This window comes from Capra hircus, chromosome 6, assembly GCF_001704415.2.
Source record: "Capra hircus breed San Clemente chromosome 6, ASM170441v1, whole genome shotgun sequence".
Lineage (NCBI taxonomy): Eukaryota > Metazoa > Chordata > Mammalia > Artiodactyla > Bovidae > Capra > Capra hircus.
The window spans coordinates 52,785,279-52,857,367 of record NC_030813.1 but is presented as its reverse complement, the minus strand read 5'-3'; positions in this window follow the sequence as shown (position 1 = coordinate 52,857,367).

The window sequence follows — 72,089 nt, the reverse complement described above, 5'->3', positions numbered from 1 at the left end:
GTTTTCTTTTCTAGAAGCTAAATGACATAGTGTGACAAAGGGGAGTCAAGATCACCTGTGTTAATTGTATTGCTATGTCAAGTGAGATGAGAGCTGAGACTGACAATATAATTTGTCAAGGTCATGGTTGTTGTTCATCATGACAAGAGCAATGTGAAATGCTAGAGACAAAACTGACTGGAATGAATTTCAAGAAACAGTGAAAGTGAAAACCTCAAGGGTACACATTTCTTAGAGGATTACTGCTGTAAATGAAAACATCAGTGTTTGAGTGGTAACTAGGAGAAGATATGAATTCACGAGAGAGATTTGTGTATTAAACTTTTAAAGTATGAGGATGACTATATACAGATAGAAAAGATTCAATAAGAGGAGAGCAGATATTGCTGGAACAATGGCTTGGGTTTAAATGAGAGAATATTAAATGTAAAGCATAAGTTAATGGGTTACTCTTAGATAAAAGCAAAAAGTGAATCCATATTAAGAAAACGAAGCATGGGAACAAATAGAAAGGATGACGGTATCTCGGTTATGGATTTTACTTTTTTTATGATTGCTTTTATTTTCTTGGTAAAGTAAGAAACAAACTCATAGTCTGTGTGTGAGAACAAAGGAAAGAATTTTGAGGGTTTCAGCAGGGAAAATAAGAGGTTTAGTAATTGTCTAGGAGCATGGGTAAATAAATGGATAAGGAAATGTAGTAATGTAGTGTGGGTATTGGGCAACATTAAGGGCTCAATGAAAGGAGTGGTAGTAACTGTGAAACTAGTTAGCACGGTTACATGTATAGATGCCAAACCAGCAGATATTTAGCATTGTTGAGTAGTGTTTTACAGAAGTATCTGAAGATTGAGAAAGGGGTAAAATTATTGAGGTTATAAAATAAGGTGCTCTGTGGTGACCTAGATGGATGGATGGGGGGTTTGGGAGGGAGGTCTAAGAGAGAGGGGAGATATGTATACATATACTGATTCACTTAGTTGTGCAGAAGAAACTAACAACAGTAACAACATTGTAAAGCAGAAATTGTTTACAATTAGTTGTACAGCAGAAACTAACCAACTAACAATTAGCAACAGAAACAAAGAACAGTGTAAAGCAATTATACTCCAATTTAAAAAATCTAAAAAAAGAATATATTTTACAAATCATAAGTTGTTTGTATTTGTATTATTTTATTTTTATTTTATTTTTTTAATGACTGTGCTGAGTCTTAACTGCTGCACTAGGGTTTTTCTCCAGTTGTGGAGCGCAGGGTCTACTCTCTAGCTGTGATGCGCAGGCTTCTCATTGCAGTGGCTTCTCTTGTTGCACAGAACAGGTAGTTCTGGCTCCTGGGCTCTAGAGCACAGGTTCAATAGCTGTGCACAGGCTTAGTTGCCCTGCAGCATGTGGGATCTTCCTGGACCAGGGATCGAACCCATGTTCCTACATTGGCAGGGAGACTCTTTACCACTGAGCCACCAGGGAAGACCTGTTTATAGGTTTTTAAGAAATAAAATAAGGAGCTGATGATATTGGCTATCTATGATGCTAGAGGAGCAAGGAATTTAATTTGGAAAAAGAGTGACGTGTGGCCATAAAGTGAGTGAGAGTTCATGAAGAGGAATAATAATTGTTAAAATATAATTCTCAGAAGGAATAAAAAATTATTGGCGTCCCAGTGCTAATTGGAGTTATCTGGATGAAGTGGAGTCAAAACTGGGTGCTTGAACCTGAGATTGTAGAGGGGCTTCAGTTACTGGTAATGATAGATGTTCTAGAGCTTGACTCAGGAAGTGAAAGGCAGGATATGGGGTGAGACAAGTGGAAGAGATGAAGTGAAGGAACTGAGAAGCGGGGCTGCTGGAAGAATGATCTATGAGGACACTGGCATTGCCAAGAATATGGCAAGAGTAAATGAGAGAGGGTGATGACCAACTAGCTAAATTCTCTGAGGCATGTTGGGAGGTGGGAGTGACCTTGAGGTTGGTGAATGATTGAAGCAAGGCACCTTGAAATAGATATATTCATGATGTTGTTATTCAATATTGGCTATTTTTAGCAAAATAAGGGACAGAATGGTGTGAAACTGGGAATGAGGTGCAAGAAGAACACCTGCCTTACCATCAAGCTTACTTTTAGGAGAATCATGGGAAAGAGAAAGAGCTCATGAAGAGTCTGGGGACTTCATAGAGGGCTAAGTCCTGAAGGGATAGCCAAATTAAAGCAACAAGGCAAAGGAAAATGATAACTATTTTTGGCAATAGTTGAGCATCAGGAAAATTGACTGATGATTCTGTGTTGCAGATGACACAGTGGAAAAGCCTCAGGAGTTATTGAGGGGGATAGTTTGTACATTACTGTCTAGAGGATTAAAAATTTTAGGCACTGAGGAATAAACTAGCAGTCCACAGCTTCTAGTGGTTACTGAGGACATCACTGAGTTAGCCGTGAGGGTGCCCAGATAGTGAGTGATGGGGAAACTTGGAGCACTGTGGGGATTGAGGAGGTAAAGGTGGAATCCCTTCCAGTGATGAGGATGGTGGGATTTGAGCTGGAGCACACAACATTCTTCTGAACTGCTCCCTGTAAGAGAGTTTGACCCGAATTTGAGTCCACTTTCCAGCAGGTACTGTCAGGCTTGTTTTTTTTGTTTGTTTGTTTGTTTTTTATTTGGAGGGGAGGGATTCTGCTTGTTTTTGTTTTGTTTTCTATTTTCTTACATTACCTTACTATGATTTTGAATGTAAATATCTAAAGTGTTTGTTGGCTTTTTTTACTTTCATATTTCTGAGTCTTATTCTTAATTAGAAGCATATATCATCTGCATATATTATATATTACCAAAAGTATATTGTAGAAATAAGCTCATGTTATTTTTGGCAACAACAACAACAAAAAAATACTTAAAAGAGTAGGAACAAAGTCAAATAGAGGAAATGTTTTGTATTGTGGTGATATTCTACATGAAATAGATATATCAAATTTTTGAGATTTATAGTACATATCCATTGTAATTTACAAGATTCTCAGAAAACTTTCTAAAGAATTAAGTAATATTAATATTTATCACCATTTTATAAAACAAGAAGATATATTAAAGAGAGCTAATTAATTTGCCTAACATTGTACTGCTAAAACACATTAGACCAAGGATTTCACCTAGGTATCTTTTTCTGGTTAATTATAATATTCTAGATTTACAAAGGGCAGAGTAAAGGCTTACTGAAGGAAGCTAGTGGTATCACAGATTTGGGGCACCATCAACAACCTGGAATATGTCAGGGCAGTTAACAAAGTTTCTTATGTAGGGGAAACCTCAGCAGCACTTTGAATGTAAGTGCAAGTTGACTTCCAGGAAGAGTTTACAGTTTTACTGTAAATACCTGACTTATTGTCCTACTGTTGGCATACTTTCTGCCTGAGATATTTTAGCAGTCAAAATCTTGCTTGAATGGTCATCACAATTCCTCTCCCTCAACAAAATGTTTCTTGATCCAGAAACAGACTCTAACCATTCTTTAAATCTCCTAGTAGTTGTCTTTATGCATTTATTCTGTTTGATTTCGATAATCACCCAAGAACTTACCTATAAGCTATAGATAGTGATAACTAGTGTGGTTGGATATCTTTAAAAGAAGGAAATATACATATACTACAGCGTTATTAGGAAATAAAGGAAAGCTGAGCTAATGTGTTTTGTACAACATAAGATGCTAAACAAATATGAATTGTATGCTATTATTAACACTAAGAACACATGGCAGGACATCATGGTTAAGAATTTCAGCTAATTGATACCTGTAAAGCACCTAGGGACATTCAATACCTTGTAATACCTCCATAAATGTGATATTTCTTTCCCTATTAATTTGTTGAGAAATATTCCTTAAAAACAGGTAACAGTCAAAACATAGCTGTTGAAATTCAAATTAATTATAATTTAGGAATATGTCAAACAATTTAAAAATCTCCAAACCAGTGTTATATGACTATTAACTTCTCATATGGTCTTATGAGTACAGATCCAGTATCCATGAAAATCTCAACAAAAATATACCTGCCATACCCAATATCTTTATGTCAGAAACCAACTTTGAATTATATAAAAATGCAGCAGTTTTAATCAAACTTAAAAATATACTATTAATGCATAAACTGTGATTCATATGAAGTACTTAAATATTAAAGGAAGTCAAAATCCTTTCTGACACTGTCTGACCTTTATGCTTATCTATTCCTAAAATACATCCTGCCTATCAACCAAAGCTTTAATCACTTTCTCATTTCAGATATTGAAAGAGAGATTCCATTAAATCAAGTAAAGGTCATCTTTCTTTGAAATATAGATTATTCACCTGCACTCTTTAAAGAAGCAGAGATTGGAGAGCAAACTCAATAGGCACCTTTCTCCTCTCTCTTCAAAGTAATAAGTAAGCATCCAGAAGGATTAAGGATGATTATGTTTAGCTTTCAAGAACTGAGTTCCAAACCAGATATGAAAATGCAATTTCAATACTCAAGTGGAGGATCCATATATATATTGAAAAAGAAAGGACATATTCTATTTGTGTGTGTGTGTGTGTGTGTTTAAGAAGTTATATCTGAACTATATTCAGATGAAAGTGGCAACAGAGCAACACCAGATAATTATGATTGGTTATTTCATGTAACTTTTTTCCTAGAGAAATAAATTGGTGCTGAATAGGAATCTAAATTTCTAAAGCACGTGTGTAGCATTTCTATGCTCTCAAGTCCCCGTTTGTTTCACTAAGTAACTTAGTAATTCCTTAGAAGAAATGTATCTTTAATGGATAATTGGGTCTTTTGATTCATATATATTTCTTTAAAAAATAATTTCAGTTTTCTTAAGGGATCAAAAGTGTTAGCTTTACAATTCTAACTACTAATAATGCTGTTCATTACATGGTTACTCCTAGATATTTTATAAATATGTGTAGTGATTAACCATTGACACATAAAAGCTGGAGGCATTAGTAAATTTTATAAAGTATCTAGCATAGAGATATGTCCAGGAAGAGACTATAATTCCTCCAGTGTATTTAAATTCCATGTTTGCTTCAATCCCATTTTATCACTTTTCCCTGAGAACTTCAAAACAAAATTTTCTCCTCTGAGTGCTCGCTACATGTTCTGCTTTCTCATATATCAGCCTTTAAACTATACTCCTGTCCTTCTGTTATTTTATGAGACTTGTCTGATTTTTTTAATCTTTCCAGAAACCACAGCTCATTTTCCTGCCTTGCTTAATAAAGTATAAGGCCTGAGCTCCAACATTATCATCCCTTGCTGATACAAAATGGCCTGGTAGCTAGTCTTCCTTGAATTCTTACCTAAGATTTACCAGATGTACCATACCTTATTGCTGGACTCTCAAGATTGCCTCATCAGTACTGGACAGGCTTGAGTTACAGAATTCTTATTGGATTTAGCCCCCCAAAACTCACATACACCAGATTTTAGGAACTTAGAAGTGAGTTACATGAAGACAGAAAACACACTGGATCAATGATTTTGGGAAAAGGAGTGTTGAGGCTCTCGAAAGAAGAGACCTAGAAAACAGCTATCCATGCTAAATTGACCCAAGATTCTGTGGTTTCTAAATTTAATTTTGCATAGTTCATTGCTAATCATGTATTGTAGGAAACTATGTGTATATGCATATATATATATAAAACTTTATTTGTAAATGCAGTTTCAGTTATGATAATTAAAAATTATTTTTAATGAGGTATGCCTGATTGCTGTACAAGATTAGATGTACATAACTCATTTCATATGTTTGATTTACTTATTATATTTTATTTACAGTCAAAACTGAATTTATCCTGTTGCTTTTACGAAACAGTCATGAGCATACAGCTTAAAATGAACAGGTCACTGTTACTATGCAACATCAGCTCTATTTTAAGTCATAAAGTTTGCCCCAACTTTTAAGAAGTGAGTGACTGGGAAGGTGGCTGAATGCACAAACATCGCTATTGTAAAATGACTGTATGTAAAGCATAGTGTAGTGGAAAGAGGGAGGAAGGAGAACATTTTACTATTTCATGGGGTTAAGTAATTTCAACATTAAAGGGAAAAAAAAAAAAACCCTTAGGAAAGAACACTGTTAATTCACATTTAAAAGTCCATTAGAACATAGTCAACTTGCTGTTTTACTATTTACTAGGTTTATATGAACCTTTTTGCAAAATTCCATTGTTATTATAATGTGAATTACTTTGCACTGAACATTATAGTTGAGCTAAAAAATTGCAGAGTAACTGAAGAGTTGTATTAAGAAATGATAACAATTGACTAGCATTATTAAAAAAATAAACTATCTCAGTATATAATAAAGTAGCTCTTCAGAGAAAAACTGAACAGTTTTCATTTTCGTGATTGTAATTAAAAATGGAAGAAGCTCCTAGCAGTTTTTAAAGTTTTATAAATATTTAACAGAAGGAATGTAAATGTTTGTTATATTATTTTCTGGCTGCTGATTCCCAATTTTCCAGTCTTCATGATGTATAAGCAATATGCAAACAGTTAGTGAATAAAATTAAATTATAGGGAGAAATGTCTTTAACACACCATGGGGCCAAAAAAATTTACAGTGCTTACAGGTTCCCAGTGAAGGCTGATATTTTACTCTTAATCAATTGCAGTAGGTAGGAGAAGCAGTATTTTGTAAACCAAGTGGAAATGTATATTCGTTTTTGTAAAGTATGTCTATTACTCTCATTTCCTATATCAAAGGCAGTATATGAGAAGTTCCTTTAACATGCAGTAAATAGAATTCATTGCTGCTAAAATGAAGTCGGGAAAATTTCCATACTTCACAATTGAATCACTTACCTTCTCAATGAAGACTGTGAACAGCCCAAGTCATTGCAGTGTGGCTGAGAAGCAAGAAGTGACTCCTTTCATTTTGATTACTGCTGTCACTAACATACCGTTGAAGTCACTGCCACTCCAGGCTTAGTACAACAGCATTGTGATTTTGGCATCCGGTCTATAACTGCAGTCAAAATAAAGGCCTATAGGACAATGGACCTTGTCGCCATTAGTATCTATTTGGAAAATTTTTCCCCATTCCTTTTTCCTTACTGAGTCGAACTGCATACTCCTAATAACTGGAGTCTAAATAGGCCACTAGGGATATAAATACAAGAAAATATTTCTCTTTGTTAGAAATCCTTTACTAGGTAATAGGGTTGGAGTTATGTAAGAAATACCTTTCTATAAGGAATATAAGGAAATGTTTCTTTTTATTACATATTCTTAACTAATGATACGATCAGAAAAGCCTGGACATGCTTTCATGTTGCCATTTTAGGCCTCTTCTCTCACTGAATAGAGTATTGAAAGGTATTCCACCTAGTCTCCTCTCCTAATAAGAAGGATGATCCCAACCACAAGAGGAGTATAGGACAACAACTCCTAATGCTGCAAAATGGGGAATGTGAACTTACTGGAAAGACACATTTGGGATATATCTTACCAAGTAGTAATGTACTAAACTGACACAAGCATTTAAACAGTTTAACATGAAATTCCCTTTCCTAAAGTATCTGATTACTTTGCGTGAAATTGATGTTAGGCTAAACTGCAGATTGTTGACTTAATCTGACATGTCACTTTGTGTGACCCCATGGGTTTAAAAGCTCACACAGCTGGTTCTTAGAACTCATTAATCTCATGAAAATGGTATGGCAGAGAAACAGAAAGTAAAAATCAGTGTAAGTTAAATCAATCCAAGTCAGTTCAGTTCAGTTCAGTTGCTCAGTCGAGTCCAACTCTCTGCGGCCCCATGAACAGCAGCACGTCAGGCTGTCCATCACCAACTCAAGGAGTTTACTCAAACTCATGTTCCTGAGTCTGTGATGCCATCCAACCATTTCATCCTCTGTTGTCGTCTTCTCCTCCTGCTTTCAATCTTTCCCAGCATCAGGGTCTTTTCAAATGAGTCAGCTCTTCCCATAAGGTGGTCAAAGTATTGGAGTTTCAGCTTCAACATCAGTCTTTCCAGTGAACGCCCAGGACTGATTTCCTTTAGGATGGACTGGTTGGATCTCCTTGCTGTCCAAGGGACTGTCAAGAGTCTTCTCCAACAGCACAGTTCAAAACCATCAATTCTTTGGTGCTCAGCTTTCTTGATAGTCCAATTCTCACATCCATACGTGACTACTGGAAAAACCATAGCTTTGACTAGATCGACCTTGGTTGGCAAAGTAACATCTCTACTTTTTAATATGCTGTCTAGGTTGCTCATAGCTTTTCTTCCAAGGAGCCAGTGTCTTTTAATTTGGCTGTAGTCACCATCTGCAGTGATTTCGAAGTTTCCCAAAATAAAGTTTGTCACCGTTTCCATCACTTCCCCATATATTTACCATGAAGTGATGGGACCAGATGTCATGATCTTTGTTTTCTGAATGTTGAGTTTTAAGCCAGCTTTTTCACTCTCCTCTTTCGTCGAGAGGCTCTTTAAGTTCTTCTTTGCTTTCTGCCATAAATGTGGTGTCATCTGTCTATCTTAGGTTAGATATTTCTCCCAACAATCTTGATTCCAGCTTGTGCTTCTTCCAGCCCAGAATTTCTCATAATGTACTCTGAATATAAGTTAAATAAGCAGGATGACAATATACAGCATTGACATACTCCTTTCCCTATTTGGAACCAGTCTGTTGTTCCATGTCCAGTTCTAACCATTGCTTCTTGACCTGCATACAGATTTCTCAGGAGGCAAGTGAGGTGGTCTGGTATTCCCATCACTTTAAGAATTTTCCACAGTTTGTTGTGATCCACACAAGTCAAAGGCTTTGCTGCTGCTGCTGCTGCTAAGTTGTGTCAGCTGTGTTCGACTCTGTGTGACCCCATAGATGGCAGCCCACCAGTCTCCTCCATCCCTGGGATTCTCCAGGCAAGAATACTGGAGTGGGTTGACATTTCCTTCTCCAGTGCATAAAAGTGAAAAGTGAATGTGAAGTTGCTCAGTTGTGTCCGACTCTTGGTGACCCCATGGAATGTAACCCACCAGGCTCCTTCATCCATGGGATTCTCCAGGCAAGAGTACTGGAGTGGGTTGCTATTTCCTTCTCCATTTGGCATAGTCAATAAAGCAGAGTAGATGTTTTTTTGGAACTCACTTGCTTTTTCAGTGATCCAGTGGATGTTGGCAATTTGATTTCTGGTTCTTCTGCCTTTTCTAAATCCAGCATGAACATCTGGATGTTCACAGTTCACATATTGTTGAAGCCTGGCTTGGCCAATTTTGAGCATTCTGCTAGCATGTGAAATGAGTGCAAATGTGTGGTAGTTTGAGGATTCCTTGGCATTGCCTTTCTTTGAGACTGGAATGAAAACTGACCTTTTTCCAGTGTTGTGGCCACTACTGAGTTTTCCAAGTTTGCTGGCATATTGAGTGCAGGCTTTCACAGGATCATCTTTTAGGACTTGAAATAGCTCAACTGGAATTCTATCACCTCCACTAGCTTTGTTCGTAGTGATGCTCTCTAAGGCTCACTTGACTTAACATTCCAGGTTGTCTGGTTCTAGGTGAGTGATCACACCATCATGATTATCTGGGTGGTGAAAATCTACTTTGTATAGTTCTTCTGCGTATTCTTGACACCTCTTCTTAATATCTTCTGCTGCAACCAAGTCATCAGTTGGCAAATATAGCAGACACATCACTAAGTATTTATATTTACTTAACTTTTTACTCGATCTATCTAAGTCAAGTTTTTACTATTTATCACATACCCATTAGTTTTAAAATGTGCTCTAAAAAATCATAAATAAATTTGCTGATAATTCTGTAGATTCCTGGACCCCACACTTGGAGATTCAAACTTAGAGAATCAAATGGGAGTTCTGGAAATTGGCTGAGGTAGGTAACACTTTTATAAACATTGCTCAGTTCAGTTTAGTTCACTTCACTCCCTCAGTAGTGTCTGACTCTTTGCAACCCCGTGAATCGCAGCACGCCAGGCCTCCCTGTCCATCACCAACTGCCAGAGTTCACTCAGAGTTGCGTCCATCGAGTCAATGATGCCATCCAGCCATCTCATCCTCTGTCGTCCCCTTCTCCTCCTGCCCCCAATCCCTCCCAGCATCAAAGTCTTCTCCAATGAGTCAACTCTTCGCATGAAGTGTCCAAAGTATTGGAGTTTCAGCTTTAGCATCATTCCTTCCAAAGAAATCCCAGGGCTGATCTCCTTCAGAATGGACTGGTTGGATCTCCTTGCAGTCCAAGGGACTCTCAAGAGTCTTCTCCAACACCACAGTTCAAAAGCATCTATTCTTCGGTGCTCAGCTTTCTTCACAGTCCAACTCTCACATCCATACATGACCACTGGAAAAACCATAGCCTTGACTAGATGGACCTTAGTCGGCAAAGTAATGTCTCTGCTTTTGAATATGCTATCTAGGTTGGTCATAACTTTTTTTCCAAGGAATAAGCATCTTTTAATTTCATGGCTGCAATCACCATCTGCAGTGATTTTGGAGCCCCCCAAAAATAAAGTCTGACACTGTTTCCACTGTTTCCCCATCTATTTCCCATGGAGTGATGGGATTGGATGCCATTATCTTCGTTTTCTGAATGTTGAGCTTTAAGCCAACTTTTCACTCTCCTCTTTTACTTTCATCAAGAGGCTTTTTAGTTCCTCTTCACTTTCTGCCATAGTATATAAGCAAATGCTGGATTTATAATAGGTATTCTGATAATAAATTAAACTAAAACACGACTAAATGAGAACTCTTTTATCCTCAAATTACATTTCCCTGCCTTGTTTCTTATTTTGTTCCTCTATTTGTTGCCTCCTGTGCAGTTTACTATCTTCCCAATTCCATCATTACTTTACCTGAAATAGTTATGAATTTTTAAAGAATAAAAAATAAAACTTAAACTTTTTAGCCTTTCATATCCTGGATGCAGTAAATTTTCCATCCTTATTTTCCTTAACTTCACGACATATGTTTTGTACACAAATCAATTTGGGCAACCCTGGAACTTGTGTTCCACTGCATTCTCTAGTATGTCATAGTCTCTGTCTAATATTTCTGTCTAATATTTCTAATATTTATATCTGTTGAAGTTCTGTCTTATTCTCCAGGGCCCAACTCAAATGATGATTTCTCTACAGTTTGACCTCTCTCTTACTTTATGCCATTTTTTAAACCTCATTTTTTTTTTAATTTTGAAGATCTTTGTATAGTTTCTAACAACCTCAATTAGAGCAAAATGCCCTAGATTTGTGTCAATATGGTAGCCACTAGCCATATGCAGATATTTAGAATAAAATTATTGAATGGAATGACATTAAAAAGTTCAGTTTCTTAGTCACATTAGTTACATTTCAGTTGGATGGCAAAGATACAGAGTATTTCTATTGTGGCAGAAAGTTTTCAGTGCTCCCTACACTACATATTAAGATTCTCTGATTTTTTTTTTTTTTATTATTCTCCGGATGCATTTTAGTGTAATTCCTTTACTGCTGCTACTGCTAAGTTGCCTCAGTCATGTCCGACTCTGTGCGACCCCATAGATGGCAGCCCACCAGGCTCCCGTGTCCCTGAGATTCTCCAGGCAAGAACACTGGAGTGGGCTGCCATTTCCTTCTCCTATGCATGACAGTGGAAAGTGAAAGTGAGGTCGCTCCATCGTGTCCGACTCTTAGCGACCCCATAGACTGCAGCCTACCAGGCTCCTCTGTCCATGGGATTTTCCAGGTAAGAGAACTCTAAAGTATAGTAATTAAGTTGTTGTTATGGAATGATGGTGGCACCCAAACTCCTGGAGGAGATTCTATACAATAACAGAAACAAGTGTTTTCTACATATCATTATTGTACATCTCATACTTCAGCAAACAACAGAATCAACTGGAGGGCTTGTTAAAACAGATTGTTTTCCGCTACCCCTGGAGTTTCTGAGTTACTAGGTCAGAGCTGGAGTTGTGGATTTGCAGGATTTCTAACAAGTTCCCAGGTGATTCTGCTGCTGCTGCTCTGGAGAAGACATTTTGAGAATCACTGGCTTAAGGAGATTTATATATTTTTCCTCCAAATTCTTTGATTATTTTTATTTGAATTATTTGATCATTGGTTTATTTGAGTTTTGTATTTTGTACCTGGCAGTTTTTATTTACATAGTGTACTGAGGTAGAACTCACTTTAATTCCAGATGTATTTAATAAGAGCTTACTAAGTCTCTGTATTCGGAGAAGGCTCCAGTACTCTTGCCTGGAAAATCGCATGGATGGAGGAGCCTGGCAGGCTGAAGTCCATGGGTCGCAAAGAGTTAGACACGACTGAGCGACTTCACTTTCACTTTCCACTTTCATGCATTGGAGAAGGAAATGGCAACCCACTCCAGTGTTCTTGCCTGGAGAATTCCAGGGATGGGGGAGCCTGGTGGGCTGCCGTCTATGGGGTTGCACAGAGTTGGACACGACTGAGGCAACTTAACAACAGCAGCAGCAGGTCTCTGTATTAGAAGTATCTGTATTAATAACATATTAGTATCCATAGACTAATACCATCCTTGTAGAAATTAGATCTAGCTGGAGAAATGAGAAGAAGAAATAGGAAAAATGCTAATCTCAAGATAGTATTGACAATAAACATTCAAAACATTTCTATACATATCATTCTGTTTAATCTGTACAGTAACAGTCCACTAGTGTGGACATTGTTGAGTAACCCCATTATTAGATGAGGAAACCTCAACTCAGGGAGTCCATTTCTAAACAATATCATTGGATTAACATCTGTTTTGCTTTGGACTAAATTAGGGCAAAACCAACACCATGACTTTTCCTTTAAATCAGTTTGAAAAAGTTAATCACATTTTGTTTGAAGAATTCTAGTAATGACCTAGGGTAAAACATTATCAGTTATTTTAAACTTCTCTAAATATTGTGACAACTTTTAAAACACAGGGATAAAATACATATTAAAAGGTTTTGAATAAAATCCTAGAGCTATTGGAAGTCTAGGGAGTTTATGGACTTTCCTTTAGAGCTATAAGGGTTGAGAAACCAGGTAATGTCATTCAGAGAATGTACAGCGCTGCCAGCTTCCTTTATTTCTTCTGTTCTCTAGACAAATCACACACTTGAAGATTGGGAATACACAAATGCTCGAGTGTCTGGTGAAAGCACTACCATTCAAATATAACATATGATATCCTACTGTGTTCCTTTGTCCCCAAGACAGTTATAATTAAATTAATCTTGCTGCCAAAATGAATGTAGCAAAATGGGTCAAAATCTTCATAAACCTTTAACAATCTGACAATAAATTAACAAACTGACTAATGTCTCTGTAGTGCTCATAACATCTGGGACTAAAGGAGGAAAGATGAGATGAGAGCAGCAAAACATGTTGTTCCTTAATTGCTCTATGGACTTTTTCTATAGTGGCTCATCCTCCCAATTCAATTTAAGTAAATCATTGAGCATATGGTTTGCACTAAATATAGAGCATCTGTGATACTCATTGCTACGCATATTTGCCACGCAGGTGTCTGATTTTGGACTTGTCACATGGACAGATGGGATTTTTCTGTTTGTCTTTTTTATTGGCAGTAGAAAGAGTAAGAGAGTTAACCCTAGCTACTGCTGAGACAGCTCTGCTTATAGTGAAGTGAGAGTCAATGCCTATCTTATTTTCTTAGTTAAATTAAGGGATTAAAATTATGCTAGTAAAAATGTCTTAGCAGGAATAGTTGACTTTTCAGCACATCAGATAAAATTTTATATTGTTTTCTTCTCTTAGAGACACGTTAATGCATTTTTAAATGCATTATTACCGTAAATAGAGAATAAGATTGCTTATTATAAACTATACATTTCTTGAGAAGGTTACAAGTATTCTAATATTTAATCTTATTAACACTCCCATTCAGTTCAGTTCAGTCGCTCAGTCATGTCAGACTCTTTATGACCCCATGAACCACAGCACACCAGGCCTCCCTGTTCATCTCCCAGAGTCCACCCAAACCCATGTCCATTGAGTTGGTGATACCATCCAGCCATCTCATCCTCTGTCATCCCCTTTCCCTCCGGCCCTCAATCTTTCCCAGGATCAGGGTCTTTTCAAATTAGTCAGCTCTTTGCATCAGGTGGCCAAAGTATTGGAGTTTCAGCTTCAACATCAGACCTTTCAATGAACACCCAGGACTGATCTCCTTTATGATAGACTGGTTGGATCTCCTTGCAATCCAAGGGACTCTGAAGAGTCTTCTACAACACCACAGTTCAAAAGCATCAATTCTTCGGCATTCAGCTTTCTTTATAGTCCAACTCTCACATCTATACATGACCCCTGGAAAAGCCATAGCCTTGACTAGATGGGCCTCTGTTGACAAAGTAATGTCTCTGCCTTTCAATACGCTGTCTAGGTTGGTCATAACTTTCCTTCCAAGGAGTAAGGGTGTTTTAATTTCATGGCTGCAATCACCATCTGCAGTGATTTTGGAGCTCAAAAAAATAAAGTCTGACACTGTTTCTACTGTTTCTCTATGTATTTACCATGAAGTGATGGGACCAGATGTCATGATCTTAGTTTTCTGAATGTTGAGCTTTAAGCCAGCTTTTTAACTCTCCTATGTTGATATAATTCTTTCCCCATTTTAGAAATAGAAGCATTGAGGCACATGAAATTTGACAAAGATACAAAATAACTAAGAGGTAGAACTGGGATTTTGAACCCAGGTTGTTTGGCTCAAGAACATTATTTCTTCTTCTTTTCCTTCCAGTTGTGTTGAGATCATAGTTAACATATAGCACTGTATAAGTTGTGAAACATAATGATCTGGCTTATATACATCCTGATATGATTAACACAATAAATATAGTGAACATCCATCATCTCATTTAGACACAAAATTAAAGAAACACAAAATAAATATTTTTTCCTTGTGGTGAGAACTCTTAGGACTTACTCTCTTAACAATTTTCCTGTGTTACTTTCAGCAGTGTTAATTATATATAACTGGAAACTTATGTCTTTTAACCACCTCCTCCAGTTTCCCCTCCTCACAACCCTCACCTCTGGTAAAAACAAATCTGATCTCTTTTTGAATAGTTTATTTGTTTGTTAGTTTGTTTGTTTTTGAAATATATTTTTCTTACAACACTATGTTAGTTCCTGGTACAGAAACAATATAGTGATTCCATATTTCTATATATTTCAAGCGTATAAGTCTAGTTACCATCTGTCACCATATAAAGATATTAAATAATTATTGACTATATTCTCCACATTGTAAATTTCATGCCTATGACTCATTTATTCTGTAATGGAAAGTTTGCCCCTCAGTCTCTGTTACCTATTTTTCTCTTTCCTCCCACCCTGTTCTTCTCTTGTCAACTACCTGTTTGTTCTCTGTATCTATGATTCTATTTATTTAGTTATATTTGTTCATTTTATTTTATATTCCACATATAAGTGAAATCATCCAGTATTTGTCTTTCTCTATGTGACTCATTTCACTAAGCATAATACCCTCCAGGTTCACACACCATGTCAGAAGTCACAAAATTTCATTCTCTTTTATGATTGAGTAATCTTAAGTGGTATGGGCTTCCCAGGTGGCTCAGTGGTAAAGAATCCTCCTGCCAATGCAGGAGACATGGGAGATGTGAGTTCAGTCCCTGGGTTGGGAAGAAGCCCTGGAGTAGGAAATGGCAATCCTCTCTAGAACTCTTGTCTGGACAAGAGCCTAAAGCACTACAGTCTATGGAGTCGCAAAAAGTTGGACGCAACTGAGCAAGCATGCAGTATTATGTTGTATAGCTCTCCCCCTAACGTCTTTACTAGTAATTTCTCATAAGCTGCTCTTTTCATATCTCTGCCTCTTACACCATATGTTAGCCATTGTTCAAGTATCTATGTATCTTCCTACCTCAGGCCATCTAGCTTTCCAAGCAGAGGGTACATCTTGGTATAGTTCCAGAAGTTCTGCACACTGGAGGCATTTATTTTTTCTACTTGGGTTATAATATTGTACATAAAGTTCTTTCCTCAGGTAGAAAAGTATTATCGAATAGCAACTTAAGACTTTTTTTCATCTCACATAGTGACAGGGACTTCTGTGTGAAGCCATAAGATATAAGAAAGTTGGTGAATGGGAGAAGTAGACAACAGTGATTATGAGATGTCTGCTCCAGCTGTTGGGCTCTGCTTTCAATAACTGCTTGAGATCACCTCATGTAAAAACGTCCACTTAGTGAGTAAAGGGCCTCAAACTTTATGGGTTTGTGGACTCGATAGCATTCAGTATAGGATGGACATCACATGTCATATGTGTGCATGCTGTTGATAGCCAGGTTTCATCATCTGCATGACTCTACCAGTTAGAATTGAAAGAAGAGAAAAATCTTAGAGAATTTTCATGTACTGCTAATAGGACTTGCCACAGTCTCCACAAGCCTCCAATTGCTGCAGATGAGTTTGGTGTCTGGGTTGTGAAGGCTAAGTGGTAAAGCTACTTGGACTACAGTATATATAAGCCTTCCTTTCACTCTCTGTTCCTCTCAAAATTCAAAGGCTTTTGCTCAACTGAAAAATAGGTTGAAACAACATGCTCTATGATAGAAGGAGCCTTTTTAAAACCAGAGAAGCACTGTGTCTCTTTGTTAGTGATAGAACAGAATGTGGCAAGTTGTCCTTTTAGTTTGTTATAATGTTGTACCAACATCACTGAGGGCTTCCCGGGTGGCTCAGTGGTAAAGAATCTGCCTGCCAATGCAGGAGAAGCAGGAGATATGGGTTCAGTTTCTGGGCTGGGAAGATCCTCTAGAGGAGAAAATGACAACTCTCTCCAGTGTTCTTAACTGGAAAATTCCATGGACAGAGGAGCCTGGACGACTATAGTACATGGGGTTGCAAATAGCTGGACACGACTTAGTGACTACACAAGTACCAAGATTACTGAGCTCTCAGAAACTTTACTGATGAGCCTAATATGTTCAAGGGGTTCATTTTCCACCATTTGTGTGAGTGTGTTTTAACATAATGCCTCTCATCCCTTTATGGAAAGTCTAAAGCATATGTCTCAGAGCTTAAGCAGTTACAAAGTCCAGAATCGTGCCACAGAATGGTCTGTTGAAAACATCTGCATTATCACTGCTAGGGACAGACTACATCACTTACAAAGTCAATTATCCCGGTATCAAACACTGTGTATTTCTGCTAGAGTAATTGCATCCCCATAACTTGATATGACTGCTGATGCTTTGAACATACTCTCTAGGATGGGTGCTGCATAACTTTTTCAGATCACTAGCTATAAATCAAAGAGATATGTAAATTGTTTAAGCCATCCCAGGATATGTGCCTGTACTATGACAGGGATCAGGAATGTAAATACTGGGCATAGCCTGCTTCTAATAAGGACAAGACTTTCAAGGTAGAATGTTCTCCATCCATAGAAAGTGGTGAAAACACTGGGGTGCCAAAAATCAAATACAGTTCCCTAGGGTTATCCACATCATTTAGTAGCACACATCATTCATCCAGCCAAAAACACAGTTATATGCCCTGAACTTTCTGTCATCCCCTTCTCTAATGTCAGTCCATCAGCAAGCACTGTTAACTTTACTTCCAAATATGTTCTTCGGAAGTCTCTAGTTCTCCTTATCTTTATGAATCCCCTTCAAGATCACTGATACATTTGCCTGGACTGTGGCAGTAGCCTCCTAACTTATTTCCCTGTTTCCACTCTTTCTCTTGTTAGACTTCTTATTTTTCACCAGAAGTAGATTTCTCTTTTTAAAAAATAGTATTCAAATCATACCACCTCTTTACTTAAGAAATAAAACCAAGATCAAATCTTTTATTAACTTTCCATTTTTTTAAAGAACTTGTCCTAACTTTCAACAAGGCATGAAAAGTCCTTTGTGATTTTAGTCCTTACTACCTCTGCAAACTCCACTGATGCCATTGTCTCCTCCGGCACTTTGACGGTAGTCACACTGATCTTCCAGCTTCCATCCGTTCTTCAGACATTCCAGAGTTTTCATCTCTGTGTTTTCATACTGCATTGCTGGAGTGCTCTTCCTTCACACTGCTATATAACTGGCTCCTTCGCTCACTCAACTCTCAGGTGAGATGCTCTCTCTGTAGAGGAGTGGTGTCTGATCTTTCCCTGTGAAGTATCATCACCTCAACTGCAGTGGCTACTTTCCAAAGATAATCTCGGGTGAACTACACTTTCCAATATTTATGCCTTTGTGTTGCCCCCTCTTATGGAATCTTGCCTGGCCCTGGGTTTACTTTAGCCAGTGAAATGTGGCAGAGGTAACATGTGCCAATTTGGGGGCTATATCTTAAGAAGATCCAAACATTTGGCCACCTTATGTGAAGAATCAACACTGGAAAAGATCCTGATGCTGAGAAAGATTGAAAGCAGAAAGAGAAGAGGGCAGCAGAGGATGAAATGATTGGATGGCATCACTGACACAGTGGACATGAGTTTGAGCAAACTCTGGGAGACAATAAAGGACAGGGAAGCCTTGTGTACTTCAGTCTATGGAGTCACAAACAGTCAGGCAAAATTGAATAACAACAACAAATCTTAAGACTTGGCAGTTTCTGTTTTTGAGCTACCATGTAAGGAATCTGCTTTCCTTGCTGAAGAGGCCTACGGAGAGATCATCATGTATAGAGGTTAGTAGAACACACTGAGACTACATGGAAGGGAAGGAAGCCATATAGGCTCAGCAGGCCAAAAAATCTCAATCTTTTGGGTGTTTGTACAAAGGCAAGAAAGTTATGAGTTAGCTCTTTTGGATCTTCCCACCCTGTTGAATTCTCCCATGACTACAATTCCAGCTGCTACTGTATGCATCAGAACCACCCAACTGATCCCAGTCAAAGAACAGAATCATAAGAGATGATAATATAGTTAACTTTTAAGCTACTGCGTTTTGGACTATTATTTTCTAAAAATATGATCAAACACCAGCTTTTCTTATTTTTAGTAGCAGGAACCAGAGAACAAATTGCCAACATCCACTGGATCATGGAAAAAGCAAGAGAGTTCCAGAAAAACATCTATTTCTGCTTTATTGACTATGCCAAAGCCTTTGACTGTGGGGGTCACAATAAACTGTGGAAAATTCTGAAAGAGATGGGAATACCAGACCATCTGACCTGCCTCTTGAAAAATCTGTATGCAGGCCAGGAAGCAAGAGTTAGAACTGGACATGGAACAGCAGACTGGTTCCAAATAGGAAAAGGAGTACGTCAAGGCTGTATATTGTCACCCTGCTTATTTAACTTCAATGCAGAGTACATCATGAGAAATGCTGGACTGGAAGAAACACAAGCTGGACTCAAGATTGCCAGGAGAAATATCAATAACCTCAGATATGCAGATAACACTACCCTTATGGCAGAAAGTGAAGAGGAACTAAAAAGCCTCTTGATGAAAGTGAAAGTGGAGAGTGAAAAAGTTGGCTTAAAGCTCAACATTCAGAAAACTAAGATCATGGCATCCGGTCCCATCACCTCATGGGAAATAGATGGGGAAACAGTGTCAGACTTTATTTTGGGGGGCTCCAAAATCACTGCAGATGGTGACTGCAACCAGGAAATTAAAAGACATTCCTTGGAAGAAAAGTTATGACCAATCTAGATAGCATATTCAAAAGCAGAGACATTACTTTGCCGACTAAGGTCTGTCTAGTCAAGGCTATGGTTTTTCCTGTGGTCATGTATGGATTTGAGAGTTGGACTGTGAAAAAGGCTGAGAGCTGAAGAATTGATGCTTTTGAACTGTGGTGTTGGAGAAGACTCTTGCGAGTCCCTTGGACTGCAAGGAGATCCAAGCAGTCTATTCTGAAGGAGATCAGCCCTGGGATTTCTTTGGAAGGAGTGATGCTAAAGCTGAAACTCCAGTACTTTGGACACCTCATGAGAAGAGTTGACTCATTGGAAAAGACTCTGATGCTGGGAGAGATTGGGGGCAGGAGGAAAAGGGGACGACCGAGGATGAGATGGCTGGATGGCATCACTGACTCAATGGACTTGAGTCTGAGTGAACTCTGGGAGTTGGTGATAGACAAGGAGGCCTGGCGTGCTGCGATTCATGGGGTCACAAAAAGTTGGACACAACTGAGGGACTGAACTGAGCTGAACTGAACTTACCTGTTGATTTGTCTTTTTTTTAATCCACTCCCTTTCTATTGACTTTATTCACTACTGTATTTCCTAAAAACATAACTCAGTTCAGTTCAGTCCCTCAGTCGTGTCCAGCTCTTTGTGTCCCCATGGTCTATAACACACCAAGCTTCCCTGTCCATCACCAATTCTCAGAGCTTACTCACACTCATGTCCATCAAGTCGATGATGCCATCCAACCATCTCATCCTCTGTCATACCCTTCTTCCCCTGCCTTCAATCTTTCCCAGCATCAGCAACTTTTCCAGTGAGTCACTTCTTCCCATCAGGCAGCCAAATATTGGAGCTTCAGCTTAAACTTCAGTCCTTCCAGTGAATATTCAGGACTGATTTCCTTTAGGATTGACTGGTTGGATCTCCTTGCCGTCCAAGGGACTCTCAAGAGTCTTCTCCAACACCACAGTTCAAAAGCATCAATTCTTCAGTGGTCAAATTTCTTTATAGTCCAACTGTCTCATCCATACATGACTACTGCAAAAACCATACCTGTGACTAGAAGTAACTCAGTCAGAAAAGTAATGTCTCTGCTTTTTCACTATGCTGTCTAGGTTGGTTATAGCTTTTCTTCCAAGGAGCAAGTGTTTTTAATTTGATGGCTGCGTCAGCATCTGTAATAATTTTGGAGCCCCAAAAAATAAAGTTTCACTCTTTCCATTGTTTCCCCATTTGCCATGTATTGATTGGATGGGATACCATGATCTTTATTTTCTGAATGTTGAGTTTTAAACCAACTTTTTCACTCCCCTCTTTCACTTCCAACAAAAGGCTCTTTAGTTCTTATTTGCTTTCTACCATAAGGGTGGTGTCATCTGAATATCTGAGGTTATTAATACTTCTCCCGACAATTGATTTCAGATTGTGCTTCATCCAGACCATCATTTTACATAATGTACTCTGCATATAAGTTAAATAAGCAGGGTGACAATATACAGCCATCTGCTGTTCCATACCCAGTTCTAACCGTTGCTTCTTGACCTGCATATAGACTTCTCAGTAGGCAGGACAGGTGGTCTGGTGTTCCCATCTCTTTAAGAATGTTCCACAGTTTGTTGTGATCCACACAAGTCAAAGGCTTTGGCATAGTCAATTAAGCAGAAATAGATGTTTTACTGGAATACTCTTGCTTTTCTGATGATCCAACAGACTTTGGCAATTTGATCTCTGTTTCTTCTGCCTTTTGTAAATCCAGCTTGAACATCTGGAAGTTCACAGTTCACATACTGTTGAAGCCTGGTTTGGATAATTTTTAGCATTACCTTGCTAGCATGTGATATGAGTGCAACTGTTAGTAGTTTGAACTTTCTTTGGCATTGCCCTTCTTCAGGATTGGAAACTGACCATTTCCAGTCCGGCAGCCACTGCTGAGTTTTCCAAATTTGCGGCATATTGAGTGCAGTGCTTTAACAGCATCATCATTTAGAATTTGAGATAGCTCAACTGGAATTCCATCACATCTACTAGCTTTGTTCGTAGTGATGCTTCTTAAGGTCCACTTGACTTTGCATTACAGGACGTCTGGCTCTAGGTGAGTGATCACACCATTGTGGTTATCTGGGTCCTGAAGATCTTTTTTGTATAGTTCTTCTGTGTATTCTTGCCACCTTAATATCTTCTGCTTCTTTATATCTTCTGCTTCTGTTAGGTCCATACCATTTCTGTTCTTTACTGTGCCCACCTTTGTATGCAATGTTTCCTTGGTATCTCTGATTTTCTTGCAGAGATCTCTAGTCTTTCCCATTCTATTGTTTGCCTCTATTTCTTTGCACTACTCATTGAGGGAGGCTTTCTTATCTCTCCTTGCTATTCTTTGGAACTCTGCACTCAAATGGGTATATCTTTCCTTTTCTCCTTTGCCTTTAGTTTCTCTTCTTTTCTAAGCTATTTGTAAGGCCTCCTCACCCAACCATTTTGCCCCTTTGCATTTCTTTTTCTTGGGGATGGTCTTGATCACTTCCACCTGTACCATGTCATGAACCTCTGTCCATTGTTCTTGAGGCACTCTGTCTATCAGATTTAAATCCTTGAATCTATTTGTCACTTCCACTGTATAATTGTAAGGGAGTTAATTTAGGTCATACCTGAATGGTCTAGTGGTTTTCCCTACTTTCTTCAATTTGAATCTGAATTTTACAATAAGGAGTTCATGATCTGAGACACAGTCATCTCCTGGGCTTGTTTTTGCTGACTGTACAGAGCTTCTCTCTCTTTGGCTACAAAGAACATTATCAATCTGATTTTGGTATTGACCATCTGGTGATGTCCATGTGTAGAGTTGTTTCTTTTGTTGTTTGAAGAGGGTGTTTGCTATGACCAGTGCATTCTCTTGGTAAAACTGTTACCCTTTTCCCTGCTTCATTTATTCCAAGGCCCAGTTTTCCCATTACTCCAGGTATCTCTTAACTTTTTACTTTGAGTTTAAGCATGCTAAAAACATGTTTAGCATCGAATAAATACTCGGTACATATTTGATAAATGAATGGACAAATATGTTATAGTATTTAAAATTTAGTGACTAATGTAAATCTCAACTAATTATACCTTTTGTTTCATTTTTATATCACTTCATTCTGCAGTTTTAGATATACAGAAATACTGATGTTCTCTGAATTTTGTTTGTAATTTTCTACCTTTTATAACATTTTTCATGCTATTATTTCTGCTCAAAATGCTCCTCATTTACATACTTTGTTGAGAGGTCTCACCTCTAAAACATAGTTTAGAAGCTACCTCTATTTTTTGTTTTAGTAATAAAGTAGACTAACTGGCTCATATAAAAACACAGTAAATATGATTTTATTAAATAAATTAATAGCTGTACATTGTATAGTAAAGGCTAGGTGTTGTTGCTGTTCAGATGCTCATTGGTGTCTGTTTGTGATCCCATAGACTGCAGCACATCAGGCTTCCCTGTCCTTCCCCATCTCCTGGAATTGCTGAAACTCATGTCCATTGAGTCAATGATGCCATCCAACCACACCATCTCTGTCACCCTCTTCTCCTTCTCCCCTAAATCTTTCCCAGCATCAAAGACTTGGTGTACCTTGGCCTAATTGGCATTTTGGCAGGCTACTGTCCACTCCTACAAGTGTGTTATACCAGATTTAAAATTATAAGTCAGCTTCTTAGTTTATGAGAATTAGATGTAAATGTTTTTTAAAACATGAATTAATTAGAAATGCATCATAAATCTCAAGAGTGAAAAAATTTAAGCATATTCTCGGTCTTACCTATCCTTGAAAATTCAGTTCAAAGTGAGACAACAAAGAAATTAGCTTAGAAAGCTGATATTTCATGTTACTGTTTCTGTGATTATGTTCTGAATGGATCTGGCACATTCCTGTCACTCTAGGGACTGACATCCTCCACCATCAATCCATTTTTCTTTTTTACCTTTCCCTCTGTAAATTCTCTTACAGTCTAAGCATAAAAGCATAAGGACATCACGATTCATTCAGTGATAGGCAAATAAAAAATATTTAAGACCATGAATGTTAAATTCATAAATGGAAGTGTATTGCACTATTAAGAAAAAACAAAAGATCAAGCAAAGGAAAATTTTAAGGTTCTAATGACATGCGTTTTATAGAGAGTGTGTGGTATCTGTATTATGCTGGAACTTATAACTTGAAGGAATTCCCCAGATAAGCATTATGCTACAAGCCTGTTCTATTATTCAGGCTATTATGAGCCTCTGCCACAATTTTTATGACATTATTATAATCATTGACTATATATCTGACATTGAACCATCATTAACTTGAAGAAAATGAACAATTTTCACTCATCTTTTAGCATTCAGTGTTCTATGATGTCCTGCAGTACAAAACATATTCAATCTTAAATATTAGACTGACTACCAGATGAGAAAGCAAAGGTGAAAGATAGTAAATCCAACAAAGCAGAATACACAAACATTGGAACCGTCCCTAAATGAAAATAATTTAGGGGAAAACCATGTATTGTGGATAAATATCTCTAGTGATACATCCTATTAAATAATATTTAAACTGCAGTTCATAAAAGGATAGAACACAAAGAATGACATTATTTTGAACTACTTCTCCTTTAAAAACAAAGTGCTTTTCTTTTCCTTAAAATATTGAGCTAGAGCTTTATTTGATTTTCTGATTTCGTTTTTAGATTCTGTCTTGCTAAGGCCAATTATCATCTAGAACAGTTTAAACACCAAACACATTCCAATCTAATCAGAGAGAAATACACATTAAACTCCAAAATAATAAACACAAATTCAAGATGAATTGAGAGGAACAAGTACAAAACCACTTTGAAAAAGACCTTGCAATATAATAACCTATTATACACCCACTTACATTTCACAGAAGCAATTAATAAAGTCAACAGAGGATCAAGAGAGATCTTTACAACAATAGAATGTAAATCAAACACTGTCATGGCATGTAATTTGATCATATTCCTTAATAAGACTCATCTTTCTATATGCACAAGAACTTCATTTTTATTCTTTTTATGATTTTCACTTGTTTAAAGAATACTTTAAGGAATTCCTTAATTTAAATAATTTGTTATAACCATAACTATTATATGCACCTAAATGAGGATTAATCTTTAAAGTTGTATATGAATTGCTAGTTTGTTCATATACCATATTGTTTAGAACACAGAAGTACTACATTTTAATCTGTTTACATATTAGCAACTAATTTAAGGAAAGGACGTAAGGACACAAAGTACATGCATAGTAAATGCACCTTGTGTGAAAACAGAATGGTCTGATGTGAGGTAGTATACATTTAAGAAGGATGTTAGGAGTAAAAGGAGATGGCAAATCATGTGTTGGGAAGCTTTTTTGTATTACTAATTTAAAAAGATAACTAAAGTCAATTGTCAAAAATAAGGTAGTTTCAAGTGCAGCACAGGACAGAGAGAAAAGTGCAATCTGATTAAAAAAAAAAAAAAAGGCAGAGAGATTAGATATTCTTGGCTGCTTTGATTATGTCCCAAAGTCTTTCCTCTATAATTTTTTTTCTGGAACAAACATTAACATCAACTAACCTCTCCTCATCTCACTTTACCCATCACGTTCACCCTTCTTTTGGTATTGTCTCATGGCTATCTCTACTACCTTTTCTGCCTCCATGTTATTTTTGAATTTTGGCTGTAAGAGGAAAGAGTCTTTGCCTACAAAGGTAAAAAATAATTGAATAAATAAATAAAATATGTAGCTCACCTACTCAATATACATTTTGATTGTTTTAATTTGTATTTAGGCATGATCTTATGTAAAATTACTAAATGAGTGTTTCTTTAGTGATTGACTGAATGACTCACAAACCAGTTTATTTTTATGTAGGTCAGATGTTCCATTTCAATAGAAAGGACAATTCAGTGAAAAATACCCACCACAAGAACTGCCTGTTCATCCTTCACATTTATAAACCAATTGTCATATACACAAATAAACTCACATTATTATGACTTTTAATAGAGTATAAACAGAATGAACCTAATGTGTTTTTCTCTCTCTTTGCAAAGTTACATCTAAATGGTGCTAGGGAGACTATCTTGATGACAAGGACATTTTAAAAGTACTTCCTGTTGATAAATTGTATATTGAAAAGTTGAAGGAGACTGGAATAAGAGACAAAGAAAGGAGAAAGGCTTAATAAAAATGTTAAGATCAGCATATTTTTCTTTTTTTCCACTTTTCCATTTTAAGTTTTATTGTATCAATTTGAAGTAGAATCTATTAAATTTATTAACTTGTTCAGTGTCACATTCTTTCCCCTTCCATTTTCCTTCCTTTTTCTTCCTTCCTTCCTTTCTTTCTCCCCTCTCTCCCTTCAATAGTTTAGTCTTTTAGAATAATTCTTTCAGGGACAAGAAGTGTCCACAATATGGAGAAGTAAAGATAGAAGATTCATTTCAATCTTGAGCTGTATGTGAGTCGAAGACTCAGTGTATACAAGGCATGACATCCAGAAACAGTGCAAAAAAGACAATCAGTAGTCCACATACAGCACTTACACCTGAGTATCTGATGTGAAGGAAGGTTCTGACCTCACCTGACAACCTTTGTTACTAGGATTTAACGCTTGTCTAAAGATGAAGAAGTGAACTGGGCTTAATTGCTTTCATATTATAAAATAACTTTGGTCTTTGAACAAAAAAAATATTAAAATGTGTCATTATAGATAATCACAGAGATTAAAAGCCACTGTCTAGAGAAATATTTATATTTAGATAATATTGCACTCTATTCATATGTACATGAAAATATAAATGCTTAGATAATTTTAATGATTAATTATCAACAAATTTTTTCTTGTCTAATTGTTAGCCTTTAGGCATTTATTTCTAGCAGAAATAGAGTGGAATTAAATGTTAATTTTAAATAATGAAAATGATTTGAATACATTGTTTAAATGCATGAATTTACTTTCATATATAATGAAATATATTACAGTGTTATTATAACAAGTATATTATGTGTTTGCTAGAAAGTAAGTAAAAGGAAAGAAAATGAAGCAATCATGATTTGAAAACTGAGTTACCTTTAGATGTTGGTCACAAAAAATCAACAATTCCCCCATCCCCACCAGCCAAATCCACACTGCCAAATCCACACAGGCTTCAGGAGTAACAGGAATTATATCACACTCTTCAAGGGATATGATTCATCCCAGTGTGCTTAGAATGAAAAACACATAAAGGACATATGGGGTGACATATGCTAAATCCTCTAGACATCCTGCACTAGCACAATCATCGGGCCCAACATGATTTCATGAAATATTGTACATTTATTTTTGCCAAACAGGATAATAACAAAGAATTATTTGAGGAAAAGAGAAAAACTAATACTTTTTTCAATCTGAAACAAGGATTTTTTTTTTTAAATTTTTTTAATACTACCTTGAAACAAAGAGCAAGCAAACAGCAAACACTTTTTGAATTTTGTGATAGATGCATCAGAAATTTCAATAATGCAATTAACTTTATCCCTACTATACAAGAGTCATATATTTAACATAATTCTGAAAACATAGCCTCAAAGCACAAACTATGGATTAATCTTTTTTTAAAAAATTTAAAGCATGACATGTAGAATATTGAAAGAAAGGCACTAACTGTAGAGCTTCAGATGAGCAAAGTGGATAGGAAATCAACTCCATTCATCCAATCATTGTCAACATTGTCTCCGTTGTTTCAAGCTTTGCCTGTTTCAAGAGAACAGCTACATTTCCTTGCACACAGGCTTAGAAAGAAACTTAATTCATTAACAGCAATTGTTGCCAGTATAAAGAATACTTAAGGTACAAAGATTGGATACCTAGTTATATTTATACTGTGTATTGTTTCCCATTTTTAGGTGTTAAGAATACAAATACAAAAAGACATCTTAATATATTATGATCAGTTCCCTACTAAACACCTTGTAAGAGATATTCTGCTAATTATCTTACAAAAAATATATACTAATTACCCGAATATGTCCAATATCAAATTATTCTATATGTAAGAATAAAAGAAAAAGAAAGAGAAAACTAATGAGAGGAAGCATAAATACTTACATTTCAATATTTAATCCAATCTGTGTTAATATTCCTGAGTGATGTAAGGGCCTAGTTTCATTCTCTGCACATGGCTTTTCAGTTTTCCAACACCATTTATTGGAAGAGACTATCAGTGTGTGTTCTTGGCATGCTTGTCAGAGAAGTTGACCACAAATTTATAGATTTACTACTGAACTCTGTTTTGTTTCATAGATCTATATGTCTATTTTAACATCAGTAACATAGTGCTTTATCATCACTTTGTAATACAGTGTGAAATCAAGACAGGTAATATTAAATGTTGCAAAATTAAAGATATTGTAAATCAAGGTATTGAGTTAGACAAGGCTGTGGTCCTAGTGTGATTAGATTGACTAGTTTTCTGTGAGTATGGTTTCAGTGTGTCTGCCCTCTGATGCCCTCTTGCAACACTTACCATCTTACTTGGGTTTCTCTTACCTTGGTGTGGGGTATCTCTTCATGGCTGCTCCAGCAAAGTACAGCCGCTGCTCCGTACCTTGGATGAGGGGTATCTCCTTACCACCACTGTTCCTGACCTTCAACGTGGGCTAGCTCCTCTATGCCCTCCTGTGTGTGCGCAGCCACCATTGCTTGGGTTGCTCCTCTCGGCGGTTGGCCCTGGTCTCCGGCATGGGTGGCTCCTCAAGGTCACTGCCCCTGGCCTCAGGCTCAAGGTGGCTTCTCCTGGCCATCCCTGACCTCGGACGCGGGGTAGCTTCTCTTGGCCGCCGCCTATGACCTCGGACATGGGTTGTCTCCTCCCGGCCGCTGCCCCTGACCTTGGACGCAGGGTAGCTCCTCTGGCCACCACCCCTGACCTCTGACGAAGGGTAGCTCCTCTTGGCCTCCTGCGCTTAGTGAGCCAGCTCGCAGCCTCCTGCACTTAGTGACCTACAAGATCTTTTAGAAGTAACACCCAAAAACGATGTCCTTTTCTTTATAGGGTACTGGAATGCAAAAGTAGGAAGTCAAGAAACACCTGGAGTGACAGGCAAATTTGGCCTTGGAATGCAGAATGAAGCAGGGAAAAGACTAATAGAGTTTTGCCAAGAAAATGCACTGGTCATAGCAAACACCCTCTTCCAAAAACACAAGACAAGACTCTACACATGGACATCACCAGATGGTCAACACCGAAATCAGATTGATTATATTCTTTGCAGCCAAAGATGGAGAAGCTCTATACAGTCAACAAAAACAAGACCAGGAGCTGACTGTGGCTCAGATCATGAACTCCTTATTGCCAAATTCAGACTTAAATTGAAGAAAGTAGGGAAAACCGCAAGACCATTCAGGTATGACCTAAATCAAATCCCTTATGATTATACAATGGAAGTGAGAAATAGATTTAAGGGTCTAGATCTGATAGATAGAGTGCCTGATGAACTATGGAATGAGTTTCGTGACATTCTACAGGAGACAGGGATCAAGACAATCCCCATAGAAAAGAAATGCAAAAAAGCAAAATGGCTGTCTAGGGAGGCCTTACAAATAGCTGTGGAAAGAAGAGTGGCAAAAAGCAAAGGAGAAAAGAAAAGATATAAACATCTGAATGCAGAGTTCCAAAGAATAGCAAGAAGACATAAGAAAGCCTTCTTCAGCGATCAATGCAAAGAAATAGAGGAAAACAACAGAATGGGAAAGACTAGAGATCTCTTCAAGAAAATTAGAGATACCAAGGGAACATTTCATGCAAAGATGGGCTCGATATAGGACAGAAATGGTATGGACCTAACAGAAGCAGAAGATATCAAGAAGAGGTGGCAAGAATACATGGAAGAACTGCACAAAAAAGATCTTCACGACCAAGATAATCATGATGATGTGATCACTAATATAGAGCCAGACTTCTTGGAATGTGAAGTCAAGTGGGCCTTAGAAAACATCACTAGGAACAAAGCTAGTGGAAGTGATGGAATTCTAGTTGAATTGTTACAAATCCCGAAAGATGATGCTGTGAAAGTGCTGCACTCAATATGCCAGCAAGTTTGGAAAACTCAGCAGTGGCCACAGGACTGGAAAAGTTCAGTTTTCATTCCAATCCCAAAGAAAGGCAATGCCAAAGAATGCTCAAACTACTGCACAGTCGCACTCATCTCACATGCTAGTAAAGTAATGCTCAAAATTCTCCAAGCCAGACTTCAGCAATACGTGAACATGAACTCCCTGATATTCAAGCTGGTTTTAGAAAAGGCAGAGGAACCAGAGATCAAATTGCCAACATCCGCTGGATCATTGAAAAAGCAAGAGAGTTCCAGAAAAACATCTACTTTTGCTTTATTGACTATGCCAAAGCCTTTGACTGTGTGGATCACAATAAACTGTGGAAAATTCTGAAAGAGATGGGAATACCAGACAACCCAACCTGCCTCTTGAGAAATCTGTGTGCAGGTCAGGAAGCAACAGTTAGAACTGGGCATGGAACAACAGACTGGTTCCAGATAGGAAAAGGAGTACATCAAAGCTGTATGTTGTCACCCTGCTTATTTAACTTCTATGCAGAGTACATCATGAGAAACACTGGAATGGAATGAAAACAAGCTGGAATCTAGATTGCCAGGAGAAATAGCAATAACCGCAGATATGCAGATGACATCACCCTTATGGCAGAAAGTGAAGAGGAACTAAAAAGCCTCGATGAAAGTGAAAGAGGAGAGTGAAAAAGTTGGGTTAAAGCTCAACATTCAGAAAACGAAGATCATGGCATCTGGTCCCATCACTTCATGGGAAATAGATGGGGAAACAGTGGAAACAGTGTCAGACTTTATTTTTTGGGGCTCCAAAATCACGGCAGATGGTGACTGCAACCAGGAAATTAAAATACACTTACTCCTTGGAAGAAAAGTTATGACCTACCTAGATAGCATATTCAAAAGCAGAGACATTACTTTGCTGACTAAGGTCTGTGTAGTCAAGGCTATGGTTTTTCCTGTGGTCATGTATGGATGTGAGGGTTGGACTGTGAAGAAAGCTGAGCGCCAAAGAATTGATGCTTTTGAACTGTGGTGTTGAAGAAGACTCTTGAGAGTCCCTTGGACTGCAAGGAGATCCAACCAGTCCATTCTGAAGGAGATCAACCCTGGGATTTCTTTGGAAGGAATAATGCTAAAGCTGAAGCTCCGGTACTTTGGCCACCTCATGCGAAGAGTTGACTCATTGGAAAAGACTCTGATGCTGCGAGAGATTGGGGGCAGGAAGAGAAGGGAAAGACAGAGGATGAGATGGCTGGATGGTATCACGGACTCGATGGACGTGAGTCTGAGTGAACTCCGGGTGATGGTGATGGACAGGGAGGCCTGGTGTGCTGCAATTCATGGGGTCGCAAAGAGCTGGACATGACTGAGCAACTGAACTGAACTGAAATCAAGGTATTTTGTTTCCATATCAAATTAGAGATATGGAAGCAAAAACTTTCCAACAATACCAAAATCCTCAATGTTTAAATGTTCTTTATTAATCATAAGCTTAGACATTGTATTGGTCAGGATTCTATCATAGAATGTAGCTTGCACAGTAATGGAGGTCAGAGAAGTATCACAGTATGATACCTGCAAGCTGGAGAATTCATTGTAATTCAGTCTGATTCTAATGGCCTGAGAACAGCAGAAATAATTGTCTTAACTCCCTGTTTCTGATCAAATGTTGAAAGGCAAGAACTCTAATGACATCCAAGTGTAAGAGAAGATGTACTTCCCAATTCAAAAAGAGAACAAGAAATCACCCCTTCTTCACCCTATTTTCCATTCAGATCCCCAACAGATTGGATGATTGCTTATCCACATTGGTGGGGCCTCCTCTCGTCACTATGTCTACTGAATAAAATGCTAGTGTCTTCCAGAAACAGTCTCACAGACACACACAGATATAATATTCTACTGGCTACCTAGTCATATGTTGAAAAGTGAAAGTGAAAGTCGCTCAGTCATGTCCAACTCTTTGCAAGGCCATAGACTATGCAGGCCATGAAATTCTCCAGGCCAGAATACTGGAGTGGGTAGCTCTTCCCTTCTCCAGGGGATGTTCCCAACCCAGGGATCAAACCCAGGTCTCCCACATTGCAGGCGGATTCTTTACCAGCTGAGCCACCAGGAAAGCCCAGTCATACCTGAGGTCAGTCAAATTAACATAAAATTAACCATGACAGACATTTGCAGCTGTGGCTTGTTGTAGAGCGTTTGGTTCTGACACTTGCTACAGTGCTTCTTGGCGTCTTACCTACTATTTTGGATCTGTCTTCTATGTGACTTGAAAACTATCATTCAGCTATCTTGAGTGCATTCTTGGTTGTTGGTCTGTTTATTACACTACTTGAATAGTCTTTGTATAGTCTTTGTGAAGGAGAAGAATAAAATGTAATTATTTTCTTCCTCTGAGACTGTTTTTTTTTCCTATTTTGTGCCTTTCATGATCCAAATAATTGCTTTTAGTTTTAGTCCTATACTCTTTGTCTTCTTTCTTGTTGGAGTGTTAGTGTTTGTATCACATCATCTATCTGTGTTACCTTGTTAGTATCTATTCCCAAATTGCCATGCTGAGATGAATAATCTATTGACTGCTGTATCCCTATTTAGACGTGTATCAAGTACATCCCAAAGTGAAAAAAAAAAATTATACTTAGATAATTTATCTACCAAGCTCTTTAATTTAACCCTGATTCAGCTTAGTGTAATTCTGTGAAACATCTAGAGCAATTAAGTGGTTTGAGATTAAAATTCACAGTTAATTGTAGTACTACCATAAGCATATTTTAAGACTTGCCCCTAGTAACTTTATACAGAAGTTTGAAGACACCATAGCGATGATTAATAGAATGTTTTTCAAATTTTCATATTTGAGTAAGTTGTCTATAACCTAAAACATTTCTTATAAAAATTATGTCAGTAAGTGTTGTTTAAATGCTCAGTATTCCATATGTAAATTATTTTACATACCATGTAATCTTCATAAAAGTCGTTCTGAATCTGATTTCTAAGCTTTCTTAAGTTTTCTAAATCTTAAGAGAGTAAATAATTAAGTAGATAATTAAATCTGTATACCTGTACTCAAAGCAGTTTAGTTACTGTGGTAGATTTGAAAAAGCTTCCAAGATCAACAAGTTCTGGTTCGGTTCAGTTCAGTTCATTTGCTCAGCCGTGTCCGACTCTTTGTGACTACATGAATCGCAGCACGCCAGGTCTCCCTGTCCATCACCAACTCCCGGACTTCACTCAGACTCACGTCCATTGAGTCAGTGATGCCATCCAGCCATCTCATCCTCTGTCTTCCCCTTCTCCTCCCGCCCCCAATCCCTCCCAGCATCAGAGTCTTTTCCAATGAGTCAACTCTTTGCATCAGGTGGTGAAAGTACTGAAGTTTCAACCTCAGCATCTTTCCCTCCAAAGAAATCCCAGGTCTGACCTCTTTCAGAATGGACTGGTTGGATCTCCTTGCAGTCCAAGGGACTCTCAAGAGTCTTCTCCAACACCACAGTTTAAACGCATCAATTCTTTGGTGCTCAGCTTTCTTCACAGTCCCACTCTCACATCCATACATGACCACTGGAAAAACCATAGACTTGACTAGACGGACCTTTGTTGGCAAAGTAATGTCTCTGCTTTTGAATATGCTGTCTAGGTTGGTCATAACTTTTCTTCCAAGGAGTAAGCATCTCTTAATTTCATGGCTGCAGTCACCATCTGCAGTGATTTTGGAGCCCCAAAAAATAAAGTCTAACACTGTTTCCACTGTTTCCCCATCTATTTGCCATGAAGGGATGGGACCAGATGCCATAATCTTCATTTTCTAAATGTTGAGCTTTAAGGCAACTTTTTCACTCTCCTCTTTCACTTTCATCAAGAGGCTTTTTAGTTCTGGTTAGATGTTCTCAAAAACAGATTTTTGATAGAAGGCGACATTTTTGGCAGCAATTGACCTTAAATGGCAGTAGATAATCAGAGGAAGGATTTGTTTTTGAATCAAATATTTGTAATAAAGGACTGGCTATATTAAGAATTCTGAATAATCAACTTGTGATAGGAAATATCAATAGTCCATCTTGACATACAAAAAAAAGTTTCTAACCTTGTAATTTTATTTTTTTAAATTTCCTTGACACACTAATAGTCCTCTAGAATAAACTATGCTTGTTAATAAAATCATTGTATTTCAATGAGGTAAGAATATGTCTAGCCTTCCAAAATTAAATCAATTTTGTCATCAAATATCCACAGAGACTCTGATGCTTATGAATTTTAGAAAGTTGTAATTGATTTTTATAACTTCTAACAAACCTAAATCGTATCAAATGCAGAGCAGTTTTTTCCCCCTGAACATATTTTGGTCCACTCAATCTAATATTCTTTAATTTGAAAATAGTATAACAAAGATAACATCATAGTTAGAAGGGAAAATGATGAAGAATAAGCACTAAAAAATGACAGATCTATTTGATGGTAAAACTCTTCAAGATGTAATCCATAGAGGCTAGCCAAACCATTGAGTCTCTCAAATAATAATCAAATTAGAACTCCAAGAGAAAATTAAATTTGTTCTAACAGAAGTTTTTGTTTGTCTTTTCTCCTATAAGGTTCTCAGTAGACACCCTATTTTACTTATTTCTTCATGTTTGTCAAGGTCTTTGGAAGAGTAAGCACATGCCTGGTACTTCACTATATTCAAAGAAAGAAAGAACAGATGGCAAAGTAATGAAATCTTACTATTTCAACTGTACAACCACAATTCTAGATTCCCTACCACAAATTCCATTTGGTGCCAGATAATACCCTTTGTTGATGACAAAATTCTGGGTCTAAACTCTTATCTGGTACTCTTATCTCTTGAATTCAGCTGGGTCACAGATGAAAGAAAATGCTTTTTTTGAAACCTATAGACTAGTCCTTAGACTTTCAGAAGACTGAGTTCCTTACTTGATGCCTCCTTTTCTGAAGACTCGTACAACGTGGTCTTAGCACTCTAGATTTTATTATACTGACTATAAAAGGATAAAAATAGAGGGTACACTATAATGCAAGTTTCCCCTTAATATTTAAAGCACTGAAATGCTAGTTTCAGTGTGCACATTCTATGGGTTGTTTGCTGGTTCAGCTTATTTCAAAAGCCTGCAGTGAAAGCAGAAGACAGTCCCCCTTCCTTTATAACCCCTATACTTTCTTTATTTGCCCCACATAATACTCCATTCCTTAGTACCTTAATCTTCCATTCATAGGGTTGCAACTGAGTATGTCATTTAATAAAAGAAAGTATAAAATCATTTTTTCAGCTACCTTTAGCTGTGTGATTTTGGATACAGTTTTAAAATTTGCTCTTGTGTTCCTCTTTATAGAATAGAAATTATGTAACTAAATTTATCATTAAGTAGTATGATTTCTGTTACATGGTTAATATGGTATTTTACATATACTAAGAACCAGTTAATTTTAGTTATTTTTATTGTTATTCCTTTTGCTCTGTTTCTTGCATGAACACCATTAAGAGAAGTTTTCAAACATAAGCTCCAGAAAAAAGATGTGGTTTCATGTAAGAACTTATTTCTTCTAACTTACAATATTGAGAGCTATTACTAACTGTAGTAGTAGTGCTCATTCACTCAGTCATATCTGACTCTTTGCAACCCCATGGACTGTAGTCCACCAGATTCCTTTTCCCATGGAATTTTCCAGGCAAGAATACTTGAGTGGAGTGCCATTTCCTGCTCCAGGGGATCTTGCCGATGCAAGGATTTAATGCACATCTGTTATGTCTCCTGCATTGGCAGGTGGATTATTTACCACTAGCACTACCTTACTATGATTCCCATTTGATTTAGGGGTCCTAGAAACTCAAGCCATTCATGAAGTTCAACTTTAATAACTTAGTAGGACAGTGGTCTGCATATCTTTCTGCCATATCCTAATCCATATATTTGGTGGCAATTTTCATCTTGTTATTTTTTTTTCATTTTATTGTATGCATGCTTATCAACTGATTAATTTTCTTTAGAATCAGGACATATACAAAAGCATTATTTGATTTATATAATACTCCTCTGAAAGAGCTGAGCATTTCAGAGATAGGACTTAAACTAAATTTCTCTAATGTTATCTAATTAGTGTTCTTGATGTTTGGGGTAGATCGAGTGAAAATTGAACATTTATTCCTCTGAAATTAGTGAATCATCCATTCTTAGCCTTCTCAGCAAACTCAAATCAGTGTAAGGAAATTAGCAGCTAGATAAATTTGTGCACTGTATCTTATTTTAAAGAGTGTAGGAGATAATTTTCCTTTAAACAGAGATGAAATTTTGATTAATGAAAAAAGAAAAAGAAAAGAAAGAAGGAAAATTAACATATATAGTTACTGTTACATGAGAAAGTCCAGAACAGAAAGTAGTTGTTTGGCCTCTATTTCAAACTATCATGTATGTTCATTCAGCAATCATATTCTTCAAATTTGAATTTTATTTTTTTAACCTTTTCCTCAGAAACATGCAGAAGCTTCTTAAATTCCCTAACAGAAACAAAATGAACATATCAACAAAATAATATTTTGTGTAAGTTTAAAAATACAATTTTATGTCATCTGTTTAAGTATTTCCATAATTAAGTCATAAAAATCAGTTTGCAATTGACCCCACACATCATATTGATTCCTGCTCCTGAGATCACTGGCAGCTATCTCTACACTTATCACCTTTTGCTTCACCACATAATATCTTTTCAAAGTACTTGTTTAAGAAGTTTACCAGCAACCTTTTCTGAAAAATCATACACAATTCTAAATATCATCACTTTAGATCACCACTTGCTCTTTCTTTTGACATCAATATGTCAGTTGCCCTCATAGCTCACTTGGTAAATCAACTGCCTGCAATGCAGGAGACCGGGGTTCGATTCCTGTGTCGAGAAGATCCCCTAGAGAAAGAAATGGCAACCCACTCCAGTATTCTTGCCTGGAGAATTCCTTGGAGGAGCCTGGCAGGCTGCAGTCCATGGATTGCAAGAGCTACTTAGTGACTAAACCACCAAACCATTAAGCATGGAAAAATAACCATGAAGAAGAAGAAAATAAGATATTTGCATCCTCAACTACAAAAATCATTTATATACTCTTGGGACATTTAAGTTGAGACTCATAAAAAGGAAACAACATTTATTGACTGCCTATTATTGATATTTATCAGATACTGCTAGAAGTCTAGAGTAATATTTTTTATTTGTAGTTAAAGAATATGTCTCCATATTATATAACATGAAATAGAACTATATGTCCAAACAAAAATTCAAGACAAGAAAAACAAACAAACAATTATTTGTACCCATATATTTATATCCTAATTCCTTCCTCCTACAGGTAACAGATTTAGTTACTTCAACTGATTCTTCAATCAGACTACTACTCTCTATAATCCTAATTAACAAACCTATGTTTAAAAATGTTTTACATAAAAGTATTATCTACTGACATTCTTTTCTACTTGGTAATGTAATGCGCATTCTCTAGATAAAATATCCTTAATCTTCCACCCCACCAGAGATCAAAATGCCAACATCCACTGGATCATTGACAAAGCAACAGAGTTCCAAAAAACCATCTATTTCGGCTTTATTGACTATACCAAAGCCTTTGACTGTGTGGATCACAATAAACTGTGGAAAATTCGAAAGAGATAGGAATACCAGATCACCTGACCTACCTCTTGAGAAACCTATATGAAGGTCAGGAAGCAACAGTTACAAATGGACATGGAACAAAAGGCTGGCTCCAGATAGGAAAAGGAATATGTCAAGGCTGTATATTGTCACCCTGCTTATTTAACTTATATGCAGAGTACATCATGAGAAAATTCGGTCTGGAGGAAGCATGAGCTGGAATCAAGATTGCCGGGAGAAATATCAATAACCTCAGATATGTAAATGAGACCACCTTATGGCAGAAAGTGAAGAAGAACTAAAGAGCCTCTTGATGAAAGTGAAAGAGGAGAGTGAAAAAGGTTGGCTTAAAGCTCAACACTCAGAAAACGAAGATCATTGCATCTGGTCCCATCACTTCATGGGAAATAGATGGGGAAACATTAGAAATAGTGTCAAACTTTATTTTGGGGGGCTCCAAAATCACTACAGATGGTGATTGCAGCCATGAAATTAAAAGACGTTTGCTCCTTGGAAGGAAAGTTATGACCAACCTAGACAGCATATTAAAAAGCAGAGACATTACTTTGTTGACAAAGGTCCATCTAGTCATGTATGGATGTGAGAATTGGACTATAAAGAAAGCTAAGTGCCAAAGAATTGATGCTTTTGAACTGTGGTGTTGGAGAGGACTCTTGAGAGTCCCTTGGACTGCAAGGAGGTCCAACCAGTCCATCCTAAAGGAGATCTGACCAGGGTGTTCATTGGAAGGACTGGTGTTGAAGCTGAAACTCCAATACTTTGGCCACCTGAGGCTGACTCATTTGAAAATACCTTGATGCTGGGAAGATTGAGGGTAGGAGGAGAACAGGGCAACAGAGGATGAGATGGTTGGATGGCATCACCGACTCAATAGACACGAGTTTGGGTGAGCTCTGGGAGTTGGTGATGGACAGGAAGGTCTGGTGTGCTGCAGTTCATGGGGTTGCAAAGAGTCGGACACAACTGAGCAAATGAACTGAACTGAACTGAACTGAGCCACCCCACCTCCACACAAATGACCTTTTAAAACATCTTAGCAATCTTGTGGTCAACATAATTTTAAACCATGCAAGTAGTCTATGATCCCTAAAATCAAATGATTTTTCAAAGTTCAGTAAGATTGAAAATCTTATAAGCATTCCAGGGAAGTTCCCTTCTTTCCCACTTCATTAAATATTCTGTAATGACAGGGACTTTATGGACTTAAAGCAAATAGTAACGTCAGTGATATTCAATGAAAGTAAAAGTGCCATAAATTCAAAATTCTGTCTTCAGCTGTTTAATTTCGAGTATGAATTAGAGACCTGCTATTATTTGAAGATCAATTGAATACCATGCAGTATAACTTTAACTCCAAAAAGCCTAGGATCTTATGGATGAAACTACTCAGTTGTCAGGATCCATGTATTTGGAGCAGTATATTGTAACCTTGACCTTGAAGAATCACTTTCATTTTCTGTGTTGTGGACTTAATCAATGGCAGTTATAAGATACAGCTTTATTAAAATGGGGGTTTATTTCCTTTACCCTTGCTCTTAAAAATACTGTGTATGAGTATTTCCTCTAAAGTCCTGCTAGGCAATTAATTTGAACTGATTGCTGGGATTATTTTAGAATAAACACTAAAACATTATCTAATCATATATTTAAAAAAATGTTTGACTGCTAAGATCTTCAGAAATTATACATATCCACTGACATTCATGGAGCCATGGCTGCATGGTGCTAGAGCAGTGGCTGTGTGGTGCTGCAATGGCTGTGAGGAGATACCCCATCCCCAAGTGCAGAGAAGCCCCAGCAAAATGGTAGGAGGGGCAAAATCTCATTTAGAATCAAACCCCATACCCACCAGAGATGCTCAAAAGACTCAAACGTACAATGTGCACACCAGGACCCAGAGATCCCACAGAGACTGAGCAGAACTGTGTGTGAGTGTCTCCTGAGGAGGTACAGGTGAGTAGTGGACTGCTGTGGGGGCAGGGGCTCTAGGTGCAGTAAAGCTGGGTTAGGTTATGGCATAAACCCTCTTGGAGGAGATGACCATTAACCCACCATAGACCCAAGAGAACTTACACAGGACTGGGGAAACAGACTCTGGGAGGGCATAAACAAAACTTGTGCACACTGGGACCCAGGAGAAGGGAGCAGTGATGCCCAAGAGACTGACCCAGACTTGCCTGTGAGTGTCCAGGAGTTCTGGTGGAGGCGTGGGTCAGCCATGGCCTGCGGCAGGGTCTGGGGCACTGAGTGTAGCAGTGCCTGCATGGGACTTGAAGGAGGTCAACATTATGTTTATTACCTTTACCATAGTTTGGCCTCAGGTCAATTAACAGGGAGGGAACACAGCCTCCCCCTTTCACGTAAAGTTGGATTAAATGTGTATTGCACATGGCTCCACACATCAGAACAAACGCAGTTTCCCCCTCTGTTTCTCCCATCAGGAAGCTTCCTTAAGACAGACTGAAAACCCAATCAAAGTTTCTGACTCTTGTGAACCCACTGACTGCAGCACACCAGTCCTCCCAGTCCATCACCAGCTCCTGGAGTTTACTCAAACTCATGTCCATTGAGTTGGTGATGCCATCACCATCTTATCCTCTGTGATCCCCTTCTCCTCCCACCTTCAATCTTTCCCAGCATCAGGGTCTTTTCAAATGAGTCAGTTCTTCACATCATGTGGTCAAAGTATTGGCATTTCAGCTTCAGAATCAGTCCTTCTAATGAACACTCAGGACTGATTTCTTTTAGGATGGATTGGTTGGATCTCCTTGCTATCCAAAGGACTCTCAAGAGTCTTCTCCAACACTATAGTTCAAAAGCATCAATTGTTTGGTGCTCAGCTTTCTTTATAGTCCAACTCTCACATCCATACATGAATACTGGAAAAACCATAGCTTTGACTAGATCGAACTTGGTTGACAAAGTAATGTCTTTGCTTTTTAATATGCTGTCTAGGTTGGTCATAGCTTTTCTTCCAAGGAACAAGTATCTTTTAATTTAATGGCTGGAGTCACCATCTGCAGTAATTTTGGAGACCCCAAAATAATATCTGTCACTGTTTCCACTGTTTACCTGTCTATTTGCCATGAAGTGATGGGACCGGATGCCATAATCTTAGTTTTCTGAATGTTGAGTTTTAAGCCAACTTTTTCACTTTCCTCTTTCACTTTCATCAAGAGGCTCTTTAGTTCTTCTTCACTTTCTGCCATAAGGGTGGTGTCATCTACATATCTGAGGTTATTGCTATTTCTCGCAACAATCTTGATTCCAGCTTGTGCTTCATCTAGTCCAGCATTTCTCATGATGTACTCTGCATATAAGTTAAATAAGCAGGGTGACAATATATAGCCTGAACATACTTCTTTCCTGATTTGGAACCTGTCTGTTGTTCCATGTCCAGTTCTAACTGTTGCTTCTTGACCTGCATACAGATTTCTCAGGAAGCAGGTGAGGTGGTCTGGTACTCCCATCTCTTTCAGAATTTTCCACAGTTCGTTGTGGTCCACACAGTCAAAGGCTTTGGCATAGTCAATAAGGCAGAAGTAGGTGTTTTTCTGGAACTCTCCAGCTTTTTTGATGATCCAAAGCATGTTGGCAACTTGATCTCTTGTTCCTTGGCCTTCAGTAAATCCAGCTTGAACATCTGAAAGTTCACAGTACGCATACTGTTGAAGCCTAGCTTGGAGAACTTTGAGCATTTCCTTGGTAGCATGTGAGATGAGTGCAATTGTGCTGTAGTTTGAGCATTCTTTGATATTGCTCTTCTTTGGGATTGGAATGAAAACTGACTTTTTCCAGTCCTATGGCCACTGCTGAGTTTTCCAAAGTTGCTAGCATATTGAGTGCAGCCCATTCACAGCATCATCCTTTAAGATTTGAAATAACTCGATGGGAATTTCATCACATCTACTAGCTTTGTTCATAGTGATGCTTCTTAAGGTCCATTTGACTTCACATTCCAGGATATCTAACTCTAGGTGAGTGATCACACCATCGTGAATATCTGGGTCATGAAGATCTTTTTTGTATAGCTCTTCTGTGCATGTTTCTACCTCTTTTTAATATCTTCTGCTTCTGTTAGGTCCATACCATTTCTGTCCTTTATTGTGCCCATATTTGCATGAGAAATTCCTTTGGTATCTCTAATTTTCTTGAAGAGATTCTTGAAGAGATCTTTCCCATTGTATTGTTTTCCTCTATTGTTTTGCATTGCTCACTGAGGTATGCTTTCTTAATTCTCTTTACTATCCTTTGGAACTCTGCTCTAATGGGTATATCTTTCCTGTCTCCTTTGTTTTTCACCTCTATTCTTTTCACAGGTATTTGTAAGGCCTCCATAGACAGCCATTTTGCTTTTATGCATTTATTTTCCATGGGAATGGTCTTGATCCCTATCTCCTGTACAATGTTGTGAACCTCCATCCATAGTTCATTAGGCACTCTATCTATCAGATCTAGTCCCTTAAATCTGTTTCTCACTTCCACTGTATAATCATAAGGGATTTGATTTAGGTCATAGCTGAATGGTCTAGTGGTTTTCCCTACTTTCTTCAATTTAAATCTTAATTTGGGAATAAGGAGTTCATAATCTGAGCCACAGTCAGTCCCTGGTCTTGTTTTTGCTGACTGTTTAGAGCCTCTCCATATTTTTCTGTGAAGAATATAATCAATCTGATTTCAGTATTGACCATCTGGTGATGTCCATGTGTAGAGTCTTCTCTTGTGTTTTTGGAAGAGGGTGTTTGCTATGACCAATGAGTTCTCTTGGCAAAACTGTTAGGCTTTGCCCTGCTTCATTCTCTACTCTGAGCCCATATTTGCCTGTACTCCAGGTATTTCTTGACTTCCTACCTTTGCATACCAGTCCTCTATAATGAGAAGGACATCTTTTTTGGTATTAGTTCTAGAAGGTCTTGTAGGCCTTCATAGAACCATTCAGCTTCAGCTTCTTCATCATTATTGGTTGGGGAGTAGACTTGGATTAAGGGTTAGCATGGTAAAAATGTCTGTACTTAGAGATTGCTACTAAAAGTATTTGTTTGGTTTTGTTACCAAAGCAGGGTATCAGAAAGCTAAAAATAATGTATCCATTGCAGTGAAACAAAGTATTCCAACATTTAGCAGCTTAAAAGAAACCCCCAGATTTATTATCCAACAGCTTCTTTGGGTTAATAATGACCTAGTCAAGTGGTCTGACTCATGGTTTTTCATAAAGTTCAAGTCAAAGATTTCAAAGTATCACCCAGAGATTCAGTGCTTGACTAAGACTAAGGATCTATTTCCAAGAGAGTTGGTTCCCATGGACTTTCCTCACCACATGGCCCTCTCCATCAGGTTGTTTCACAGCCCTCAGTGCAGGCAGCTAACTTTCCCCAGAGTGAACTGAGAGAGAAAAAGAGACACAGATACAGAGAGAGATGAAGTGAGGATATATAACATGGACTGATTTTATGGGATATTTTTATTTTTCATGCTATAAATATCACACATCACTTCCATTTATATTCCATGATCCAGAACTAAGATAGTTCAGTTCAGTCGCTCAGTCATGTCTGACTCTTTGTGACCCCATGAACCACAGTACACCAGGCCTCTCTGTCCATCACCAACTCCCAGAGTTTACCCAAACCCATGTACAGTGTGTCGGTGTTGCCATCCAACCATCTCATCGTCTGTCATCCCCTTTTCCTCCTGCTCTCAATCTTTCCCAGCATCAGGGTATTTTCAAATGAGTCAGCTCTCCACATCAGGTGGCCAAAGTATTGGAGTTTCAGCTTCAACATCAGTCCCTCAAATGAACACCCAGGACTGATATCCTTTAAGATGGACTAGTTGGATCTCCGTGCAGTCCAAGGGACTCTCAAGAGTCTTCTCCAACACCACAGTTCAAAAGCATCAATTCTTCAGTGCTCAGTTTCTTTATAGTCCAACTTGCACATCCATACATGACTACTGGAAAAACCATAGCCTTGACTAGATGGACCTTTGTTGGCAAAGTAATGTCTCTGCTTTTTAATATGCTGTCTAGGTTGGTCATAACTTTCCTTCCAAGGAGCAAGCGTCTTTTAACTTCGTGGCTACAATCACCATCCCCAGTGATTTTGGAGCCCAGAAAAATAAAATCAGCCACTGTTTCCACTGTTTTCCCCATCTATTTCCCATGAAGTGATGGGATCGGATGCCATGATCTTAGTTTTCTGAATGTTGATGGTTCAAAAATCAGTAAAAGAGGCTTAAAATTTAGTTAAATTGTAACTTCAGATAAAAGTATGCACCCTGATATTGTTAAAGACTGTTTGCTATGCTCTTTATTTCTCACAACTAAAATTTCTCTTCATACTTGTCCATGTACTTTAATACACTTATTCATAATTTATGCTCATTTAATGTAAAATTCCTACATTAGTTCAAGTTCCATGAAGGTGGAACTAGCATTTCTCTTATAATTTATGGCACAAATAACTGTTCAGAAAATATAAATAAGGGGAAAAAAGATTCAACTGAATTAGAAATGTGACTACGTAGTTAACTGTTGGTTAGAATACATAATAAACATTGGGATTTCCAGTTAATGCTTCCAAATTTTACATGATAGATAGCACACATGTGTGTATATATTTAAAAATATACATTTGCATTATTATATATTATATATGTGTGTATATATTGTATATTATACAAGTGTATGTGATTGTATAAGATGTATTAGTCTGAAAGCAGCTTTTTCATTTAACTCTAAGCACAGATATATACATGCCACATATTGTCTATGATGTTTGATATTTACTCACCCATCCAGTAGATGCTTCCCCTGCTTTATCTAACTTCAATCCCAAAAGAACCTTATAGTATAAATAACCCCATGGAGAAACTGAAGCCCAAGGAGTTTTTTGGAACTTGTCATACATCATGCTTTTAAATAGTAGAGCAGAGATTCAAGCTTTCATTGTCTCATTCCTATATCTAAGTACTGAACCATTCTGCTAACCTATCTTACTTTAGCAGAGGTTCTACCTAGCTAAACACTTATTGTGATCCAGACACAGAGTAAATATGTTGTTGATATACATTATTTAATTCTCACAATTTTATGATACATAATTGTATCCCCATTTTTCAGACTCTGTAAATGTGACTAATAAATTTTGAATACACCACTGAAACTTACAGAGTAGCAAGTGAAAAAGCAAGTATTTAAACTCATATCTTTCTGCCTCAGAACCAGGCTTCCAACTGCAACACATAACTGCTATAATGAAGATATCTCTATTTGTAATATTTTTGCTAAATGGAACAACTATTTAAATACAAAGTATTTCATTTATCACATTGTTGGTTTCAAAATATTGACTTTATGAAAATAGACTAAAGAAATGGTTTTGTATTCTTTTGTATTTTTATTTGCCTATAAATTTCCCTTTTGGTTGTTGATTTATTTAATTCACTAAGACTTAACTTAAATAAGTAAGCTTTCTTACTTTTAGAATCCAAAGTATTTTCTAAATACTGAGAGGTAGTACTTCACAAAGTTGTTGCCTTCAAAATATTGATATTTAATGGATAATACTTTCCCTGGTACAGGAGGTAAGTAGTATGAGACATACAGATAAAAGTAGAATGATTGTAAAGGCTAGAGAAGGAAATGGCAACCCACTCCAGTTCTTGCCTGGAGAATCCCAGGGATGGCGGAGCCTGATGGGCTGCTGTCTATGGGGTCGCACAGAGTTGAACACGACTGAAGCGACTTAGCAGCAGCAGCAGCAGCAGCTGCAGAGAATCAACTTTTTTTTTTTTCAGTAATTATTACCTGAGAAGTTTGTCAAGAAACAATATAAATGTCTTTGGCAAGAATTAATGTTGTGAGGTTAATACGTAAATTCAGAATTAAAATATTCTGAGATATTTTCTTATTCTTGTAAGTCATAGCATCGTTTGGCTGCTCAGTCCAATTGCTTTTCACCATGGTACAGGATGTACCCTTAGGAAGGTAAGTGATTATTTATTCTACACAGGAAGTGATGTGATGATGGACGCACAGCATTGGAGTACACATCTTGATGAACAATTTCAATTAGGACAATTTTAAGGAATTCATGAATTAAGCTTGAATGATGTAGACTTTGGAATCAAAGAGATTGGACTTGTATCTTTTTTGAGGGGGAGCTTAAAACAGCAGCAGATTTTAATTTTTCTCAAAATCTGTAATTTTGTTGTTGTTGTTTCTCTAAAGAGATAGCTCATCTCTGCTCTGTGAAGGATCACTGAGAGACTTACATGGGTGCAGTGTCTACTTTCAAGTGGCCCCTATACATGGTTGGGAATTTGGTGCTGTTGTTGGCTGGGAGCCCAGCCTGGGCTTTGCTTCACAGGACTGGAATTTTCTTACACCATGTTCTGGGAGCAAGCAGAGACAGGAATGCAAGTTACCAGCCTTTTAAGGACCAGGCCTGGAAACCTGTTAACTATCATTTGCATAATATTCTATTGGTCATGCAGCCATGGAATCTATCTAGATTCAAGGGGAGGGGACATAGGTCCCACCGTCACCATCTCTATTCCTCTGCCTCCAACTCCAGCCATTTCATGTGCCCAGATTCGTACCATAAAACAAATGATTATCAATGAGCTTGTATCTTGACTTGCTATTTATTAGCTTTGTCCTCAGGATAAGTTACTGATGTCTCAACTTCACTCCCTGTGTATATAAAATTATCATTCCTGCATATTTAGGATTTATAAAAATATTAATATCAGGCACTTAATAAAATTTGCTTTCTTTTTTCATCCTTCAAAATCATGACTTTAGAGATCAGAAATATTATATCCTCAACTTCCACATTCATCTTTTCAAAACTGAGAAATCATCAATCCCATGCAGAGACTTTAGCTTTAGTCCTTTTTTTTTTTGTATTTATTTATTTATTTATATTATTTTTTTTAAATTTTAAAATCTTTAATTCTTACATGCGTTCCCAAACATGAACCCCCCTCCCACCTCCCTCCCCACAACACTCTCTGGGTCATCCCCATGCACCAGCCCCAAGCATGCTGCACCCTACGTCAGACATGGACTGGCGATTCAATTCTTACATGACAGTATACATGTTAGAATTCCCATTCTCCCAAATCATCCCACCCTCTCCCTCTCCCTCTGAGTCCAAAAGTCCGTTATACACATCTGTGTCTTTTTTCCTGTCTTGCATACAGGGTCGTCATTGCCATCTTCCTAAATTCCATATATATGTGTTAGTATACTGTATCGGTGTTTTTCTTTCTGGCTTACTTCACTCTGTATAATCGGCTCCAGTTTCATCCATCTCATCAGAACTGATTCAAATGAATTCTTTTTAACGGCTGAGTAATACTCCATTGTGTATATGTACCACTGCTTTCTTATCCATTCATCTGCTGATGGACATCTAGGTTGTTTCCATGTCCTGGCTATTATAAACAGTGCTGCGAATGAACATTGGGGTACATGTGTCTCTTTCAATTCTGGTTTCCTCGGTGTGTATGCCCAGCAGTGGGATTGCTGGGTCATAAGGTAGTTCTATTTGCAATTTTTTAAGGAATCTCCACACTGTTCTCCATAGTGGCTGTACTAGTTTGCATTCCCACCAACAGTGTAGGAGGGTTCCCTTTTCTCCACACCCTCTCCGGCATTTATTGCTTGCAGATTTTTGGATCGCAGCCATTCTGACTGGTGTGAAGTGGTACCTCATTGTGGTTTTGATTTGCATTTCTCTAATAATGAGTGATGTTGAGCATCTTTTCATGTGTTTGTTAGCCATCCGTATGTCTTCTTTGGAGAAATGTCTATTTAGTTCTTTGGCCCATTTTTTGATTGGGTCGTTTATTTTTCTGGAATTGAGCTGCATAAGTTGCTTGTATATTTTTGAGATTAGTTGTTTGTAAGTTGCTTCATTTGCTATTATTTTCTCCCATTCAGAAGGCTGTCTTTTCACCTTGCTTATATTTTCCTTTGTTGTGCAGAAGGTTTTAATTTTAATTAGATCCCATTTGTTTATTTTTGCTTTTATTTCCAGAATTCTGGGAGGTGGATCATAGAGGATCCTGCTGTGATTTATGTCTGAGAGTGTTTTGCCTATGTTCTCCTCTAGGAGTTTTATAGTTTCTGGTCTTACATTTAGATCTTTAATCCATTTTGAGTTTATTTTTGTGTACGGTGTTAGAAAGTGATCTAGTTTCATTCTTTTACAAGTGGTTGACCAAACTAAAGACCTATATATAGAAAACTATAAAACACTGATGAAAGAAATCAAAGAGGACACTAATAGATGGAGAAATATACCATGTTCATGGATCAGAAGAATCAATATAGTGAAAATGAGTATACTACCCAAAGCAATTTACAAATTCAATGCAATCCCTGTCAAGCTACCAGCCACATTTTTCACAGAACTAGAACAAATAATTTCAAGATTTGTATGGAAATACAAAAAACCTCGAATAGCCAAAGCAATCTTGAGAAAGAAGAATGGAACTGGAGGAATCAACTTGCCTGACTTCAGACTCTACTACAAAGCCACCATCATCAAGACAGTATGGTACTGGCACAAAGACAGACATATAGATCAATGGAACAAAATAGAAAGCCCAGAGATAAATCCACACACATATGGACACCTTATCTTTGACAAAGGAGGCAAGAATATACAATGGAGTAAAGACAATCTCTTTAACAAGTGGTGCTGGGAAAACTGGTCAACCACTTGTAAAAGCTTTAGTCCTAATAACATCTTAGCCTCACAGAAGATATTTTGGAAGTTTTGACTCCACATCAAGAAAAGGAGCCAGTCACCTTTCATATTCTTCAGGGATTGAGAAGAAGAAATCATTCCTTATAAAATGTCAGGCTGAACATTTCCATTACAGTTTTCAAAATGCCCATGCAAATTGGGACCAAGAATTGAATCAGAATTTAGATCTGTAAAAGTAACTTTCACTTTTCTACTTGCAAGTTTAGAATTACAAAACACTCCAAAGATGTTGCTTTCAGCATCTGGAGATATTTTATTCCATCAAAATTCCTTCTTCCCATATTTTCAACTTTTTTTGTTGTTGTTGTTGCTGCTTACTTTGTGTTAGTTACAGCGAAAGTGAAAGTTGCTCAGTTGTGTCCGACTCTGCAACGCCATGGACTATAGAGTCCATGGATTCTCCAGGCCAGAATACTGGAGTGGGCAGCATTTCCCTTCTCCAGGGGATCTTCCCAACCCAGATTTCCCAAATTGTAGGCAGATTCTTTACCAACTGAGCCACAGGGAAGCCTGTGTTAGATAAAAAAATATATATATATATATATATCCAAATTGCTCTCATTTGAAAATAAACATAACTCTCATAACCTCATATTTTCTTCTTAATCCTGCTGTGTCTTTCTCATTGCCTTCCTGTTATAGTTTAATGAGCAAGTGGTCTACTTTCTCGATTTTGTTTCCGTGTTCTTTTGTCTTTTAACTCCAGGAAATCTATTTCTGACCTGATATTTATAGATGCCTTCTAATTGTGAAATTCAAAAGCTAATTTATTTTTTATATTTGAGTCTGTTTCCCACTCTCACTTACTTTCAGTACTACCCTGACTTTCATGCAAGAGGTTTTTTACCCCTTTTCTTGCCTTTCTAACTCTTCTTCGACTGCACATCATATTATGTTTCTCTGACTTCTGCTGTCAATGATTTTCTTTGTACAACCTCATCAGTTCCTTAGACGTCAAATTATCCCCAGTATACTGATGGCTAACAATACTGTTGTTTCCAAACCCAGAACACTCTTTTGAGTTCTAAATTTATGTACCTGACTTTCTACTGGGTGATTCAACCTGGATATGAAATGGACATCTCAGGTTCAAGATGATAAAAATTGAATTCATTCTTTCCTCAGATTTGTAGTTTTTCTCCATTTGAAAACTGTTTAAGTCACTGAGATAGCTTTCAAAGGCAGAAACCAGTATTTTATATATTCTATATCCCCATCCACCTTATTCATCCCTTTAGTCATCAAAGCATTTATATTGGCTGCCCAGCTTACACTTCGTACTGTGCAAGTTGCTTGGAATATAATGATAAGCAAGATAAATAATAACTTCTCTCATAGTGCTCAGGAGCTAGTTAGAAGAAGGTAGACAATGGATAAGTAACAAAATAATTTTAGATGATGAAAAGTAGCAAAAATATTAAGCATAGTGTGTAAAAGGTACATCATTATGTCTCTGAAAAAAAGTTAACATTTTTAAAATGTATCTCCCCAATATGGTGATATTAGGAGATGGAGCCTTTGAGTAGAAATCAGGATTAGATGAATTTATAAGAGTGGGGCCCACACAAGTACAATTACTGTTTTTATGAGTCTTGAGAGATTTCCCTTCCTGCATCTGCTCTTAGCCATGTGAGGATCCAGCAAGAAGTTGACAGTCTACAACCCAGAAGAGGATTCTAATCAGAACCTAGCCAGGCTGGTACCCTGATCTCAATCTTGGCAGCTTCCTAAACTATGAGAAATATATTTTTGTTGTTTATGAGCCACTCAACCTGTGGTACTTTGTTATAGCAGCCTGAGCTGACCGAGATAGCTATCAACTCAAGATCTCTCTTCAGTTCATGAAGGATGCTGGACTTCAGCCATTGAGTCTAAGTTCCAGACAGCAGAAAACAAAGCAGAGGAAAGACAGAAGAGGTGCGTACCATAAGAGTTAAAAGCTTTCAATAACATTCCTGAAGACACCAAAAGCCTTGTTCCTTTAATTCTAATTGGCTACATCATGCTGAAAGGAATGCTATCCTTTTGGCATTTCCATTGCTACTTCAAATGAAGTTGTGTTATTAAGGAAAGCAAGAGGGGAGGAGCAGGGCAGGCAGATGTCTCTGCCACCTAAGAGACATCGGTTAGCCTTAGTTGTGTTGAGAGGAGCTCTCTGAAGGGGTAGAATCTCAGCATACACTTTTAATCATCATATACTACTGGCTTCATCCTTTCAACAAACCGTTTTGAACTAGCCTCTATTCCCTTTCCCCGTGCCCTTCATTAGTAAAATTCCTCACTGCTTCTCCCCTCTCTTACAGCATCTTCTCCCAGCTAGTCTCCTGTCTCAAGTCTGATCACTGAATCAGCTTCTCATGATGCTGTCCAAAAACATGTTGAGATACAGATCTGATTCTTGAACTTCCTTGATGAAAATACTTTAAGTATTTTCATTGATTCAAGGCATTATCTAGATAAATCTTTCTTGAAAGTCTCCCTGATCACCCAATATTTTTTCTTCTCCTTCTTCCCCTAAATTTTAACCGCTAGGCATGAATAACAGCTTTAAAAATGTGAGTGTTTCTCATTCCCTCCAATAACTATTTGAAAAATATTGACTTTCTTCCAAGTATACCCTTCTTTTATCTATTTCTAAAAAAATAGATACACACTTATTCTTTATGATTCACTCAGTTGTAACCTATTTGTTTAAGCTCTTCCTGAATACCATACTTTCACACCATGTCCCTAATTTTAAACATACAAAACATTGCTGAAGCTCCAATACTTTTATTATTAATTTTTGTTGTTGTTCCAACTACTGATCTGCCATCATAAACTACAAGCTATCTGATAGTAAGGATTATGGCTTTTATTTCTGAATCCAATTACCTCTTCCTGAGCACATTTTGAATACTTAGTAAGGTTTTCCTGAGTGAATTAAATTCGTTAGCCTATCAGGCTGAAAATCTTAGTTATTTTCTGCTCTTAACTAATTCTTAATGATGGCACCACATTCTATTTGTGCTATTTCTGCAGCTCCTTTTCATCTATCCTATTTATTACTTCAACTATCTATTTCTGACTATGTTCAGCACATACTTGAATCATTACAAGATCATAAATTGATTTCCTTTCCTTTATTTTCTCACCATCTTGATTGTTTTTATTTGCCATTGACACATCACATATATTACCATATCATAATACTGGCACCAAGTTTAAATAATCCCCAATTTCTCAGTTAAGTTCATTTATCATAGCATGACACTTACAAGTTTTAAAGAATTAGTTTTGTATTCTTTTAGGCTCATATTTTATTTTCACCTCTGCCTCTGCTATCCCATCTACCTTCTGGTCTTTGTCTAAAGGGCCATCTATAGGAAGAAGGCATTACCGAGCATGAGGCATTCTGTCAGAGATGTCAGTTTTGTGTGGTGGTCCACCTTGGGGATGTGAGTGAGGTCAGTGGCACATAAAGCAGATGACCCAAAAGGCCCTAAAAGTTTCATGGGAGACTGAACTACCAGGTAGACATGACAGGCTGGTTCCAGAAATGCATTTCTCCATTAAAACTTTATCTGGAAGGGATGAGGTGGGGCAGGGGGTTCTAATTTGAAAGTGAATTTAGGCATTGTTATTTTATGTGATGCTAAGGAAGGAAACCCTTGTCTAGGACTGAGACAGAAGGAAAAAAAAAAAACATAAAAAAGATAACTTAGTGATGGACTTTAAAAGTGTTTGTTTTGGCTGTTTTTAAAATCTCACTTAAATATGTTTGCAGATTTAAAAATAGTATTGATCTAACTTTTTTTGGAGATTCTTCTATAAGAACTTATATGTAGTTCTTAAGTATGTAACTGTACCTTATGATGTTAATTTTATTAATATGTAGTGATATATATTATATATAATTATATATATAACATGCAGCAAATATATATTATATACTTTATTAGCATGTAGTGATATAATGCAGTGATTTTAAAAAGCTGTGTGTGAGATAGATTTTAATGTATTGCAGCTTGTGTGAAGTGAAATAGTCTCGTAGTAAAAGAAATTCACAGGAATCTAAGAGATCATGCACTTGGTTTTCCATTTTTGGTAGCAGAGCGTACTTTGCCTTGTGAACAGGAGAAAAAAAATCCTCCCTCAATTCCCCCTGGGATTTTGCTTTAACCCATAGCAACAAAACATCATCTGTCTCTCCTAAATAGTCAGAGTGATAAAAATGCTTTTAAATGCACCCCTCCTTCAAAACCAAAGATAAATAGTGCCCCCTCCATGAAGTTGTCCCTAAGCTCATCAGCCAGACTGATCTCACCCACTAGTTGTCCCATAGTATTTGGTTTGTACATTTCGAAATTTACCAAACTCTCTCTTCAATTGTATTTCGTACTGGTCCTTGTAATTCTGTGGTAGTCTTTAGATGTTCAGTTAGAAATATTTAGCTCAATGTCTTGCACTAAGACTAGTGCATTACGATTTTTGCCCTGAGGCAGTACTCTAATGATTAAAGACCTGGAGTCTGGGGTCTGGTTGAATGAAGGTGATTGCTGACTCTGCTTTTCACTAGCAGTGCAACCTTAGGCCAACTGCTTAAGCATTTTGTTCTCTGAATCTCTTTATCTATAAAATGGAGAGATATGGATACATATAAAATAGGACTGTTTGAAGTTAGAAGTGAGATAAATGGATACAATGGGCAGAGTTTTGTGTACTTATTAAGTAGCCATAAATATTACTCATTGTTATTACATTCTTTTTGAATTGATATAGCCTTTAGGAAGCTAAATTTAAACATACCTTCTTTCTATCTTTTAAGGCTAAACTCAAAGTTCAGTTTATTTTAAAATTTTCTTAGATGCTACTATCTCTATAAAATTGTTTTGTTTCACTGAGCCCCTGTAATGTTTACAGCAGAGACATCAAACCAAGCATTTAGTTATGAACACCTCTGTCCTATTCTCTGATTATTTGGGATTTGCTCCCCATTTGAACATTATGATACAAGTTCTGTGACTCAGTTGTACCTGAACTGAGACTGGACTAGGTAAACTCAATTGCTAGCTGGCAACTGAAAGAAAATAAAATAAAGACGTTTGAGTTTGGGATGCTTTCCCATTTTATTTTCTCCTTCCCCCTCAATCTTCTACATCCCCAGAACTTCAAGCCATGTATCTCCAGTTTGGGACATGGTGTCCTCTTGATTAACAATGTGATCAAGCTTAAAGACCATTCTGTCCCTTGCGTTGGGTAGAAAGTGCATGTAACATTATAACATCTCCGCGTTGGAAGGGCTGTTACAATTCTATCCTTAACACTGATTCCTGTGCTTTCTGTGAGGGGGGCCCTCTACTAAGTTACAGGTCATTCCCTTTTGAATTTATTTATTTATTTTTTTGGCTATGCTAAGGGAGAGCAGTTATTCTAGTTGTGATGCACAGGCTTCTCATTGTGGTGGCTTCTCTTATTGCAGAGCATGGGCTTTAGGGCTCACAGGCTTCAGTAATTGTGACAATTGGGCTCAGTAATTTTGGCTCGCAGGCTCTAGAGCCCAGGCTCGATAGCTGTGGAGCATTGGCTTAGTTACTCCACGGCAACTGGGATCTTCCCTGAACAGGAATTGAACCTGTGTCTCCGGCATTGACAGGTGGATTCTTTACCAGTGAGCCACCAGGGAAGCCCTTGAATTTTAATTGCTTGAATATTTCTGTTTGGATTACACTTATATTCATTCCCAAAAAAACAGATATATATATAAAACTTTTTTCAGTGTTTCAGAGTCATGCAGAATGTCAGTTCAATTCTCTGTGACATGTTAAATCTGACATTGGAGATTGTTCTCCTATTAACAAATTTTCATATCTCCAGATTGTAGAAAAAATGAATGATGGAGACTTGCAAGTAAAATCCTGGCCACTTTACTTGCTTATGTATCAATAAATTAGTATGTACATAAAATGTTGAATTTTAATATTCAATTCTCATCTGTAACATGACTGAGAATGCAGCCTAGAATGATTATCAATATTGTTCTGGAAATTTTATTTCAATAAATACAACCTAAGAAAATGTGTTATATCTTTACTTTGTTTCTATGTTTGCCTGATTTAGCACCTTTATCATTTAGGTGATTCATACTGAGTATATAATTAAAATACTATTTTTCTAATTGGATTACTATGTCTGTACCAACCATTTCAAAACAGAGGGGCACAAAATAACATGATTATTTAGCCCACCATTTCATGTTGGCTAGACAGTTCATCTCAGAGAAGGCAATGGCACCCCACTCCAGTACTCTTGCATGGAAAATCCTATGTACGGAGGAGCCTGGTGGGCTGCAGTCCATGGGGTCGCGAAGAGTTGGACATGACTGAGCGACTTCACTTTCACTTTTCACTTTCATGCATTGGAGAAGGAAATGGCAACCCACTCCAGTGTTCTTGCCTGGAGAATCCCAGGGACGGGGGAGCCTGGTGGGCTGCCGTCTATGGGGTCGTACAGAGTCGGACACAACTGAAGCGACTTAGCAGCAGCAGCAGCAGACAGTTCATCTACTGTAGTCTGAACCAACTTTACTGACTCTGATGGGCTCATTCAAGGGATGTTGTTAGCTGGTGGGTTGGCTGATACTCAGCTGACCTAAGAAGGTTTCACTCACATGTGAGGCCCTTGCTATATTCTGGAGCAGGGCAGCAGGTTTATGGCTCACATTTCTCATCGAGTGTACTTCTTTGTAGGACAGTCAAATTAGCGAGGGTGGAAGCTGTTCAGCCTCTGATGCACAGGCTCAGAAATAGGGCCTATTTTACCTGTTTTCCCAAAACACAGAGGGCCTTATGCTGTTCATCCTGAATTTCTTTCAGGGTACATGCTAGGTTAGCAACTACGTCTTTGGGAAACTGGATTGGAATTGTTTCCCATTCTTTTGTTTACATACTCTTCTTTTGCAAATTGTAAATCCAGTATCATGCTCTATGATTTCCTTAGGCTCCCTCATTATTGACACTGCCCACATTTTCTCTTTGACCCTCTGCTTTCATGCCAGCCATCTTTTAATTTTTATTTTCTTCTCATCTGGCCACTCTCATCTCATCTTCCTTTTTCCATTCATTCAGTTTATAATACTATCACTACATGACTATTCCTTTAACCACTATCTAACAGTTCTGAAAGGCTTACCACAAGCAGGCACTATTGTATTTTCTTTAAATGTGTTAGGGGAGTTTGTAATTTCCTCGGTTCTGTCTCGCCACAGCAAAAGAGACAGATGGGCCAGTGTTACAGTTCAGTTTTATTTGGCATGCAAAGGAAAAGACATACTCAAGGTGTGAGGGGTGGGCCAACCCAAAAGAGAAGAGAAGAGAGGCCTCAATCTGTCTTGGCTTCCTCCTTTTATATGTTTTTTCTCCTTGCCCTGAGCCTACCCTATGTAAACTGGGCTAGCCAGGAAGGTTATTTGTTTTATGTGAGATTCTCACTCAGGTCCTGGCCCTTCCTTTGTTCTTTTTTCATGGGCTTTTTCCTTTCTTTGTCTTTTCAAAAGCAGAGACATTACTTTGCTAACTAAGCACCGTCTAGTCAAGGCTATGGTTTTTCCTGTGGTCATGTATGGATCTGAGAGTTGGACTGTTAAGAAGGCTGAGAGCCGAAGAATTGATGCTTTTGAACTGTGGTGTTGGAGAAGACTTTTGAGAGTTCCTTGGATTGCAAGGAGATCCAACCAGTCCATTCTGAAGGAGATCAGCCCTGGGATTTCTTTGGAAGGAATGATGCTAAAGCTGAAACTCCAGTACTTTGGCCACCTCATGCGAAAAGTTGACTCATTGGAAAAGATTTTGATGCTGGGAGGGATTGGGGGCAGGAGGAGAAGGGGATGACAGAGGACGAGATGGCTGGATGGCATCACTGACTTGATGGACATGAGTCTGAGTGAACTCTGGGAGTTGGTGATGGACAGGGAGGCCTGGCATGCTGCGATTCACGGGGTCACAAAGAGTCGGACATGACTGAGCGAATGAACTGAACTGAATTGAACTGATTCTGGACTATTTTTTCCTATTCTAACTACCTAACAAATGTCTTAAGTATTCATAACAACTCCATGAGGCATTTACTATTATTATCTCATTTTGTAGATGAGGAAGCTAAGGCAGAGGAAAATTTCTTATCATCACCCTCCTGACAAGTAGCAGAGTCCCTCTCAGGTTTCATTACTTAAACCACTCCCTTGCCAGCATCACCCTTTTTTGTCTTCTTGTACTTCCCTCTCTTTCTATTCTACCACTCCTGCTTCTTCATCTATAGGTGGGCTTCCCAGCTGATGCTAGTGGTAAAGAACCCACCTGACAGTGCAGGAGATGCAAGAGACTTGGGTTCAATCCCTGGGTCAGGAAGATCCCCTAGAGGAGGACATGGCAACTCACTCCAGTATTCTTCCCTGGAGAATCCCATGGACAAAGGAGCCTGGCAGCCTACAGTCCATAGGATCACAAAGAGTCAGACACAAGTGAAGCGACTTACCACATACTCACATCTCTAGGTGACTAGGTGATTCTGGAAAATTATTCTGTAGCTGTACAGACTGATTCTAGTCTCACTGACTAAATTCTCTTTTGGATGCTTAACTAAGGCAGGATCTTCTTCTAGGCACATTCAGGTTTCTGGCAGAATTCTTTTCCTGGTGGTTGTATAATTAAGCTACATATCTTCTTGCTAAATGTTTACCAAGGACTACTCAGCTCCTACAGGCCACTCACAGGTCCCTGACATGTCAACACATTCCATAGTGGTTCATAGAATGGCTGTTCAGTTTTTCAAGGCCAACAGGAGAAACTTAACAGAAATTTGATATTCTTCATTCAGGAAATTCCCAATCAAGGTTGAAAGGATTTATTGGATCAAGCCTACCCAGCATAATGTTTCTTTGGATTCTTTAAAAGCATTTGGGGCCTTAATTCCATATTTAAATCCTTTCCTTTGACATATAAATCAATCTAATATTGAGAGCAAAATTAATCTATTTTCTAGCCCTTCCAACACCCAAAAGAAAGTGAAAGTGTTAGTTGCTCAGTTGTGTTCCTATCGGCTGTAGCCTGCCAGGGCTATGGTGACAAACACATCATTCTGTACAACATCTAAACAGAGCTGAACTGTCATAAGGACCTCTGGACAGCCCACTGCTCTCCCAACACAGAGGAAATCTTCAATATGTTAACCAAAGAAACACCAGAGACCTTCTACACTGGTCAATCCTGGATCTGTTTCTTTAGTTAGAGGAGGATATAAAATGGTTAAGGGGCTAGCTAGTGTTTACTGTATATGTTCAAGTCAAACTATAATTCCAGCAGAATAAGGCCAGTTTGTACTGTGAGTGGGAAAGACCAGGGAAACTTTTAAGAAGATTATAGAGCCCTTTGTGACCCCGTGGACTGTAGGCTGCCAAGCTCCTCTATCCAAGGGATTCTTTAGGCAAGAACACTGGAGTAGGTTGCCATGCCCTGCTACAGGGAATCTTCCCAATCCAGGGTTCGAGCTTGTGCTCTCTCTTAGATCTCCTGCATTGACAGGTTGGCTCTTTACCACTAGCACCATCTGGGAAATCCATACCCAAGGGAAGAGAGCTAACACAGTGCTTGTATTACAAGGAGTAGGAGTCTCAGAGGCCACCTCAGAACTCCACCTACCACACTGTTTTCTCCATCATAGTTTAACATGTTCTAAACTTCTGATCTCTCCTTCCTATCTGACTTCTTGGTCCCTCAGTCTGAGTGAATGATTTTATTTCTTAGGAGCAAGAAGAAAAAAGACATTAGACAGGACCCTCTTGTTTACAAAACATGGGTTTCTACACTCATCCTTACCCTTTCTTTCTTTCAGAGAAAGAGGTCTCATATATACTTCCTAAGGTTAATCTTTTTCTCATTATCTGGTATTTTTGTACCCCAACTTTTTAATGCAATTTATACTGATTATAAATAGTTTTATTTTCCTCCATCTTTCAACACTTCCTTTTCTGCAAAATCACTACTTTATACAAGTGTTTCTTAATTATTATTCTTGTTGCTGTTATTATTATCCCCTTATGGAAACTTTTTACACAGTTTTTCTTAGTTTTACCCCATGAAGTTTTAATACCACAAATATACTCTACCTCTCCTTAAGTGTTACGTGTATCTCACTGCTTTATACACAAGAAGAGTAAGAGTTTTTTCATTCCCACTCCTTTGCTAAAAAACTAATTTTGTCCTTGTGGATGATACTGTCCCTTCTGTGAATATACTGTGGTGACTTTGACCTTTCTATCTGTTCTCCAATCCTCCTTCTTTTCATGATGGAAATATTTGAAGGATGAACGGCTAACCTCCCACCCATATCACAGCTCTCTGTAATTTCACTTCTGCCCTTACCATTTTTATTGAATTTTTCACAAAGGTCAACACTGTCTTATTCTTTGCTTAATCTAATAGACACGTTTTAGTCCTTATCATACTTGAACTCTTTTTGACATTTACAATGTTGATCTTTTCTTTTCTTTGTGAAACTCCGTTCTTCCATGTCAACCTGGAATGCAGTGTTTCCACTGTGACTTGTTTCATTCTCTTCTCTGGGCCATGTGTTTCCCTACATCCTAGTGTTCTATTCTGAGCTTCTTTTTTACCTTTCTATACTTTGTGAGTCGTCTCATCTCAGGCCTTCAACTACCAGTTCTATGCTCATAATGGGACTCAATCACTCCATTCTAGATCTCTCTTTGGATCTTCAGACATGCACATCTTCCTGACTCTCATGCCCACAAATACTTCAGATCCAGCATTCAGATCTCAAGTTTTGATTCCTGCCTGCATTCTCTATGTTTATAAATTGCATTATTTTCAATATAACTGATATGACAGAAAACTGAAAACCTTCCTTCTTAATCGTTCCCTCTCTTTCAGTCCCCATGACAAATTGTTCATGTATAACAAGATAAAATAAACTGACACTATTTTATTTTAATCCTTGTTCTAAATCATCTGAATCAAAGCATCAAACTTAACCTATTGGTAAGAGTTTTTGTCTCCAATCTCCTCCCGCCCATTATTTGTACTATAGCCAGACTCATCTTTTAAAATATAAATCTGATCATGTTGTAGTTTCTCTTAAAACCATTCAAACCATTATTATTCCATTATTTTGGATTCAGAATAAAATGCAATATATTTTATCAGTGAAATCTCTTGCCTGACCCAAAATCTTCTGTTACAAATTTCATGTCTGTAAGAACTACATCACTGATTTTTTTTTTTTTTTAATGCAGTCAGCTGGTTTTACTTAGAGCTTTCAACTTACATGGAAATTTGGTCAGTCCATTGCAGTTCTGTCCCATTAGTGTTTGTTATCATCTGTTTTATTTTATTATTTTTAGTTTCTCTTGTGAAAAGAAATACTTTCTGATAAATCCAACTTGAACTTCCTCAACCTACCTTTTCAGCAGGGCTGAATCTAAATTCCAGGGGTTTATTTTGCCTCAACCCTAATGGAAGTCAGTGCTGAATATTCATTGGAAGGGCTGATGCTGAAGCTGAAACTCCAATAATTTGGCCACCTGATGTGAAGAACTGACTCATTGGAAAAGACCCTGATGCTGGGAAAGATTGAAGGCAGGAGGAAAGGAGGACGGCAGAAGATGAGATGGTTGGATGGTATCACTGACTCAATGGACATGAGTTTGAGCAAACTTCAGGTGTTGGTGATGGACAAAGAAGCCTGGTATGCTGCAGTCCATGGGGTCACAAAGAGTTGGACACAACTGAGCAGCTGAACTGAACTGATTTTGCCTAATGACCTGGGGGAGAGACAGCATCTCAGGATTAATCTTGATCATCTATCCAAACTGACATCACCAGCCAGTGCTGTCAAGGTGAGATCACAGTCAGCTTGCTAGGTCCTTTATTTATTTATTTTTGAATACTTTACTCTGGCTTCAAGGTCCCATTCCATGTATGTTCCTTGATGGTAAACTTATTATGAAGCCTACAGGGATTCTGTAAGGTAGATTCAGGTCTGTAAGTTTGACAAAAATCTCACAGATAGCATTTTCTTTCTAATCTACTCTTCTGTGTTAAGGTGGCTCAAGGTTCTTGACAAGGGATCTGATTCCTCAGGAAACTGCAGTTGAGAAGTAGGATCTTCATGCCTAGATATTTATTACATAACTTTGTACTATTTCCCTGTAGAATTAGCTTTGGCATCTTGCTACACAATTTCTTATCAGATTTCATCCGCTATTAACTGACTTGGTTCTCTTAGACTCCATCTCTGAATTTCTCTACTTCCCTTGTGTTCCAAATCAGAATTTCTAGGGTGAGGGGTTTAGATAAATTTGTAGCTGATTTTTCTGGGCCTTATGGTCATCAGGATAAACAGGATCTGAAATTTAGCTTCCATTCCACTCTAGAAACCTCATACTTTGGTTAGAGGGTAGCAGGAGGAGGGATACTTTTTGACAGTATGTCTGCTAGAAGGAAGTAATTATTCTTAATCACATTAAATTATCATATTTGCTTATAGAAGTCTCTTATCCACACAGTCAAGTTCTAATAAAATTGAACAACTTACTGTTATCAAATGTACCCTGCTCTCCATTGCTTGGGTGACTTATATATCAGTACATAATTGTTCTACTTCTCTTTGATTGCTGAACAATTCCTATACCTCCTTCAAAATTTAACTCAGGGGTCATATCATTGAGGAAGACTTTAAAAATTTCCTCTCTCTTATTTTGGCTCATAATTGCTTCTCTGATCACGGTGCCTCCCCATTTAGAGTTGTTTAAAGTATCTAGTGAGTTAATATACGTGGCCTGTTCAACCACATGTTCCTGGTATATAGTCAGCACTCAATAACATAGTGCCATATACATTTCAGTGCACAAAAGTACTGCTTAAATAGTCAATGATTAATTGGATGAATATTCTAAAATGTTATAAATCTTCACTCTGAATATCTCTTTAAAATCCCACACAACTTTGAAAGCCTGGCTCCCATCCAGTTTATTCTCCATCAACTGATCTCCAACTTTTCCTCTTTCCTCTACAACTCTCTTGAAATTAATCTGTTTTTGTTCTTACTACAAAATAATTTTTATGTTCCTTGTTACAATAATGAATATAGTCTGCATGTTATTGTTTAAGTATAGATCTACCTCTCCCATTCTCTTAGTTTTTAGATTGGGTAGCTTATAAGTCTGGAGAAGGCAATGGTACCCCACTCCAATACTCTTGCCTGGAAAATCCCATGGATGGAGAGCCTGGTGGGCTGCAGTCCATGCGGTCGCTAAGAGTCGGCCACGACTGAAGTGACTTAGCAGCAGCAGTAGCAGCTTATAAGTCACAGTTTTGTTTTTTTTTTTCTCTTTTTGGATAGGTATATATTGGTATTGATTTTTTTTTTTAATGTTAAACAATATGGGAAAAGAAAGAATTTGAAGGACAGCCTAGAAGATTCTTTACATAGGCCCAAACTTTGATACCACAAATAGGATGCCGTTAGGAGGTGGGGTTTTTAGGAGATGATTAGGTTTAGATGAAGTTGTGAGCATGGAGCACCCATGATGGGAATTGTGTCCTCATAGCAGGATGAGGAAAACCAAGTTCTCTCTCTCTCTCCACCATGTAAGAATTCACCAAGATGTCATCCCTCCTGATTCCTGGGTTGGGAAGATCTCCTGCAGGAGGGCATGGAAACTCACTTCAGTGTTCTTGTCTGGAGAATCCCATGGACAGAGGAGCCTGGAGGGCTATGGTCCATGGTGTCACAGAGTCAGACACAGCTGAGGTGACAGCACTTACACACTAAAGGGTACAGAAACCGTGTGAGAATTCACCAAGAAGGTATCCTCCATCAATAAAGAACGGTCCTCACCAAGAACTGAACTGGCCAGCACCTTGGTCTTGGATTTCCCAGCCTTCAGAACTGTAAGATGTAAATATCTATTGTTTAAGTCACCGAGCCTATAGTGTTTTTGTTATAGCAGCCTGAAATGACCAAGACAATAAAATGATGTTTTGCTGTTTTAAGCTTCTACATTTGTAGTAATTTGTGACATATAAGTATCAATCTAATAAGCTATTTTTTATGGAAAGATAAGAGACTTTGTTTTCTTGCTGAGACATACATACATCTCTGGTCTGTGGCTGCCTGAAGAGCACTAAGCCCATACCACAGAGTACTCTATGGGAAAATACCTATGCAGTGCTGTGGAGGAAACGAGGTGCAGCCTTAAGCACCAGGACTTAGGAGGAAAGACTGTGGCATTCACCTCAGGCTAGGCTTCACAGCACCAGAGTAGGTGTACTTTTTAACAGACCAGTTCACTCTCTGCCCCAGTGAGACTATGTGTGCTCCTTTGCTAATGACACCATACTAAGAAAGAAAAAAGTAATCACATAAACTAGCTCTACCCCAAGAAGTATTAAATGGGGCACCTATATTTATCTCTTCTCACCCCACAAAATACCTTGAAGTGACACTATGGAGAGCTCATTTTCAGCTAACTGCAGAGTGACAGTTTTCTCCTTCTGCGGGAGAAGGATAATCAGGTTCATTAATCCATTCAGCCCTCCAGGGTATCATTTATTAAATTGCTCCCAATGTGCCTTATTCACTCTCAGGAAATAATTTACATACTAGGGAAATTTGATTCACTATCAAGCATATCCCATTTTAAACAATTCTCATTTTCATTCCTTGGTGGAAGGTAATAACTTATGCAAAATATGTGCAGGCATAGATTATGCCATGCTGGGAATTTATTTAAGTATTACTTTCAGGATGCCAACATTCCATGAAAAAAATATCTGTAATATATAATTCAGTGAATTTAATGAGAATTTTCTTCCTCATGTTTTTCTTGCCCTATTCCCCCCTCCCCAAAAGAAGACAATTAAAACTAATGTTTTGTAAGATGTTAGGCCCAGAAAGTGTAGGTTCAGTGACAAACAGGAGGGCAAGTCATACCAGTAACTTTTCTATTTCATTATTTTGCCTCAGTCTTTCAACTGAATCCCAGCTGAAGCTTGTTTGCGTTACAGAAACTATCATCTAAATAGTTAATTGCACTTTAAGACACGTTGCTTCTTGATGGAAACAGCACTGGCTGTCTTCTTCAGAGGGAAAATTCATTTGAATTTTGGGGCTTTTCTTTTTAAACTGCATTGGGTCTTCAGTACTGTGAGGGTTTTCTCTAGCTGTGGTGAGCTGAGGCCACTCTCTAGAAGCAGTTCACAGGCTCCAAATTGTCGTGGCTTCCTGTTGCAGACCACAGGCTCTAAGGACACACAGGCTTCAGCAGTTGCAGCACGTGGGCTCAGTTGTTACAGCGCCTGTGCTCTAGGGCACAGGTTCAATAGTTGTGGAATACAGGCTTAATTAGAAGGCAATGGCACCCCACTCCAGTACTCTTGCCTGGAAAATCCCTTGGATGGAGGAGCCTGGTGGGCTGCAGTCCGTGAGGTCGTAGAGTTGGACACAACTGAGCGACTTCACTTTCACTTTTCACTTTCATGCATTGGAGAAGGAGATGGCAACCCACTCCAGTGTTCTTGCCTGGAGAATCCCAGGGACGGGGGAGCCTGGTTGGCTGCCGTCCATGGGGTCGCACAGAGTCGGACACGACTGAAGCAACTTGGCAGCAGCAGCAGAAGCAGCAACAAGCTTAATTGTTCCTTGGCATGTGCAATCTTCCCATATCAGGGATCAAACCCATGTCTCCTGAACTGGCAGATGGATTCTTACCACTGAGTCACTAGGGAAGCCCCAATCTTATTTCTTTTTCTTTTTATATTTCTTATTTTTTCATTTATGAAACTATAATAACACATTTACAGGAGACTTGGAAAATACAAAGTTACATATAGTTCCACTATATATTACAATTGTTTGTTTTAAGTAGATAAATTAAGATTTTTAGTTGGAGTTTCAATATCAAACTCTCAGAAATTGTTTTCTGTTTCAATAATAAAATCACTTTCAACTGGTTAAGTTTTAATTTTTTTTTTCTAGAACAGAAAGTCTCTAACGATAACAAGCATATGTGAACTACTTATCATGTGCCTAGGTACACATGCTTTACATGTCTTCATAAAACATTCCTTTACAAACAACCCTGTGAGGTAAATGCAACCATTATCACAATTGAAAGATGAGGACGCAGAGTCAGAGCAACCAAAAAAAAAACAAAAAAACAAACGGTTAGGAATCTCTCCATGATGAGTAGCTTCTACTAGACTGCTTGGTCTTTTAAAATGGAAATACTTCACTCTTGCCGAGATAGCTACTAAACTTCACACTGTGTAAATGATGACATATTGAATGAAACCCATGAAATAGCACATGGAAAGCTATTCAGTCACCAACTGTTACCTGCTGCCTCCAGTTGCTAATAAATGATCTCCAGTGAGAAAAATCAGATGCAGTTTCAGCCCTTCTACTCACCAACTGCTCCTTCGTAACCAACATTATTCGTTTTGTCTAGAATATAAGCTGAAAATACTCATAAGATCCTTTAAGCTTTGAAACACTATGATTTTCCCCAGCTTTTTCTATAAATGGTACATGATTTGGCAAAAAAAAAAAAAAAAAAAAAAAACTTAAAAAAAAAAAAAAGAAAGAAAAGAAAATAGTTAAAACCACGAGTGTGTTGAGGTGTGCATTCTCAGCAATCCCTTTCCCCCCTCAAGTATATTGCATCATTATAGTTTGGGGAGGTATTTTATAAGTAGAAAGATGGAGTAAATCTTTTAATATATTGAATTCGCTTCTCAGTAAAACTGCCAAATATCCAAGTCCAACTGTGATTCCAAAATATTTCTTTATTCAGATAGCAAATCACACTTTATGCAGTCAATTTGTTGGCCAGCAGCAGATTGAGCCTCCTGTCCCTAAACACAGTATTTCTCCCTGACATAGCAAAATCTTAAGATCAAATGAATAGTGATTGAACCTGCTGGCCCCTTTTCTGGTCTCAAAGCAGCAGTTTGCAGAATTCTGTGAAGTTCACATTACTTCCCCTGCCGCAACCAGTTACGTATTTTAATCTTAAAAAATGTAAATTGTAGGCTTATAAGAGTGAGAGCACAATGTCCATGCTGGCAGAAGATATTTTAAATTACCTTCTGACAGTGCAGAAATAGAGGTACAGAGATTTGAGCTGTTGGACAGTAGGGAATTTGGAGGGCAAATCAGACCGTCAGGTGAGCAACAGGGATTTTCCTCCTGTTGTGGTTGTTCTCGTGGCTATAGTTTTCTTTCCCGGAGTGCCAAGTTTTTAATTTTGATACTTGCAAGACAATGCCAGGTAAGCCTGCATCATATGTTTTAGAACCGAGAGTACTTCCAATAAAATAACAAATCAATGGAATGGATGTGACTGAAACTTTTATTCTTCCAAATGTAAATAAATTACCCTTTGATAGTCAGCTGCACTCAACAGACAGATGAAGTGAGGATGTGAGTTTGCATATTTTTTTTGAGGCCTATTGAGTTTTAATATTTTCTTTAAAAAATACAGAGGAAATTAATTCTTTAGGTCAATATAACTCAGAGAAAGAGAAAAGATGCAATTTCAGAGCAAAAGGAAAGTGCATTATTATTTAGTTTATCAAGTTCCCACCCTCTCAACACCTATAAAGCACGAATTTCAGTCCTTAACACAGAGCAGCCGTGAATAGGGGCTGAGAAATTGTGACACCAGAAACTGGAAATAACAAGAGAATCTTGGTTCTTTTTGATTAATTTGGTCCCAGAATGAATAAAATCTACTCAGATAAAACAGATAAGGAAAACTTGTAGTAGGAAAACAACTTGTTAAAATAATTTCTTATATAAATTATGTATTTCTCTGAGCAGACAGCCTTCAGGTTATTGCACTAATAGCACATCTATAATACCAAACTTTACTAGCGTGTGAGATGAGTGAAACTGTGCAGTAGTTTGAACATTCTTTGGCATTGCCTTTCTTTGGGATTGGAATGAAAACTGACCTTTTCCAGTCCTGTGGCCACTGCTGAGTTTTCCAAATTTGCTGGCATATTGCGTGCAGCACTTTCGCAGCATTATCTTTCAGGATTTGAAATAGCTCAACTGGAACTCCATCACCTCCACTAGTTTTGTTCATAGTGATGCTTTCTAAGGCCCACTTGACTTCACATTCCAGGATATCTGGCTCTAGGTGAGTGATCACACCATTGTGATTATCTGGGTCGTGAAGATCTTTTTTGTACAGTTATTCTGTGTATTCTTGCTACCTCTTCTTAATATCTTCTGCATCTGTTAGGTCCATACCATTTCTGTCCTTTATCAAGCCCATCTTTGCATGAAATTGTAACCTTGGTGTCTCTAATTTTCTTGAAGAGATCTCTAGTCTTTCCCATTCTGTTGTTTTCCTCTATTTCTTTGCATTGATCACTGAGGAAGGCTTTCTTATCTCTCCTTGCTATTCTTTGGAACTCTGCATTCAAATGTTTATATCTTTCTGTTTCGTCTTTGCTTTTCACTTCTTTTCTTTTCACAGCTATTTGTAAGGCCTCCCCAGACAACCATTTTGCTTTTTTGCATTTCTTTTCCAGGGGATGGTATTGATCCCTGTCTCCTGTACAATGTCACAAACTTCATTCCATAGTTCATCAGGCACTCCATCTATCTGATCTAGTCCCTTAAATCTATTTCTTACTTCTACTGTATTATCATAAGGGATTTGATTTAGGTCATACCTGAATGGTCTAGTGGTTTTCCCTACTTTTTTCAATTTAGGCAGAGGAACCAGAGATCAAATTGCCAATATCCGCTGGATCATCAAAAAACCAAGAGAGTTCCAGAAAAACATCTATTTCTGCTTGATTGACTATGTCAAAGCCTTTAACTGTGTGGATCACAATAAACTGTGGAAAATTCTGAAAGAGATGGGCATACCAGCCCATCTGACCTGCCTCTTGAGAAACCTATATGCAGGTCAGGAAGCAACAGTTAGAACTGGACATGGAACAACAGATTGGTTCCAGATAGGAAAAGGAGTATGGCAAGGCTGTATATTGTCACCCTGCTTATTTATCTTATATGCAGAGTACATCATGAGAAACGCTGGGCTGAAAGAAGCACAAGCTGGAATCAAGATTGCTGAGAGAAATATCAATAACCTCAGATATGCAGATGACACCCTCCTCATGGCAGAAAGTGAAGAGGAACTAAAAAGCCTCTTGATGAAAGTGAAAGAGGAGAGTGAAAAAGTTGGCTTAAAGCTCAACATTCTGAAAATGAAGATCATGGCATCTGGTCCCATCACTTCATGGGAAATAGATGGGGAAACAGTGGAAACAGTGTCAGACTTTATTTTTTCGGGGCTCCAAAATCACTGCAGATGGTGATTGCAGCCATGAAATTAAAAGACACTTACTCCTTGGAAGGAAAGTTATGACCAACGTAGACAGCATATTAAAAAGCAGAGACATTACTTTGCCAACAAAGTAGTCTAGTCAAGGCTATGGTTTTTCTAGTGGTCTTGTATGGATGTGAGGGTTGGACTGTGAAGAAAGCTGAGTGCCGAAGAACTGATGCTTTTGAACTGTGGTGTTGGAGAAGACTCTTGAGAGTCCCTTGGACTGCAAGGAGATGCAACCAGTCCACTCTAAAGGAGATCAGCCCTGGATATTCTTTGGAAGGACTGACGCTAAAGCAGAAACTCCATTACTTTGGCCACCTCATGTGAATAGTTGACTCATTGGAAAAGACTCTGATGCTGGGAGGGATTGGGGGCAGGAGGAAAAAGGGACGACAGAGGATGAGATGGCTGGATGGCATCACTGACTTGATGGATGTGAGTTTGAGTGAACTCCGGGAGATGGTGATGGACAGGGAGGCTTGGCGTGCTGTGATTCATGTGGTCGCAAAGATTCAGACATGACTGAGCGACTGAACTGAACTGAATACCAAACTACAGGACAGTCTTAACAAGGTCTCTCTATATTCTTCAACATAGCACTTGTCTACAAGGAACTGCAAAGGAGGAGGATGAAAAGCTAGGATCAGCTCAGGTGAATAATGGAGACAGACAATGTCCATCCTCTTCTGAGAGCTGGTTTTATCCTAGGAAGGGAAGGGAAATGTGCAAAGCTATGTCTGGATTCTGGAAATAGGAGGAGGTCTTGGAGGCTGCGAAGCCCAGTGTAACACTGCAGCTTGACTCCCTTTATTTCTGAGGGAGCTGGGACTCTTTTCGCTCATCTGTAACACATCACTCTGGCCTGGCTGATGCTTTGGGGAAACAGGACAGGGGTCATCATGGAATTAGGAGCAGCTGAAAGCAAGGCATATACTGCCACAAACAGAGCAGTAAAAACCACTGCTTGCCAGAAGTGACCTCCAAGGAACGGGAGAGTTATCACGGAGCTGAAGAACTGCCCTGCTGCTACCTCTGTCCCATCTCAAAATAAACTGTATGCAAATGGAGATGGACTATCATAACCCAGGCATTTCACTCAGTGAGTGTGGCTGTATGGGAGGCAGCAACGGAATACTGAGGAATAGAAGGAAGCTGGTGCTAGCTAATCACTTGAGCTCATGAAAAAGCCAGTTAAGAAAAGAGGTGCTAGTTGGGACTGTTACCAGGAGGACTCACAAAAAGGAGACCTCAATATACAGCAACTTGTTTCTCAACCAGAAACAGTACAAGCTCTACAATCACACAGACTAGAACCAAATTTTGGCTGTCACATAGCAAAGAGGCTCAGCTGTGTATGTCTGATAACATGTTTGCAAAAAATGATCTCCCTACCATGCAAGTCTCAAGCTAAAACTGACTTAGCCCCATCCAAAAATGATTGATGTACATATGAAATTATCTCATAGGACACTCTCAGTCCATCTAGTCATCATAAAACATTCTCAAACCCTGGAATATTCCAAGTTAAATAATATCTTGGACAATGATGGGTGATTAACAGTCTAGTTAAAAATCTGAGATGATTTAAAAATTCCAAGTGACTAATTTTTCAAGTGTACAGTCTAAAATCAACCCAATTCATATTATTTAACAGAATACTTAACATCTCAGTTTGAAACTTTTGCATTTAGATATAGAATGGCTTTAAAAAAATTTTTTTAGATGATTAGACTTCACAGTTTCTTTTGTAAAGTTTACAAGACAGGGCCTAGGCTGCTATCATTTCCAAAAGCAAGAAAGCCTTTCACAAAAACTGATATAATGTTTTCCAAAAATTTAAAATCACCCACAATCTCCAGGTAGTCATCTTGTAGATTTTTATATAGATAAGTTAATAGGTATTAATAAATTTGAATAATCACTCAACTGAGTTCATAGCACACTTAATTATTTAGTAAACCATAGTATGGAAAACAAATGTGTAATAAAATAAATGTGATACACATTACACACACACACACACACACCACAAATACAGAGAAAAAAGCTAAAAGTATGTTTGCGTTTTATTAGGTTATAGGATTAAGTGTTTTACTAATTATATTTATTTTTTAATTTTCTCTAATGTTGCTACTTTTATATTGAAAACTGGAACTTAGAACTTAAAATATGATACCGATTAAAAAGCAAAGAAGAGAAAGTCATTTATTCATAATTCTGATGCTCTGGGATTTGAGACTTTAAAAAATCAGAATCAGTAGTGGAAAAAGTATAGTGGTGCTGATGACATCTCTTACAATATGATCAACTTCTTTACCACTCAGAAACTAAAATGAGGTGAAATATTACTCTTGGACCCTGCAGGATCTATTGTCTCCAGTCTATACTTCTAGAAGCAGAATACTATACTATCCTCGAGTCTATTTAGGATTAGGGTGTTTTTACTATCCCTGGGTTGGGAATATCTTCTGGAGAAGGGGACGGCTACCCACTCCAATATTCTAGCCTGGAAAATTCCATGGACTATATAGTCCACAGGTTGCAAAGAGTTGGACACAACTGAGTGACTTTCACTACAGTTTAAAGATCCCTTCTTTTCTTCATTTTCCAATATGGCCATGATAATGACTATAGGAATTCTTATTGGATAAATATATGACATTCATTTGAGTAATCATTTAGATGTTATTATTGTCTTAAGCAAAGAGTTATGAAAATAAGGAGAAAGTGTTATGTTTCACTTTGGAGAGAATTTGCTGAATGAAGAATTCATGCTTTTAACTAGGCGGCTGTCATTGCTATTTATTAAAATACATTCTCCTTGTAGCTTTAATTGTTAAGAAAATCAATAAGACAAATATATTTTGTGCTTCACCAGTCTTTCCAAATTATCTGTTCAAATTAATAATGTGAACTGAATGAAAGGGTGAATGACCACATGCTAAAAATAAAATTTAAAACAGTCAAAAAACATGGGTTTCTGTAGCCAGAAACTGCGTTATATACATGTAAAATACTTTTATACAAACATTCCTATAATAATCATTCTTTTTTTCAGGACAGTTCACCATTAACCATTGAAGGTGACATTTTTTTTGGGGGGGGGCAAGATATGTGTGGATACTTTGAGATCAATTCCTATGAATATCAGTTCTTGGCTTTGCTACTGTGTTCAAAAACATACAGCATTTTGCTCACTAATAACATTTATCTTAGTGACCATTCACAGTAATATGAAGAACTTAATTATTTTTGAATAGGAAGTTGAATCATTCAAAGATTTTTATTTTTTAAATTTATTTTCTTTTTAATTAGGCTCCTCCATCCATGGGATTTGCCAGGCAAGAGTACTGGAGTGGGTTGCCATTGCCTTCACCGATTGGATTATAGTTGCTTTATAATGTTGTGTTTGTTTCTACTTGCACAACAAAGTGAATCATACATTCATGTACCTCTATAATGTATACCTATATATATATATATATACACACCATTTTTAGAATTTTCTTCCCATTTTAATCACCACAGATCATTGAATAGAATTGCATGAGCTATCCAGTAGGTTCTCATTAGTCATCTATTTTATATATAGTATCAGTAGTGTATATATGTCAACCCCAGTCTCCCAATTCATTCCACTGTCCCTTCTCTTTTGCTATTCATGTTTGTTCTCTGTGTCTCTATTTCTGCTTTACAAATAACATCATTTATAACATTTTTCTATTTTCTACACATAAGCATTATTATAGGATATTTGCTTTCATCTTTCTGACTTCCTCCATTCTGTATATCCATAGTAATGTTACAGATAAAATAGATTGATGGTCAGTAACATATCTGAGGCCCAAAGAGCCATGGAGCATTCATAAAGTTACCAAATTTAGCAAGTCAAACTACAGAATATCCAGTTAAATTTGAATTCTAGGTAAAAAGCAAATATTCTTATGACCCAAATGGGACACACTCACACTAAACAAATATTCACTCTTTATCTGAAATTTAAATACCTTTGTGAGCTGAATTTTATCTGGCAACCCTGGGTACACAGGGATTCTTCAAGGCCTACTGAGAGTCTACATAGTTTTATATTCTTGGGCTAGATTTCAGGCTTGGTTCTAGAAAATTATTACTTGTAATTTAGAACAACTCAAGTGTGTTCATTAACATATATATGAAAGAAACCATCAGCAAGATATATCAAGTTTATTTTAATTTACATTTAAAAAATAAGTTGTTTTATGTATTCATCTCCTTTTCAAAAATTTATTGTTATTTCCCATCACAATATAAAGCTTCTAACCACTATAGAGCATATTTCATTCATGAGGGTTTTAACACCAATAGTTCTAAAATGCGTTGATAACAGTGATTTCTTTCTTTTAATGAAATAAGCAAAATCATGTATCTGTTATTGCACGAAGGATTAAAAAATAAAACTTCTCATATTCCATGATGTAGTTTATGTCAGAAACAAAAATGTTTTCAAATAGTTATGTATTCATTTACCAATATATGAATAA